This window comes from Dipodomys merriami, unplaced genomic scaffold (assembly GCF_024711535.1).
Source record: "Dipodomys merriami isolate MVZ:Mamm:240054 unplaced genomic scaffold, mDipMer1.0.p SCAF_15, whole genome shotgun sequence".
NCBI lineage: Eukaryota > Metazoa > Chordata > Mammalia > Rodentia > Heteromyidae > Dipodomys > Dipodomys merriami.
Window position 1 is genome coordinate 31,373,395 of NW_027202826.1, and position 72,089 is coordinate 31,445,483.

The 72,089-nt window shown below is 40.8% G+C and overlaps 1 protein-coding gene across 2 annotated transcripts; it reads right to left on the reverse strand.

The window, feature by feature from the left end:
- Positions 1 to 16,064: 16,064 nt before the first annotated feature.
- Positions 16,065 to 51,009, reverse strand: LOC138826804 (rho GTPase-activating protein 20-like). Of its 2 annotated transcripts, XM_070022049.1 has the most exons (18): positions 50,898 to 51,009; positions 49,804 to 49,973; positions 48,976 to 49,125; positions 46,632 to 46,673; positions 45,743 to 45,821; positions 44,648 to 44,817; positions 44,044 to 44,193; positions 43,351 to 43,392; positions 42,499 to 42,583; positions 32,843 to 32,920; positions 32,270 to 32,336; positions 31,561 to 31,743; positions 29,519 to 29,697; positions 27,017 to 27,178; positions 22,023 to 22,132; positions 21,092 to 21,281; positions 19,648 to 19,729; positions 16,065 to 16,479 (listed from the first exon to the last, which is right to left on the reverse strand). In XM_070022049.1, the coding sequence occupies exons 1-17, from the start codon at positions 50,982 to 50,984 to the stop codon at positions 19,658 to 19,660; spliced, it is 2,016 nt and encodes a 671-aa protein (XP_069878150.1). In that variant the 5' UTR covers positions 50,985 to 51,009; the 3' UTR covers positions 16,065 to 16,479; positions 19,648 to 19,657. The 2 variants fall into 2 exon arrangements, with proteins under 2 accessions (XP_069878150.1, XP_069878151.1); XM_070022050.1 differs by lacking the exons at positions 21,092 to 21,281; positions 22,023 to 22,132.
- Positions 51,010 to 72,089: the final 21,080 nt, after the last annotated feature.

The following is a 72,089-nucleotide window of genomic DNA, read 5'->3' on the forward strand; positions in this document are numbered from 1 at the left end:
CTTCATGAACACGGGAAAAATAAACAAGGAATCTGATCCTTTGAATGCACAATTGACAAAGCACTGTGATCTAAATGCTAAGACTATCTAAATGCCATTTGCTAGTGTAAATCCTTTTGTGCTGGTGTGACAGTGAGCGGTCCATACGTACTTGGCATTAGACACAAGTAATAAGTCAGTGAACAGGAAGAGGTGCTGCTTCTTCCTCTTGCATCCTTTTTGCATCTGCACCGGGCTGTGGATGAGCAGGGTTCTGCAGGGCTTCTCCAGGGACAAAGGTCTGTCCTGCTGAGTTTTCTGCTCAGGATGATGGCTCTCCTGCTGCACAGCAACACCACAGCACAGTCAGTGCTCCAGCATGGGATACAGCTTTATGCCCAACTTTCGTGGTGCACAATGCAACATTTCCTCAACTGACACTTGGGAACTAACATGCAAGGCACTTTGTGGCTCAAAAGCAAGCAGAAAAGTAGGTCATTCTGAAAATGGTTGCAGGCAGATATAGAAACAGAGCCCTAGACCTTTGCCACGTTAAGGGTGGGCAAAGGAATAGGCCAGAAGCTCAGTCTAATGTTAAAGGAGAGCAAGAGAGGGCCTAGTAAGGGAGCAGTGAGCTGGGTGAAATGAAAGAGCAAAGGAGACCTACCAAATTCATTTTTCTTTTTCATTTTTTGATAAGACTAGGGCTGGAACGCTGGGTCTAGGCTCTGTCTATAATTTATTTTGCCCAAGGCTATCACTCTCCACTTATGCCACAGCACCACTTCTGGCTTTCTGTGGGTAGAGTATTGGAGCTCTGAAATTTGTAGACTTTCTAGCCTGGGCTGGCTTTGAACCACAGTCTTCAGATCTAGCATCCTGAGTAGCTAGAATTACAGGCGTGAGTCACTATTGCCAAGCTGACCTAGCAAATTCTATATCTAAACACCCTCAGCATTGAAATGGATCAGGCAGAGGCAAGTCTGTACTTTCCTACAAGGACTATCCAGACTCCATCCTGCCTAAGAGATCAGCAGGATACTCCCTGTTTATTCTTAAAAACACTTACAGAGCCAGCCTTCTGGAAATCATTGGCAAAGGTCTGCAATGGAATATAGTTCTGAAGTTCCTTCTGTTTTTGAATGTTGCTATATCTGAGATATTGGATAATAATGCAAAAAACACAAGGAATTAGCTAGTAGTATGAATTATAGGATATTATTTGACAGAAAAAAGCATGAGATCCAGAATGCAAGCGATATTCCAAGGAAATGACATCTGGGAAGGAGGTCCATTATTTTTAAAAAATTACTCTGGGAAGGGGAGGACCAATAACTTCCTGTGTAGCAATACAAACACAATTGTTTAGAGAAATGTATTTGTATATGTAATTATATAGGTATATGTGTATATATATGTGTGTGTGTTTATATATATGTCTATATGTGTAAGTATGTTTATACATATATATGTATATATTTATATACACACACACACACACACACACACACACACACACACACACACACACACACACACATACTCTTACACATATTGCCAGTTGTGGAGCTTGAAACTTGGGCCTGAATATTGACTCTGAGCTTTTTAGCTCAAGGCCATCAAACTATCACTTGACACATATTTCCACTTTCACTTTATTGGGAATTTCTTGAAGATAAGAGTCTCAACAATCTTTCATGTCTGGGCTAGTTTGAAACTGCAATCCTCAGGTCTCAATCTCCTGAGTAGCCAGGGCAATAGTGTCAGGTCACCTACATATATTGTAGAAAATTTTCACTCATGTCAATCAGCTGTAGCCCAGGAGACCTTAGGGCTTAAAACTAAATTTTCTTATGAGTAAAAAGTGCATTATATTTATAAGTGTAGACAGGCCACATAATTTCAGTTAATATGGGGAGAATCGATTGGGGACACTGTTCGCAGACTTGTATTCATTCACTAACAAATAAAAAATAAGTATGAACATTGGAAAATACCTTTGAAGTAAAGAGCACCATTTTTCTTTTAGCTCTGAAGAACTGTGATTTTAAAAAGAGAGAAAATATTATACAACACTTCACATTCATGCTATGATTTTAATTCTATCCTTAAAGAGACTGGCAGTCCAGGAGTATCAATGTGAATGTGAGTGGAATAAGAACCTACTCATAACTGGGGTTTGATGGACTCTACCTTTTCCTGGTGATCTGACTGTGATGTGAATTAGACTTTAAGGTGGAAAAGAACTTGGACTGATATGGAGAAACTTATTTTCTAACGTGTACTTCAAGCCACCTGATCATAGGCCAGTCTCACAATGCCTTCCCTCCACAGTGATAAACACCAGACAGAGCAAATATGCTAGTCAACTATGAAAATGTTTTGCAAATTAAACCCTATGGAAGAAATTGGTCATTTTGACAGAATATTTTTAATCCAGCAAGACAGGATAAAATTTGGAAGAAAATTTTCAAATATTGCAAAGTTGCAAGGTTTCATTTCCTCATAGAAATTTCAGGACTGTAATATGCTGTGTTATTTCCTAGGAAGCTTACTTTTTATTACCTATCACACTAAGTCTTTAATGATGAATGCTAAGATTGCTACTTACTGTGCTTTGTACCATCAGCTTCTCTTGTTATATTTCTCTCCTCTGAAGTGATTGAAAGCAAACATTGGACCTCTTACTCACCCCTTATAACTTTTTATAACCTGGCACACATTGGCTTTAGAAACACACTAAAGTTTTACTTTCCAAGTATTTTCTAGGTGTTACAAACCACATCACTAAAAATATTATTGCTTTCATTTTTGGGTGAAGTTATACTGTGTATGTGTATGTATTTACATTTGTGAAAACCAGGAATAGAAGTATTGGGGCGTGTGTCAATCCAATATTGTTTCTCCTTATGAACCATCAGATTTTTGCCATGTCTGCATATTTTTTAATTCCTTCATTAATAGCTCCTCTACTGAACAATTCTATGCTGTCCTGTAACATGCTTCATCAGGAGAGAGGCACCCATCTTTGATGGCCCCTAACCTGCCTACATATATACACATAATGTCTATTTCCTGAAGCCATGTTGAAGAATGCTCATAATAGTCATCTGCCAAAGACCAAGGAGGCTGGACAGTGCAGCAGCTTTAGAAGTCATACAATTTGTGATGACCTAATTTTAATTGTTACTTAAAGATTAGTTTGTAGGAACCCCTCTTCTATTTCCTAATTTCACCAGCTTCTGTATCCTTGAGTTGCACTAAGCAATAAGAACTGAGAGCCTTCAGACAAATATGCCTTGGAGAAGACCTGCAGAGGTCAACACACACAATTCCAGCTTCCCAATCATTTTCGATCGTTTTTCAAGACAAATTCATCAAAGAATTAATAAGTGGACAATTTTGGAACTATTTTCCTTCTGTGTCTCAAACTTCTGAGAATGTGTGAGGTCTTGGCCATGAGGAAAGTTGAACAGCATGCATTCAGTACAAACAGATGTATAAAACAGCTGGAAATGAGGGGTGCAGTTTGACACCATGGATGAAACAATTTACACCTTCTTGGTGAATCTACAGCTTTAAACCTATCTACATTCTCTGTCTTCATGCAGGCCTAGGCATGTGTGCTAGAAAAACTAACTTGCAGTTTAACAGTAAACCTTCTTTCAGATTACCCATACATCAGATATGACACACTCTACTTACAAAGAAGCAATATGCTAGAATGCTACAGAGTAATTGAAGTGCTTTGCTAATGATGATACATGTGTATATACATACATATATATATATATATATATATTTGGAATTAAAATCTTTCTCTATAAGGAATTACAAGGAGTGAAAAATTAATTTTTGAAACATACTTTCAGGATTCTCTAACACTTAGCTGAATGTATTCTATTACTGTGATGTAATATATAGGTAACACCTGGTCTTCCACAGTCAACATCCACTCTCCCCCAAGAAGATTCTGTAAACCCATTGAAAATCACTGGTCACAACCACTTCAATACTGAGCCATTTGAATATATTGGAATCTAAAAGTGTCTGGAGGTGTGTGTATAAAAGGTCATTATGAAGATCAAAAGTTGCAGATCAGCCTAGAAGACAATCAAATTGCAACATTGTTTCTTGTAATAAATTTTAGATGAAAGTAAGGTATATTTTCCATCGTTTCTGGAAACTTTGCGCATGGCTTTCTCATAGCATAACTACAATATTCACAGAGCATACTTGTCAGTCTTACCAGAAAGTGAGCTTGTATTTCTCCTGGGGCCAACTCAAGACAAAGGATTTTCTGGAACACCCATCACCGTTTGCTGCTCTGTCCCCACATTCAGCCATAGACAGGATATGCAGTGGAATTGTATCTTTTATCTTAAAGCATTTCGTATATCTGAAAAGAGAATTACACACCATCACTCTTACTTTATTACTTCTTTTTAGCAGTGAATGGGTTTGAACTCAGGGTCTCATTACTATATCTGACCTTTGTTTATGAAGGCTAACCCGCTATCACTGGAGTCCTATCCCTGCTTCTGCATTTTTGGAGGGTAAATGTATGTACATCCATGCCAGACTGGATTTGACTCACACTCCTCAAGTTTCAGACTCCTGAGTAGCTGGGATTACAGTTGTGAGTATGCGGTCCTGGGGTTCTTTGGTGGATACTTACATGTTGGGAAGTGTCATTCAGCTAAATTGAAGTAATCTACTTTTGTCAAATTTAAATCAGATAAAGACTGTCACATCATTATTTCTTTGGTTGTTAAATATGTTTTTTTTAGATAGGGCCTTTGTATGTTGTCTAGCCTAGACTCTAACTCTGTATCCTCCTGCCTCAAACCCTTTGTGCTGGGAGAGACGGGGGATGGACCACAAGGCCATGTTGCTTTCTTCAGTCCTCACTATGGTCTTGAGAATTAAGCAAGGAATCTAAACTTTTATAAAAAGGAATGAATAAAAATTCTAAGTTGTCTTAAGGTAAGGGTTATATAAAGTCATTGCTGAGTGAAAAGCATTGCGTGCTTTGCAGGAGAGCATGCAGTCCATACGTACTTGGTGTTAGACACCAGCAACACATCACTGAAGAGGAAGAGGTGCCGCTTCTTCCTCCTCCAGCCTCTTCTCATTTGCACTGGGCTGTGCATGAGCAGGGCTCTGTCATTGTCCTCCAGGGACACAGGTGTGTCCTGCTGAGCATCCTCCTCAGGAAGATGGCTTTCCTGCTGCACACCAACACCACACACAGTCAGTGTAAACATATGTCCCAGTTTTATGCCAAATGGATGGGGACACATTGCCACAGGTGGTCTTCTCAATCCCAACCTGACTGTTTTACTGATACCCAGGGGACTTTGTGCTTTGGATTTTAAAGCAAACAGAAAAGCTCTATCACTTTTTAAGATACAAGGAGGACAGATATAGAAACATATCTTGGACCTTTTCTTCTCTAAGAAATGGAGAAAAGAACAAGGCAGGAAGCTAATGCAACTGTCCCAGGAAAGGAAAAGAATCTGGCAAGGGAGCGGTGAGCCAGGAGAAATATTAGGGCAAGGCTAAGCAGATGACCACAGCAAACTGTCCAAACATCACTGCAAACATGAGAAGTGTTTTATAACATAATATGAATATCCACAAAGAAATAATTCCAAACTAATAAAGTTCATTTTCGACATAACGACTTGTACTTCTTGCCCATGTAATGTACAGTATTTCACAATAAAAAAAAGTAATAATTCCAAATTGCTTTTCTACTAACACACTAACACTGCTTGGATGATTATTCCCACCTTATTAATATCTAATATTGGAGGAAGAGAAAATTGAGAAAGAACATCACAAAATATGAGAAACCGTTAAGAATTCCTAAATGTGAGGAAGTGCTTAGGTTTGTTGGCTGCACTCAGTCTCTTGTCAGTAGAGCTGTGGCTCTGTAGTAATGGTCACTACATCAATAAATGGACACCTCTGCTCACTGGCTGAGGTGTGGGCAAGTCTCTTCCATACTGTCTCCCATGCCCTTTCACTCCCATCTCCTCTGAGAATGTGAGGACTACGGGCTTCACCCCAAGCTCTGAACAGTGTCAGCAGGGGCCACTTTTTATGAACAGTATTGAAGGTCAGAGTCAGTGCACAAGGTCAGGAGAAGGAAGACAGAACACGTTCCAGGGCCGCCCTCTACAGGATCCTCAAAACCAGTATTTTCACAGACTACCTTGTGCAGGGAATCCGTGCATGGTGAGTGTGGGGATTGCAGTGAACACTTGTATTTGTCCATTGCATGGCTCTAGACAGCAGACATGGCTGCAACTCCAACAGAGACCGCAGTCAACTGCCTGGAATCTGAGCGCTGGTGGTTCCTCATTCTGTGATGTCACAGATCTAAGGCTCATGCCATAACTGCCAGGCTGACATATCCTTGTATTTCCTGATTGGCTCTTTTCAACTTAATATAAACACATACACATATATATTTGTGATTATCAGAACAAATATACCTACTATATACATTTTTGCATTTTCTTTAATATAGCCCTGAATCATAACCCAGAATATTCACTGAAATTTCAGTGCTCTAAATAGGCCTAAGGCCTGGATATTTAACAAAGAAAAAGAAAAGAAGTTTAATTGATAACTTCCAGGCTGACATATCCTCTTCCTTTCTTATTAGCTCTTTTCAACTTCCTAATCTAATCCAATACATGTTTGCAATTGTTAGAGCTGATACACATACTACATATAATTTTGTGTTTCCCTTTAATATAGCGCTGCATCGTAACTCAGAATATTCATTGAAATTTCAGTGCTCTAAGTATGCCTGGGCCTGGATATTTAACACAGAATAGATGTTTAATTCAAAATCATGAAGGAAGAATGTCCCAAATCATGGTATTCTGAAACTAGGCCTGTGGTCAGGGGCCTGGACTGGCTCATGTCTCAGAGACCAAGAGCACTGTGGAGAGAGCCTGTGCTGAGCCAGCCTGTTCTGGGCAGAGTGGGCAGGACAGGTGTTGCTCTTGTAATGCAATCCTCTCCAGAGAACTAACCAGAGCTCCAGAGATTTCTCTCATTCAGAGAGCAGTTTCCTTGTCACTGGATGATATTTCCACATATTCCCCTTCCTAAAGACCCCAAAATCTCTCCCCACTGACTCTGGGACCAAGCTTTTATCAGGAATCCTCTTGGGTGAAACCAAACCTACACCAAAGCAGCAGATCCTCCATGCAGACACAGCAGATGCCAGGGTGATTCCACTGGAGACACACTGGTTATTTCCTCTTCACAGACACACCCACCACCTCTCCACACCTCCCACTATTACCACCCCTAGTCCATGCTCTTCTGATCTATGCTCTTATCTTTTCTTTTGTAAACTGTTGTATGATCTGGACCATACAAGAGAATTCATTTTTACATTTTTCTTTCATTTTCTTAAGGGAATACTCATACTTATTATTGAAGGCATTTATCAGTTCATTTCTTTGAAGCAATTTAGTAATATCATTTAATACATTTTTCTTCCTTCTTTCCTTCCTTCCTTCCTACCTTCCTTCTTTCCTTCTTTCTTTTGCTTACTTTTGTACAGTATATCTTTCTGTCTGTCTTTTTACTTTCTATGTTTTTTGCCTTGGCACTCCTCTATTATACTCTGTGTGTTTCTCTTTGCTTCTTTCCTGCTGGCTTTCTTTATTTTCTTTTTACAACTCCTTTGACTTGAACTCATGGCCACAGTGATGTTCATGACCTTCTTTTGCTTAAGGGTAGCACTCTCACCACTTGATCCACAGCTCCACTTCAAGCTCTTTTTTTTGGGGGGGGAGGCTACTTTTTGTAGATCAGAGCCTCTTGGATTTACTGCCCAGCCCACTTCACATCATGATCCTCAAATCAGGCTCCCTTGACTACTTAAGCTTATATAACTCAGAGAGACACTGCCACAACTAATTTTTAAATTAGCTTTTTCAATGCTGAAAATGGTCTCATTCTGAGGTTTACATGCACTTGTATAATGTACTTTGGTCACATGCTTATTATTCTAAAACTTCTTCTCCACATTTGAGTAGTTTTCTTCATGCAACTTTCATTCATGGATAATTTTCTTCAAGAGCAACCAATAGTTAGTTTAACCTTTTGCCCATCCTAGGACTTTTGTGTTGCCTCCACTTTGGCTTCCTGCAAATAAAGCAACTCAAACCATCTTCATCCAGCCAGGTGCAAAGCCCTCATTACCACTCACCAGGCGCTCACAATCCTGGGACCTATGCTTCCTGTAGGGTGTAGATATTGGAGAAGCTCTGTCCTGTGCAGAGTCATGGATAGAGTTACTATGTCTCAAGAAAAGCACATATGCAAACAAAACAACCTTGCTGGATTGGAGAAGTCAAAAGGAAGCACCAGAGCTGTGAAAATCCTGAAGAAGTGAGTAGAAGCCAGACATTCAAGTCTCTCAGTTTCTTAAGATTTCAGTAAAGCTTTCAAAACCAAAACCAAAACACTGAGGTACCATGCAGTCTGTGATCTCCAGAGACATCTTAGTTTTTACATTTTTTAAATAATAGATTTATTGGACAAATGATTGTAAATGACTGGGATATTTTCATACATGCATACAACCTCCCACAGACCAAGTATCACCTTCCTTTTTAGACACCCACTTTCCATTATATCTTTAACACTTAAGATATATTTTCAAATAAATTCTAGCATCTGCCTATGAGAGAATGTGTGATGATTGTCATTTCGTGTGTGGTACATTTCACTTTACACACTGCTGTGCACCTTACCAGAAATGACAGGGCTTCATTCTTCTAAATTGATCTGTATATATGGTACAGGAAATTTAGTCTCATGAATTTAAATCAAATTTATAAATGAGGGGAGTAGAGTTTTGGAGAAAAAGAAGCAATGATTTTCAAAAATACCCAAGCAACATATGCATCTGCTGTTGGGAGGTCAAAGAAAGAATAGAGAGTTATAGTTGTAGAGAATGAGGCAGGAAGATGGGTTTCAGAGTGAAGCCTGGCAATGTAGTTTTCTGACTACACAAGGTGAGGCATGCATTTGGTCTGCATGGTCCCATTGTGACTACGTATTGGCCAATTGGCTGGAGGAGGATCCTGGAATTGATTTGCTTCTGGTTCTGAATATTCCTCAATCCATGGGTAGTGATTTAAAGATAGGTATGTGAGAACCTTGCCTGCAACTGTGAACATATTTCTGAGTTCTTTCTCAGGAGATCTGTGGGGAGATAGGTACAAGAAACCAGAGATCGAGAGAGGGAAGAGAAGGAGACAGACACAGGGACCAGAGACACAGAGACAGAGAGAGACAGACAAAGAGACAGTGAGAGAAAAAGAGAGATTCTGTTTTTTTCTTTTTTTCTTTTGACAATCCTAGCTTTTAAAATCTGGGCCTGGGTTCAGTCCCTGAGCTTCTTTTATCAAAGCTAGTGCTCTACTACTTGAGCCATGGTGATGTTTTTGGGTTTTTGAGTATTATATTAGAGATAAGAGTCTCATGGATTTTCCTGCTGGGGTGGCTTTGAACCATGATCCTCAGATCTCAGCTTCCTGAGTAGTAGGATTAAAGACATGAGCCACTGGATCCTGGAAAACTATGTCTTTATAAGACTTGGGTAATTTAAAGCATACTGCCCAGTTCAATGTCCTCAAAGTCAGACAAGTATTTTTTGTAATAAAAATGAATATACAAATATAGAAATGTAGATGAGAGATATAGGTAGATGAGAGACATAGAAATATATTCCGGTAAATATAAAATAGAAAATTAATGTCATCATTGAAAGCCAATTGATATATTTACATGTGGTGTGTGTGTGTGTGTGTGTGTGTGTGTGTGTGTGTGTGTGTGTGTGTGTGTGTGTGTGTGTGTGTGTGTGTGTGTGCTGGTTCTGAAAGTAGAACTCTGTTGGGTCTTTGTCCATCCCACAAAAGACAGACTGGGTCTGAGGAAGGTTGCCCCTTCCCCAGCCTCCCTCAGGCCAGGAGATATTCAGACACAGCGGGTAGCCAAATCCACAGACTCCCCCTTTTTTTTGTTTTAATGGCAGACCCACCTCCCAGTTAGTTATCCTTTTCCCTCCTCTGTAAAAGTTGTTTTAATAGGATTACATTGGTAAGGATAGCATTGGCTACACAAGGGGTTCCAGGCAAGTCTGGGGGAAGAGGGTGGAGGGAATTAGGGAGATGAGGAGGGAAGGGATTGTAGGGGGAAAAACAAAGGAGGGAGAAACAATGTTTGATAAGAAATGTACTCATTACATTACTTATGTAACTGTAACCCCTCTGTACATTGTCTTTATAATAAAAAAAATACCAAAAAAGAACAAAGAGACTCACGGATAGCACCCAGGCCCTGAATTCAAGACCCAGGACTAGCAAAATAAAATGGGGGAGGGAGAAGGGATGAATAGCGAGAGGAATGATGAACAAAACCAGTCATAACATTCAATTAAATATATACATAGGTGAAAATGCAATTAGAAAAATTGAGGGAAGGAGTTGGGAGAGAGGAGGGAGAACAGTGGAAGGAGTAATATTGATCAAGATTTGTTTTAATGGCAGACCCACCTCCCAGTTAGTTATCCTTTTCCCTCCTCTGTAAAGGTTGTTTTAACAGGATTACATTGGTAAGGATAGCATTGGCTATGCAGGGGGTTCGAAGCAACTCTGGGGGTCGAGATTCGCCAGACTAGGATAGGGAGGGCCCTTGTGCATGATCCAAGAGCCCATCCCAGTTACCGCACATCCCCACCTAGCACAGTAATAAACATCAGTTGGACAAGATCTAAACTGGAAGCATAACAAAAGGTGGTTGTTTAACAATAAGTATGGATTCAATGCCGCTACACAAGCATTTAGCAAAAGAACAATTAAAGCAGGTAACATTAAAATAATTAACTCTTAAAAAATATTAAACAGTCCATAGGGTGATGATCAAAATGAAGGTCAGGCCACCAGGTCGAAGGGACAGCTTCTCTTGTAGTACTATTGATGATTTCTGCATTGCCAGCGTTGATCACTGCCCAGGTAACCTGTTGAGGTTGATGCAGATTCCATAGGGCCATTCCCAGGATTGGGAGTCAAGGCAGCCAACAGCTGGAGTATCGCCATCTGCAATTGTTAGAGAACACAAGAGCTTCTCAAGGGCTGGTTGCCCTTGGGGATGGTTAGTAATTGTCTTTCTAGCTTTTGTCTTTAAAACACAAGCCTTGGCCATAGCTGTTTTTCTTTCCTTGTTGGTTAGCTTATTCTTGAGCATCCTCCTGTATAGAGGAAATGGGTAAAAACTTAAGGTTCCTGGCAGGGATCCAAATGGGAGTGGACTCCCCTATGGGGAAAACATATCCAAGTCCCCTGCCCATATTAACTAGGGGGTCATGTCCTCTCCATTGTTGTGTCAGGGGGTCCTTCCACCTGACTTTCACTTGGGGCTTAGGGTTTAGTTGTCCCCAGTGCTTCTGAAATCTGGATTCAGTTGCCCCTTTTGAAAAAGTTAAAATGTTAATGGTAAACAAAGCTATCTGTAACTGTATATGGGGGCTAACTCCCCCTTTTTTGTTTTATTGGCTATCAGAATCCAAATTAAAGGGTTTTTGAATGTCCTGAAGGGCCATAATTACGGCCAGCATTTCCTTATATTGTAATTGTAATAACTTCTTGTGGCATCCTGTCTTTTAGCAGGGCAAATAAGGGCACAAGACTATCTTTAGGGACAGAAACCCATGACAACAGCCAATTGATTTCCCCTAAAAGACTCTGAAGTTGGGTTAAGGTCAGATAGGCTGGGATATCCAGCAAAGACTTAAGGGGGCTGGCCTGTGTCAAGGTAAGGGGGGTCCCGAGCACCTTAAAAGGAGCTACCTTTTAAATTTTGGCGAGAACCTGGGCCAGAAGGCCCTCCAGGCAGCTTGGATCTTGGTGCCCCAGAATTATATCATCCATGTAGGCATAGGCAAGGGAGGTATCTGAACCCAGCAAGGCCCTAAAATTGTGGCCAAGTATTGTTGGCAGAAGGCCGGACTATTGGCCATATCCTGTGGCAGCACCGTCCATTCAAACCTCAGATCAGCCTGGGAAAAATTAAGAGAAGGTATAGAGAAAGCAAACTTCTCTCAGTCATCTGGATGCAGAGAGATAGAAAAAAATACAATCTTTAATATCAATCACAACCAAGGTATATTCTGAAGGTATAGCAGGAGTCCAGGGCATACCTCTTAGGGGCGTTCCTACTAGCTCCATCCTTTCATTTACCTTATGTAGGTCTTGGAGCATAGGCAAAGCCCCAGAGGCTTTTTGAATAACAAATATGGGTGTGTTCCAAGGACTTATGGAAGGGCAAATATGCCCAAGGTTTATCTGTTCCTCCAACAGAAGGTGGAGGGCTTCAAGTTTAGGTTTGGTCAATGGCCACGGCTCCACCCAGATTGGGCTTCCTGGCTTCCACCTAATGGGAGGTACTCGGGGGCAGTGGCCTTTAGGATTGGGGGGTGCACCCGTACGGGTCCCCTATGTTCTTCTCTATAATTATGAAAGTTAAAAAAATCCCTCTCCTTAACTCCCTCTAGATCCTGTTTGAACCTTTGTGCTTCTTCCCCATCCAGGATATCATCATAGGATGCTCGATGGTCTGTAGTGACCAAGGCATCCATTTGTCTTAGCATGTCTTGCCCTAGTAAATTGGCAGTGAGGTTCTTTGCCACTAAAGGGCGTATCTTTCCTTGTTCTCTATCTGGGCTAGTCCATGTCATAAGGGCAACCGTTTCTTTGGTCTGGGAGTTGCCCCCTACCCCCAATATCGGGGGCCCAGGTGCAAGCTTCCAGTCCAAGGGCACTTCCTCCTCCCTGAGTATGGTTCGGTCTGCCCCAGTGTCAATTAAGCAGTGAAACCTCTTTCTGCCTATGAGAATACTCATTTTAGGGTGGAGTCTGTCCACCAGGGGCACAGTCCAATGGGCCTGGGTCACCCTGCCATGAGGCTGCCTGGGCCTCACAACAGAGAGGGTTCCTCCTTCAGTTAATGGGGCTGGAGTTTGCCCCTCCCCAAGTTTAAAGACTTCCCATCTAAATCAAACTTGTATCCCTCCATGCCCCTGGGGCAGGGTGTAGGGGGCTGTTTGCCCTCAGTCCTATTGGCAGGAGATTGTTGTAAACAGTTCCTATTTTTTTTTTTTAATTTTATTTTATTTGAGAACATACTGTACAGAGGGGTTACAATTACATTGGCAGGATAATGCATACATTTCTTACCAAGCATTGCAGCCTCCTCCTTTGTTTACCCTTCACCTCCCTTCCCAGCCTCCCCCCTCCCCCTCACCCAATCATACCCCCCTCCCCCCCCACTCCGACATTGTAAAGCTTGCTTTGACATGACATTTTGTAATTCTCCTTGTTACAACAGGTCCACCTGAATCCTTAAACGACTTGTTTGTCCCCCTCTCCTCCACATGTTATACTGACATCAAATAAAGTGAAAGCGGGGGTTACACTGTGTGGGAGGGACATACAAAGCAACAAAGAAATAATCTTATAAATGCATTAGAAACACATGCATGAAAGAAACGAAAACATTAAAATACATATTTAAGGGTTCGTTTTCCTAACATCACATTATCAATACCAAATTTCAAACTCTACTATAAAGCCATAGTAATCAAAACAGCTTGGTATTGGCATAAGAACAGACCTCAGGACCAATGGAATAGAATTGAAAACCCAGAAATGAACCTACAGACCTATAGCCATCTAATCTTCGATAAGGATGCTAAAACAATAGAATGGAAGAAAGACAGCCTCTTCAGTAAATGGTGCTGGCAAAATTGGTTAACTACATGTAGAAAACAGTCCCTCTTAAAGTGCCCCTCCTCCCCGCATTAAAAGCAAGTCCCCCCCCCTTGGGGCTGGGAAGGTGGCTCAGTGGTAGAGTGCTTGCCTTGCATGCATGAGGCCCTGGGTTCGATTCCTCAGCACCACATAAGCAAAAAGAAAAAAGCCGGAAGTGGAGCTGTGGCTCAAGCGGTAGAGCGCTAGCCTTGAGCTGAAGAGCTGAGGGACAGCGCCCAGGCCCAGAGTTCAGGCCCCACGACCGGACCCAAAAAAAAAAAAAAAAAAACAAGTCCCTCTCCCCGGTAGTCTTGGGGTTCCTTGGCCCTGGGCTGCCAGCGCCCGAGTAATAGCCTCAGTCATTGTAGATGCCTGAGCCTGTAAAGCTAAAGCTAGTGATTGGGACTGGTGCTGTTGTGTTCCCACATCCTGGGAGGCCACCACCCATCTGCCCAGGGAACTCTCTCTCAATCCCTTCAGGCCATGTGGTGGTCTGCATTCATCCCTTCCCAGACCAGCAGCTTTACAAACTGATCTCGGAGGTTCCCTGTGGGCAGCTTGCAGTGAATGCTCTGTTGGACTCGGTCTATGAAATCAAGTAGAGGCTCTCCCGGTTTTTGCCTCACTCCTGCCATGGGTGACTCAGTGGGCCCATTATCTAGTTTGTACCAGGCAACAAGTCCTGCCTGCCTCACCTGGTGACAGTACGGGCCAGGTATTGCGGCCTGTTGGACACCGGTGGAGTAGGCTTCCCCCGTTCCTGCTAACATGGCATAAGTAATAGATATTGCGGGTTGAGCCTGCTGGTTACTCTCGGCTCGCATTCTGCATTCCTCCTTAAAGAAAGCACACCATTTAATAAACTGAGAACTAGTAAGAATGGCTTTGGCCACATCCATCCAGTCCTTAGGGACACATGGGTGATAGGCAATGTCTTATAATAGGGTCTGGGCCCAGGGAGAGTTCAGGCCATCCTCCGCCACCACCTTGTGGAGCTCTTTAAGATCCTTAGCTTCCCATGGATACTATTCCAAGGGCCTGTTAGCCCCTGGTGCCAGGTTGACCGGATATGCTTGGGGAAGCAAATCCTGTGGCCTAGAGTCGGGGCTCTGGAGTGGTCCTTCTTTCCAGAGGAGGTCTCCGAGTAGGTTACTTTCTGGCCCTTGGACCCTCCATGGAAGGTTGGTAGGGGTCTGGGTCTTGCAAGTCCCTCTCGAAGGTCTCGTAGGGCTCCATACCTCCCCTCCAATTGGGGGAATAGGGAGGGGGCCTAGGACCATCAGTATCAGCTGGGTCAGAAGGGGTATCTTTTACCCTCGTTTTGACTTCCATTGTGCACTTTTCAGTGAGTTCTCGATCAATTTTTCCTTTTTTTCCTTCTCACTTCCCAAGTTCTCCTGTACTCCTTGTATGCCTAATGTTGCCTTCTCCTCCTTCTTCTGTGATATAGCATTACCCATATTTAGGGTTTCACTTAGAGAGACCGCTTAGTCTCAGCCTGTATCTTTTCCTTTCGGGCCCCACGTTGCGCCCCAGATGTTGGGTCTTCTTCCATCCCACAAAAGATGGACGGGGTCCGAGGAAAGGTAAGTGCCGTGCTCGCCCATTCCCCAGCCTCCCTCAGCCCGGGAGATAATCAGACACAGTGGGGAGCCAAATCCAGCAGGTAGAAAACTCATTTATTAACAGAGAGCAGCCCTTTTGAAAGCCAAACAGGGCAGGTGGCATGGCAAGGAGGAAGAGGAACCAATCACTGTCAAGTCACAGCCCATCATGCACCTGAGCCTTCACTGGCTGGTTAGGCACTGATTGGAAGATCAATTGGGCTCTGCCCACTCTACTCTCTCCCAGCGCCATCTTGGCTGCCCATGTGCTCTACAGTAAACTGGGCTCTGCCCATTCAACCCCCTCCCAGTGCCATCTTTGCTGCCCATGTGCTCTAAGGAACTCAGGGTTGGAGTCCTTTTGCTAAACACATGTTGCTAAGGACTAGCATTTTGCTGCTTGAGCCACAGCTCTCCTTCCTGGTTTTTAGTGGTGAGATGGAGATGTGTCTCAACCACTTTCCCGCACAGACTGGCTAGGAACAGTATCCCTCGATCTCAGCCTCTTGAGTTGTTAGAATGACAGATATGAGCCACCAGTTCCTGACTTGAGAGATAATTTGCTAAGACAATTCACCTATTTCTAGAATGAAGTAGATACCCATACCAATGACCATTACTTTGATTTTAGAAATGTTTATTTATAACATCACAAAGCATAACTGATTGATACATATGCAGTGTTATTGCCAGTTTGGTAGTGATTAGTATCAGAAAGGTATTCAGCCTTTCTTCCCACACAACTAGACAATTGGGATCTTTTCACAGTTTGAGGGTCCCGTAGATTTTATTTCATTTTGTAAGAGTTGACAAGATATGTAAGAGAACATAGAAGACAAGCGTCAGTGTTTCCTGCATGTAATTCTGGCTAGTCAGAAGGATGCCATCTGAAGAACATGATTGGAAGACAGGCTGCTCAGTGTAGGCGATGAGAATCTTTATCTCTAGTTGAAAGAGTGTGGTGAGTAGAGTTGTGTGGCATAAAATGGTGAATACTTGCATAGAAGCCAAGGACATCTCTCTGTATGCATTCAATCACTGGAATATAACTAGACAAAATAATTAATACTATGTAAATACAGTTATAACAAATTGACTAGAGAAGGCTCAATAGTCAGGGGTCATATGTGTTGAGTAGAGTTGCAATTTAAAGTAAAAAAATACATTAGGTTGCAGTCATGGATTTAAACCGACTATTATGAAAGGGTTTCAATATTTTTAACAGATCTTATCCAGGCATTACCTTGAGGATAAATGAACACAGAGTTTCCCATAAGGTTGATATTTACAGGGTGACATTTAAATAGCAGGCTAAATACTGGTGGGGCAAATATGCTTGTGAGCCAAGGACTGGTGCTGAGATCACATGGTATAGAATAGAATATATAATATTGCACATTGTATTATATATACTATATATATCTACCCACAAATACAGTGCATACGCACATATTTAGCATGGTCATTCCTCTGCATAGGTTTACTAAGGCCTAGTATACATTAAGAGCACTAGGACATTAAGAATAGATTAGAGGGGCTGGCAAGGTCACTCAGTGGTTGAGTGCTTGCCTTGCATGCATGCGGTCCTGGGCTCCATTCCTCAGAAACATATTTGCAGAAAAAGCCGGAATTGGCACTGTGACTCTAGTGGTAGGGCGCTAGCCTTGAGCTGAAAAGCTGAGGGACAGTGCCCAGGCCCAGAGTTCAGGCCCCTCAAGTGACAAAAAAAAAAAAAAAAAGATTAGATAAAAACACTCATCACATTGGATTATAATGAAAGAGTGTGATGCAGATCAGTCTCATAATGTGTCACTTGATCTCACATTACACATAAAGAAGTGTTTTCTGGCCCCTCTTTGCCCTTTCTGAGTGGTGGGCTGGACCACTCTTGTGCTATAGTGCCAACCCACTTTCTCAGGTGAACCACTTCAGGAACACACAGGTCTTCCAGGTACTGCCACACAGAATGTGACCTGGTGACAGGAGGGCTTCTAAGGGACTAAAGGCCCGGTGGCTGGATGAGGTGCCCTGGATGAGGTACAATTCACATTCTGGTACACACGGCACTGCAGAGACAGTGAGGTTCAGCACACTGCTCAGATTCTGTGCAATTTACAAACTATGCATTGTTTGTTTCTGGAATTCTCCTTTAATGTGTTCAGACAATTGACTGAGGTTCACTGAAAGTGTGCTAAAGAGAACTGCTGATTTGGGGGATAATATCACAGAAAATAAGTGTCTTAACAAAGAGGATCAACTATCTACATTGGGATACAGAGGAAACATGCCAGAAACCACCCGAGAATGCAATGTAGATGGTCTTGAAAGGGAGGAGAAAATCCACAAGTCAGGTGTCAGTTGTAGCCTATAATGTTAATTTGAGCTACTCAGCATACTGAGGTCTGAGCATACTGAGGTGAGGAATCTTTTGAGACTCTTATCTCCAGTTAACTACCAAGAAAGCCAGTTGCCAGGTGCCAGTGGTGGCTCATGCCTGTAATCCTAGCTAATCAAGGGGCTGAGATCTTCCAATCCTGGTTTGAAGCCATCCTGGAAAGGAAAGTCTGTGACTCTTATCTCCAATTAGTTGCATCAAAACCTGGAAATGGTGCTGTAAATCAACTGGTAAAGTCCTCACCTGCAGCAAAATTATCCCAGTGATATCCCCCAGCCTCAAAGTTCTAGACCTACTCCTGAAAAAAAGGTAAACACAACAAAAAACCCAAAGTGTAGCTGTAGCTCAAGGGGTTGAGCACTTGCTTCAAGCAAAAACTCTCAGACTCTCTTAGACTTCAGCATCCTGAGTAACTGGGATTCTAGGAGAGATACTGACACCCACTTGTTTCTCTTTTCAATTAGCTTAAAACTAATTGGCAAGAGTTTCATTTTGGTTTTCTATACATTCATAGACTGCTCACTTTTTTAATTACATTCCCCTATTATTCAGAATCCTTTTCATCCTCACTTTTGGTGAGTTCCTTTCACTACTTTCATGCTCTCAGATAACTTTCTTCAATGACCCAGGGCAGGCTGTTTGACTTTGTGCCCATGGAGGATTCTGTGTTGCTTCCTCTTTGGCTTATTACAAATGAACTGCTCTTTGGATCTTCACACAGCAGGGATGGGAACCTCTCATCCACACTCCCCAGGCCTTTAAGGCTCCCAGAATCCTGGCAAGCATATGCTTCTTGCCAGTGCATAGTGTAGAACACCTGTCTGGCCAGGCCATGGATCCAGTCACCATGTCTTAAAACAAACAAAGAAAATCCTTGCTTGATTGGAGAAATTAACAGAAGGTAGAAGACGGGAAACTTTCCCAGAGTGGTAAGTAGAAGACAGAAATTCAAATTCATCAGCCCCTCCAGATTTCATTTAAAGCCTTTCACAACCAAGCTAAATTTGAGGGAGCATGTGGACTGTCACCTGCAGAGTCTCTATCCACATTCACATTGTTATTACAACATGTTTATTGTATAAAGTAATGGAGTTCACAGGGACATTGCCATAAATCTGACAGCCTGCCATGACCAAATAATACCATTTGGGTATCTAACTTCTCTTACACCAGTAGTAACTACATTATATTGACAAAATGTTAACATTGGAGAAGGTCACAGGAAAATACTTGTTTTCCAGAGAGTGGTGAACTACTCTAAAGACTTTCCCAAAGCAATGAGATAAACACCAAAAGAACATGAAATTGCAAAATAAAAATATGTGATAGAAGTCCTGAGGTTCTGAATCTAAGCTCAATTTCTGAGATGAATCCTGGGGAAGAAGCTATAATTAGCTACCATTAACAATTCAGACCTGGATTTTCTAAGAAACCGCTATTAAATTTATTCAATTGGTAAAATTATTTTTTTTCACAAATTATCTGAAAGGAATCTTCAGATTCTGACATGATCCTGCTTGATTTGAGAGCTGAAAGAAACTAATTGTGAGACTGCACAATTAGATTGCCTTTTGAAAACAGACACCTCTTGCCATGGCTTTGGTCTCCTGACAGGGTAATGAGCTGTGATCACCTTTGGGAAGAGAAAGAGGTGGTGACCTGGCCTGCAACATTCCCCTCAGGACAGAATCTTCTGGATTAGCCATGGCCTAAACCATCTCCCAAGCCTGGGCAGCCTCCCTGCTTCTCCTCCCCAAGGGCAGTTCAACTGTTCATTTAAATTGTTCCTGCTTCCTGAGGCCACCTGACATTTCCACAGTACCTGAACTCTCCTAAGAGACAGGAGTGAAGTCTTTGGCAAATATTTTGTGAGCATTTTCAATCAAAAACTGGACCAGGGCAACCTGTAACACAAAAGGAGACATGAACACTTCTCTTGTCTTCTGGCAGTTATGAATCCTCTGATATGTGAATCTTGGAGCAAACACACAGAGGATTGAGGAATGTTGGGAGAAACTCAGAATTTAAATTAGAAGCGATGTATAAGCCACTTTTGTCAAAGACACAATTTTCAACCTATGGATGGTGTTTATAGACCAGAGTTTGAAACACAATGAATGGACTAAAGGCATAGTGAGTCACTTTGCTAAACTGCCAACATCTTTGTAATATCCAAAATTATATATTCCTTATGGCATCATTGTTATACCTCTAAATAGAATGTTTTACTTACTGTTGTATATACTAATGTTGAAAAGAAAATCATTGAATAGAATGAACTGATGAAATTCCCTTCCAAAGTGCCCTGCCTTAAACTCAGGCCAGCTTGTGTGTGGAGCTGTGGGGAAGGAAGAGCCCCTGCAGAGGAGCTCTGTGTCATGCAGCTGCAATCCCTGCTCCACACTGCTGGGCCTCAACCCTGTGGCAGGGTGAGCCTGGCAAACTCCCCTGGTCTCATATACCCTCTGTTTATGTGGAGACATTTTAGACTATTTCACTAGTTTCTATTTTGTGTTGTGAATGAGGAATACAGTATATTGATTATATGTTAGGCATCTCTCAAAAATCCAATCTTTCCCTTCAGTTGGGTGTATTTGGGAGGAAAAGTTGCAGACCTTTCATTAGTGGGAGGTAATCATAAGGAGCTGAGCTCAGAGAATACTGAAGGATTCTAGTCTGTTCCTCTCAACTCTCTATCTCACTCTATGGACTAGATCAGTACAAGTTATTAGATGATACTCTTTACAAATGGGAATCTGATGACTTATCAACAGGGACCAATATTTCTCTGAATAAAAACAACTGATAGTGGGAGCCTAGGCATAGGATAGAGATCCTAGCCTTCATGGTTAAATCCCCTTCTTATCAGCAAGTGTCTGGACATGAACAGAGCACTGGGCAGGATCTCCACCTACATTGTAAAGAGGAAGACACTAGCTTGAAAAATATCCAGGGATCACAGAGGCACAATGGCAAGAAGAGAGCTGAACTTTGCTGGATGGACTCACTGTCACCATTGTCATCCTGCTTTCTTCCCAAGCGTTTGTCAGCCTAGACTCTTATATACTGAAGGAAAAGAGAAAGGACCACACTGCTGCTTTCTCCTTGCTGCACATGTTCCTAAACCTCACTAGAGATAGGGTGAACTCCTCTTGCTCCCAAGACCTGCAGTCCATTGTGTCCTTAAATCCTGGACTGTCAGGCATGTCTTTCCAGATCCAACCAGCCACTCTGCTCATCAGGATGAAGCTAAGAGAGGTCATTACCTTTCTCATGAGTGGAATATCAAATCCTACCCTGGCATCAGGGGGTGGAAACATCAAGCTGGTGGCTGTGGACACAGCTAGGTTGTAGGAGGTCATCAAGTTTAGGGAGGAATTCTGGTGGATTTGGCTTAACATTCCAAACAGATGTTTCAGCAGCAGTTGGTTGCCTCTGGGCAGCATTTCTAAAAGACTGAACTCAGAAAAACACACTTTCAGGTAAGTAATTACTTGTCGCAGATTCTACATACACAAAGTGCCTTTTCTATATGTTGGACTGAACTAATTGAAAGTATAAAGAGAGAAGGATATTCTTTAACCTACTGCATAAAATCTATCCTTGAGATGACTACACTACACATTTTCATGGAACACATATATTTAGAACAATAGAATGATAGTGTCTTATATATTAAATCCTGTATTGGTTCATACTGTACTCAAGAAAAATCTTCCTGAAAAATTAAACAGCTAAATTATTTCTGAAATGGCAATTATAGAGTCAGGTTTAGTGATCACATCCCAAAGTACATACTATAATGAGAGACTCATTCCAAGAAAGAATGAATATAAAAAATTTCATTGAAGCGATATAGACTTTGATGTTTATGTTAGTATTTGACCAAGCTGAGATCTTGCCCTCCCTACATGGGTCCATCAGTATAATCTGCTATCCATCAGTGTTGACTTTCCTTATGTGTACATGGGAAAGAAGCTATGCAAACAATACCACAGGAAAAAACTCATTCATACACAGAGTATAATTGACTGTCTCTGTGAACTTTTGCATGCATGTGACCAAATGAAAATTTTACCAGACTCACAATTATTTCAGCACCTCAAGCTCTCTACTCCATGAGGCTACTTTTCCCTAAGAGTGGAAACGTTGGATTTTTGAATCCTATCCAGAGCAGACTCATTTCCTGCATCCTACCTCTGGGCCAGAATGATTTTCTCCTCTTCACGGTCTTCATCCATGATCCTAAGCCATGTCTCATACATGCCAGTGTAAAACACACCGCCTTGCACATTGCGAAGAAAATCCTTCCAGAGACAAAAGCAGGATGTTCTGATGGAACAAACTATGTCATACAGTTATAACATACAGGTGGAAGAAATGGATCGACCCCCATCCCTTCTCAATGAGTGAATCTGTGACCTACACTGCCCTCTCTTCACTTCCCAAATAGACAGGTGCCAGCAGCCTCCCCACCTGAACTGAAAGCACAAAGCAGAGCATGGCAATGCTGCTGAGGCAGGAAGGATTAGGGACCCGGTGAAGACAACTTAGAAACAGGTATTTGGAAACATGCATGTGCTATATTTGCTTCAACCTGAAAGAAGAGGATCGCTTCTTTTCCCAAGGAACAGACTCCGTTTCAAAACAGGCTACACCTCTTCCTGACAGGAATGCACTTTCACTTAAAAAGTACACCCACACATCACAAACCAGAATGGAAAACAAGAGCCAGAAACATCAAAAGAACTAAGCGAACAGTCACTACTTTAAGAATCTTCGCAAACACCCACCTTTATTAGGTACTGTGGGAGTGAAGACCCATCTTCCCCTTTCTCTGAAAACTCCTACTTGACAGGAAGAATCTACTCTAAAGAATAATGCTAGGTATGCAGTTGTTCTAAATCCTATTGCTGAGCTGAAATAGGCCCACACATTTCACCTGTTTTTTGCAGTTTTAATTGAAAAAGTAGTGTTTTTTTAACTAAATACTTCTGTACATATCATATGGGAAGGACTAGGTATACAGTTTGTTAGTTCTGAATTTTGGGTTAAAATTCCCCAACACTCTGGAATGAATGAAATACATCATCTTACACCTGTGAGTACCAGCTGGTTACCTTTCCTTTTACATCCATGAACAGTACCTATATTAGGTTCCTTTCAGCCTGTTGGGTTAAAGCACCTGTCCAACCTCATCAACATGTATCAATATGAATTTAGATGTAGCATCCCTTTATGATGAGGGTTCTGGAAAAATTAGGAATCCAGGGAACATTCCTCAATATAATAAAGGCTGTATATGATAAACCTACAGCCAGCATTATACTTAATGGTGAAAAACTAAAGACATTTCCTCTTAACTCAGGAACGAGACAAGTATGTCCTCTCTCTCCACTTCTCTTCAATTTAGTATTAGAATGCCTAGCTACAGCAATAAGAGAAGATGCAAACATAAATGAGATCCAAATAGGGAAAGATCAAGTAAAACTGTCCCTTTTTGCAGATGACATAATCTTGTATTCAAAGACTCCCACAGACTCCACTCCCAAATTACTCAAGCTGATTCAAAATTTTGGTGAAGTACTAGGCTATAAAATTAACCCTCAAAAATCAATAAGGATACAAGGCTGGGAAGGGAGGTGAAGGGTAAACAAAGGAGGAGGCTGCAATGCTTGGTAAGAAATGTATGCATTATCCTGTCCATGTAATTGTAACCCCTCTGTACAGTATGTTCTCAAATAAAATAAAATAAAATTAAAAAACAATGGCTTTTCTGTATGCGAACAATAAGAAAAGCACAGCTGAAATCAGGAAAGTAACTCCATTCCTAATAGCCCTCTCCCAATAAAACACCTAGGAATTGACTTAACCAAAGAAGTGAAGGAACTCTATGATGGAGACTTTAAAAGCAAAGCAGAACTTAGAAAGAGGGAAAATCTCCCATGCCCCTGGATTGGAAGGATCAACATTGTGAAAATGGCTATACTTCCCAAACCAATCAACAAATTCAATCCAATACCTAACAACATTCCAACCTCATTCAAGAGGAAATAGAAGAGGCAATCCAAAAATTCATATGAACAATAAAAGACCCAGAATAGAAAAACAATCCTCAAGAGAAAGAGCAGTGCTGGAGGAATATCAAATTTCAAACTCTACTAAAAAGCCATACTAAAAAAACAGCTTTGTACTGGCACAAGAAGAGACCACAGGACTAATAGAATAGAATTGAAAGGCCAGAAATGAACCCCCAGACCTATAGCCACTTAATCGTTGATAAAGGAGTTAAAAAATAGAATGGAAGAAAGACAGCCTCTTCAGTAAATGGTGCTGGCAAAATTGGTAAATCACTTGTGGAAAACTAAAGCTAGATCCTTATATATCACCCTGCACCAGAATCAACTGCAAATGGATCGAAGACCTCAGAGTCAAACCAGACACTCTGAAAACATTACAGTACGGAATAAGAGAAACCCTTGGTCTCCTTGGCTTAGGCTGAAATTTTCTTAATAGAGACACAGAAACACAACAAATCAAAGAAAGGTTGGGATTTCATGCAAATGGCATTGCATAAAATTACAGAGGTTCTGCATGGCAAAGGACATAGTTAGCATGAGCAATAGAAAGCCAACAGATTGGGAGAAGATCTTCAAAATCAATACAATGGACAAGGGTCTCATATCTAAAATTTACCTAGACCTCAAAAAATTAAACACCCCAACAACAGCCAAAGAAATAAAAAGAAACAACTGACCAATGAATAAGTGGGTTAAAGACTTAAAGAGAAACTTCTCTGAAGAGGAAAGAAGGATGCCAATAGATACATGAAAAAATGCTCAACCTACCTAGCCATAAAAGAAATGCAAATCAAAACAATATTGAAATACCACCTCACCCCAGTTAGAATGGCTATAATCAAGAACTCTAATAACAACAGATGCTGGAGGGTATATGGACAGAAGGGAACCCTTCGGCTTTGCTGGTGGGAGTGTAAACTTGTACAACCACTTTGGAAAGCAGTATGGAGCTTCCTCAAAAGACACCACATAGAGCTCCCCAATGACCCAGCAATCCTACTTTTGGGCATTTACCCAAATGATCACAAACAAGACCATACTAAAACTATGAGCACTACTATGCTTATTGCACCATTATTTACCATAGCTAAGATATGGAACCAACCCAGATGCCCCTCAGTAAATGAAAGGATCAAGGAAATGTGGTATATATACACCATGGAATTCTATGCCTCCATCAGAAAGAATGACATTCCCCTATTTGGTAGGAAATTGAAAGACTTGGAAAAAAATACATTAAGTGAAGTAAGCCAGGCCCAAAGAAACACAGGTCCCATGGTTTCCCTTATTTGCAATAACCAGCATATGACTGAGACAAGCAGAAATGGTCACATACGTTGATGTTAGGCGAAATGAACTCCAAGGTAAGTATTCAAATGTTTTTTCTTTCTTGCAAATGTTTCTAATATAGGTATATTTTTTTGTTGCTTTGTATATCCCTCTCCAATGGTACAAGCCCTGTTTTCACTGTATTTGATGTTCATATACTTTGTGTAGGGCAAAGTAAAATACAAATTGTTTAAATAGGGATACAGATGGACGCATTGCCACAATGAGATGTACAAGATGTTATGTCGAAAGGAACTGTACAACTGTGGCGCAAGGTGTGTGTGTGTGTGTGTGTGTGTGTGTGTGTGTGTGTGTGTGTGTGTGTTTGGAATTGAGGTGGGAGGGAGATGGTAAGTGATGGGAAGGGGAAACAAAGTAGTAGGCAACAATGCTTGATAAGAAACATACCCATAAATCCTCTGTACAGTATTTTCCAAATTAAAAAAAAGAATTTAGATGTTGCCAATTTTGGACCTTTGAATCTCAAGGTTAGTGACCTGCACATGTAATCTTCTCCCTCAAGATCATTTTGAACAACTGATCACTAATTCTTGATCCCGTAATTTGGCCTATTAAAATGTATATACACAACATGACACAAAGGGGAAAAATACCCACAGTGTTGGGTGTTGTGTTAACATTCTCGAAATGGCTCCATGGTACATTCATCATGGTCCTGAGCTTATATTCATCTCCAGGCTGGGTTAGCAGAACTCGGTATGCGTCTGTCATGTTATCACCAGGTACAAGACCAGAGAAGCTGAGATGCACTAGTCTACCTCTGGCTAGTCAGTGATGTGAGTTTCAAGTGGGCAGTACCATAATTGTTATTCCATGCACAGTAATGCATGCCTATCTTCCTGGCTGAAAATTATTAGCATGGCTAATGTCCACACCAACAATGAAAGGACATAAAAAAGACCTAGACCAAGTAAGAAAAAAATTATTTTTATAAAGCCATTCTTAGTCATTTTCACATGATTTTCTGCAGTGGTGTTCACAAAGAGCAAAATCTATATATATATTGGTTCTCTATTGAATACTTCCTTCTACAAACATAAAGATATTTGTAATCTTCCTGTATCATTTCAAACTTTATGTAATGTTGGTGAAACTCAGGTGAATTTTCAGAGAGCACAGCTGTTTGGGATGCTTAATGATCAAATTTAAGGGTAATATGGTTAGAAATGACTTTTTAGGTAAGTATAATAGTGGGATGTATGGGAAGAAAGAAAAACAGAAGAAAAGGTGCAGATGGAGGATACTGAGAGAAGAGGAGCGTCTGCATATCCACACCAACTTTCCTGTAAAGGTATTGGAGATGGGCAGGAATGGTGGCATGAGCTGGCTCTGCTGGCCTGGCAAATCATGATGGGACTCATTCGGGCCTTCACCTTTGGTTATGAATGTTTACAAATTCTATATGATTTTGTGCCTTTGTGCAACCTTCCTTAAAGAAGGCAGTGCTGGGTGCTTGTTTGGCAAATATGTAGCAGGACTTGTTTGTGCTCATAGTTGTATTGTCATGGTGATTTACAATGATACAGTAAATCAGATCACTCATTAGTCACATTGGGCATGGGTGTTCAGGTGGGAAGATGAGAGGAGCTAAGGTGAGAAGACAAAGTAAACAGACAGAACACACAGACATGTGTCTTTTCATTTCCCACATGCTTGATGTGTGAGGCCCCTCGTGGTTCTTGGGTGATTGTGGTGCTGGTGATGCAGTGCTGTGGGCTCACAGTGAAGCTGCCTCCCTGGGTGATGCTGGCTGTGTCCTACCTTTAACACTGAGGCGACCACAAACACGGATTCCTGGTGCAGGTCCAATGGGGCTCCAGACATGAGTTTTTCTTTGAGGGCTCTGACGGCATTGATGCTGCCTGACTTTCTGAAGATGCCCTCGGTGAGCCGCCCCTCCTGACTGAGGAAGGAAATCATCTCCTGTGTGGAGGAGAGGAAAGAAAGCCTGGGTCCTCCATGTCCACTGGCCCAGAGCAGCACATCACACTTCTCTAAGTAAGATGTCTGAGTGTGCAAAGCTCCAGTGCTCAAGCAAGGCGACTTCATTAGCAATTGTATTTAGTTGTTGGAAATACATTCTGTTGCTGTTTTCCTTTATCCTAGGGTCTGACTCAGAAACATTGAACAGTGAATGGATTTGTCTGTGTAATGAACTGACTCCTGCACCTTCTACTTAATGCTTCCAGCTTCGGCTGGCCCAGCCTCCTTCTTACACACGTGTCCCCTCACACCTTCCCAAGAATGCTAGCTTCCTGCGCATTTCTTCTTTTTTAATTTCCCATTTACACCTTCTGTAGTTGGTAGATTCTTCACATCCCATTCATACTTAGTCCATTAGGAAGTTTTCCCTGATTGTATTCATCATTGGGGCCTGGCTCTCTTGTGTTCTATTTTGGTGTCCCCTGTTTCAGAGTGGACGACTTGTAGTGTGACCTTGGACACAGTCCCTTCCTAAGCCCTAAGCCCTTTCCTCCCTCAATCCTTTATTCATTCTTTGAGTCCTTCCCTCCATCTTTTCTTTCCTCTTCTCATTTCCTTCCCTCCCTCCTTCCTTCCTTCTGCCATGCACACATATGGCTCCGGTGAAGTTCAAAGGCCCACTAGCCAGGCTGCCTTTGTTTCTCCTGACCCAAACATCTTTTATTTTATTTTATTTTATTAGTGTGAAAATACTGTACAGACTGGTTACAATTACATGGGCAAGATAATCAGTAAATTTTTATCAAGCATTGTAGCCTCCTCCTTTGTTTCCCATTCCCATCCTCCCCCCCCCCCGAAGCCTCATTGCTTTCCCCTTCTCCTGCCCCCCCCCCTCCCAGCACCAGAGTTTTAAAGTTCGTTTTAGATGTAACAACTTGTACATCTCATTGCTGACCCAAACTTCTAATCCTCTTTTTTGCTAGAGAATTTGGAATAGTAATCAGTGGACATTTCCTCCTGGGCTGGCCTGAAATTTTAGTCCTCCAGGTTCCCGTGTCCCAATAACCTGGGTTTATAATAATGTACTGCTTTCGTACAGTAGTATGTCCATTTTTAGATTTTCTATTATTTTTCCAATTGTGAGATTAGAACAAGGGTGATCTTATCTGCCTCCTAAAAATTCTTGATAAAAAGTAAGACCAGGGCATTCTCTGTTGCATCCAAGGGAAAATTCCCATCATGTAGTAGTGATTGTACACATGATAGACATCCATTCATCCAATCCTCACACACACACTATAGTAAATTAGGATTTTGGGTGTGCATGTATGCATGGCCTGAAGCTTTGAACTGATGGCTTGAGTGCTGTCAGTAAACTTTCATGCTCAAGTCTTTTGGCCTAAAACTTCAGCTGAAGTTCTGCCTCTGGTTTTTCAGTGCTTCATTAAAGACAAGAGTCTCATGAACATTCCAGTCTGGGCTAGCTATGGAGCAGAAGTCTCACATGTCACACTCAATCTCACACTTCTGAGGAGCTAGCATTAAAGGTGACTCGGTGTTGGCTGGTTAATATACCAGGAAGGAACCGTGAAAAAATATCAATGGTTATTCAATGATACTCTACCTCGTTACTTAGATTTTGTTGGTTTCTATCAGAGGTTGAAGCTTCTTTTTCAAACAAATGAAAGCAAAGTAATATCTTTCTTTTCCCTTTTGCATACATCACCTAAGAGTCACCATTGTAGCCAGTTTGAAGCACACAGTCCATTGGCCTTCAGTACAAACACAATACTGTGTGACCAGCTTCCTCAGAACTTTTCCATCTTCCTCCATAGAATGGGCAGATCTTTTAAACACTATTTGTCCATCCTCCTCTCTGAAAACCAACAACCACCAATGGGCTTTTCTGTTGCTAGTAAACATTAAAATATGATCTTGTCTAACATATGTAAATAGACTGAGGAATGTCTGAGGAATGTCTATGTATGTGACTGGAGACATTTGCAAGTTGGAAGAATAAAGCTGGAAGGGAGCATGAAGGAGGGAGACTCAGAGCTTCACATGCACAGTGCCTGGTACTCCAGGTCTGCAGCAGGGAATGTTGCCACTGGTGCACCAGTCCCCCACTGAAGAGAATACTTACCTGATGGGCTTGACTTAGGGAATTGTACATTGTGACATGTTTATACCTGGTAGCAATAGTAACAAAGCACCCCCACCCATTGTCTGATGCTTTGCTGAATTGGACCTGGGGCTCCATGAGAACACTCCTCTCCATCTCCTCCATACTCAGGAAGTTCCTCTCCTCAGGAGGGCAGCAGACACCAAACTGGGACCTACCAGAAGAGGGGAGGGTAGTTTGCCATCCTTACAAGCAGCCTCCAGGGAAGTCCCAAAGAGCAGTTTTCTCTTTGCAGATGAAGATTTCAGGGGTCTGTTCTCCTTAGCTGTGCTGGACCGCTGCCCAAAAAGCCAATTAATGAAAGATCTTCCCCTTCCTTCTTTCTTCTGCTCTGACTCTAAAGAAACAACAGTTTTCAAGGGATCACTTTAATTTCCTAGAACCTAAGCTTCTGTGTCAAATTATCCACATTCTCTCATGGCTTAATTCCCCTTATTATTGGGTCTGTGCCCAAATAAGTAAACTGTTGGTTATGGCTAGGGGCCTGAGCACATTCAGTTTATCTTTGTGATATTGTGGCCAGCTCTCTTGCACCTACAAAGTTCCTGAGTTGAAGGAGGGCTGTCAGGTGTATCTTTCCCTTCTGAAAGGGAAAACTACCATTCCAGTTGAGTTTTATAACCATTCACATTGAGAGCCATTCTCCTCCTATTTGAATTTCTGGATGTGTCCCATTGATCACTTCCTGTATCAGGCTATCTCCCCTTATCACACGGCATGCCTGCCAGGTGAAAGACTAGGAGTTTTCTGGACCTTTGTTTGTGGTTTTTTTTAATTTAATATAGTTTGGAAGATGTTATACAGAGGGTTTACAATTACATGAATAAGACAATGAGTACATTTCTTATTTCTCATTCTCTTTATATATATATATATATATATACATATTCATATACATATAGTATAAAGATAATGTACAAAGGTGTTAATTCCATGAGCAAGGTATTGAGTGTATTTCTTGTCAATAATTGTTAACCTCTCCTTTGTTGCTCTCCAACTGTTCCTTCTCTTCCTCACCTGCTCCATTCCTCTCTACCCAACATTATAAATTTTATTTCCAATTAAGTATGTTTTGAGTATCATTATTGCAATGGGTCAACCTGTGTCCTTGTTATTTCCATACCTTCCCCAAAGTAGATAAATTTAAAGAAGGTGCACAGTGTCAAATTCAAGCACAGTGACCCCAAGGGATATACCATAGAGGGAAGAACATACAAAGGAAACACAAATCTCATTGTACATTACAAATAACAACAACAAAAAAGACCTCTTGTATTCTCATCTTGGTGTTCATTTCCCATAATTTCATTTTATTTGGTATGTGTACAGAGTTTTGGGTTTCTGCTCATCTCATAAAATTACCCTAGACATATACTAATTATTGCCAATGAGGGAAACTGTGGTTGTCTTACACTGTCTCTGCTCTCTTGTCCCACCTGAGGCGTTCAAAACAATATCCTATTTGGGCTGTAAAAATGAAAATATTACTCTGGCACTGGTGGCTCACGACTGTAATCCTAGCTACTCAAGAGGTTGCAATCTGAGGTTGGTGGTTCAAAGCCAGTCGCGGCAAGTTAGTTGGTGAGACTCTTTTCTCCAAAAAATCACCAGAAAACTGGAAGTGGCACTCTGGGGCACGTGGTAGAGTGCTCATCTTGAGTTGAAGACCTGAGAGATAGAGCCATGTCCCAGAGTTCAAGCCACACAACTGACCAAAAAAATGCAAACTCTTTCCTTATGGGTGACTCTAGTCACATTCTAGTTTTCACCTAAGGAAAAAACTCTAATTTAAGCTTGCTGTATACATTGAATATTCTCCAGAAACTTTGGAGGATGTTGACATCTTTTCTTCTCTTTATGTCTTCCCACAGGCTACCTGGTGATCTCTGGAGCCTTGTCCCTTAAGTGAGCTTTCTCTTTCAAAGGAGCCCTTTACCTCTGAGACACGGTTCTATTCCAGATTTTTCATGGACATTTGGAGTTAAGACTCTCAGGACATTCCTTTGCACACTGACTTGACTGAGAAAATCAGATTTCAGCCTCCTCCGTAGTTGGAATTACAGCTTGAGCCATATGTATCCTGCTTCCATTTACTTAAATGTGTTTTTTATGCATGTCAAATGCTTTAAGAGACCATAGAGGTCCTCGAATGTACAGAAGATAGAGAACTATGTAACCATATAGAAGTGAGAGGACTCACCGTTAAGTTGCTGGCCCTGGGCTGGCTGCCTTGGCTTCAGAATGAACCGGCCTCCTGTGGCTAGAGAGCACTGCTCCAGGATAGGATTCTGGGGAGTGTGAATCTCATGTGGCCTTGGTCCTCGTGGCTGGAATGCAGTCTCTCCAAACTGGCTCTTTTTAATCACATAGGGATTTTCATGCCCTATGGTGAGAAAACGCAGCAGGGACTTTCATTGGAACAGGAGCCCAGATTTTGACAATGAATTTCCAATCTGCTTTCTACTACATGAAAACAAAACCCCTTATTTTAATTAGTAAACCTCAATTATATTTGTAGTTCATGTTTCTTATCTTTATGTAGTGGTACAAAGCAGTTACTACTCAACAAATGAGTTTACGAATACAAGGCATCTTGACCAATATCATCCAATAATGTTATATTTCAAGTGAATAAAGGCAACTACCTATTTTTCTCCTCAAACCAAGATTTGCCACATGAGGAAATGAACCTAGGTAGCCACACACACACACACACACACACACACACACACACACACATATAAATCAAGTGGCTGGTCAGTATTTATTGAAAAATGTACAATTTAATTATATAGGATGTATTTACTCTTAGTAATATTAAGCTTAACACTTAAAGAATCAGTATTGAAGATTTAGAAGTCCAACTTTGATGCCATTCCCTCCCATTTGAAATTTTCTTTCATATTTACCAATGAAGACAAAGGGAGCTTCTTTATTTTCAGAATGGAGCCACAACTGGTAGTCACACTCAGAGCTCTGGGGGAGAGAAGGACTGAGTGTCACACAAAGCCTATCACAGTGGAACCAAGAAGAACACATTGCCTTACACAGCTGTGCTTCTAACAAGGAAAACTCTGCTTTTGACTTTTGGGGGGTTAGTGATGGACTGGCTTCCTGAGTAGCTAGGACTGCAAACATCAGCCACACCTTCCTGTCCTGAAACTTTCTTACTCAGAGTATTACACTAGCTCATCATAGATAGACTTTTATATATAACAGAAATATATGGAGTTAGCAGGACAAAATTATATATCAACTTCCTTGTGTGTTCAATTGCACTTGGCATGAGATTAAGAATGAGATTGAAAGAACACAAGTATAGATTCATCTCATGTCCAGCTGCCTGCAGGTTCTCAATCTTGAGGCCAGGAGAAGACCAATGTTAGTAATGCAGTAGTACACACATGAGCATAAATGCATCTCTTTTCATCTCCATTAGGAAACTGGTTTTTTATTTAAAAAAGAGCTTACAGATGACTTACTTTTTTTCCAAGGGTCGAGAGTGTCTTGCTGATAACATCCTTCACTGTATCTGAGTTTTTTGCTAATACAGTTATTGGCTATAAAACACATGTGAGAAAAGGTACATATTAAGAAAACAAACAGTATCATTGTATAGTTATCATGAATTAGTTTCCTGATGAGTCAAGCAAAATGTGATTTCAGGTATTTAAAGGCCACAACTGTATAGTGCACAAAAACTTGAGTAGAACTGTTTCTTCATTTATTTGTATAATATGAAGCCAGGAGAAAGCAATTCAGACACATGGAAACAAACTGCACATAGGTCAAATCTGAATGACAGCTGAAGAGACACCAGAGACTATAGAGAACAAAAGGTACTGGAAAACCATTAACATACAGAGAGGGGGAAATTGTGAAGGCCTAAAATTCAGTGAAATGTCTTTCAAGAGACAAGGTCAAATAGGAACCTTGTCAGGTCGGATGGTATCACAGAGCTGCCCTGGACCCACAAGCATGAATATGGAGCCTTCCCACAAGCTGATTATCTATCAATAGGCAGACACTCAGCTCTTCTGGAGAAATGACATGCACCTGCAATCTTTACTTCAGTAAACTTAGACCTCAGTAAAGCCCTTTTTTATCATGTAGAGCTGAGCTAACAGATTGCTCTCTAAGCATTTTTGCTATTGGAGTGAGTCAGGCACAGACAAGTCTGTGCTATCCACTGAGAACCATGCAGCCTCCTCTCCCTCCAGCCATGACTATGGAACTTAAAACAGATCAATCATATTCTAGACATTTACTATCATCCACTTAGTAATGTTGTGTCCTTCTGCTTTCCCTTCTCAATACTATCTTGTGTATGTATATGGACATATGTGTATTAATATAATGAACATGTGCCTATGTTCATAAACACACAATACTGAAATTTAGTGAAGAAGAGAGAGTATAGATATAAAGAATACCATTATTCTTCAGAAGTAGTCATGTAGGCTGACAATGTCTTAGAACAACTTATAGAGGAAAAATTACTTAAAAACTTAGGTTAAGTATTTCTACATAAGAAAATTGATGCAACCAAATCTGACATTCTATATAATATTTGGCATTGTTCCATCATTTAGGAGTTCCACAAAATCAAATGGAATTCATGATAACCACTCCAAATATAAATAAAAAAATAACATAAGTAGTACTCTTATTCCAGGTAGACTATCCCCATTTACTGATAAAATTGACCTTGTTTACAATAAAGCTGTGATAATTTATGTATATTAAATGTGAAAATTTCCTTCAAAATTTATACATGTTAGCTAATGAAAGTGAATAAAGCTTCTTACTATAAGCTAAACACGTATTAAATAAATGAAAGTCATACATGTCGACATGATAAAGCAATCTTTTAAAGGATCTTCCTTTTGTGTTTTCTCTTTTGCTTTGTTGTTGTGAATGTTGGATATGGGGCGTGAATTCATGTCCTGGAGTCCTTCTCTGAGATCTTTTTGCATGTGGCTAGTGCTCTAGCACTTTGAGCCCACAGCTCTACTTTGGGGCTTTGAGTGGTTAGATGGAGATAAAGAATCCCATTGGGAGTTTTCTGCCTGGGCTGGCTGCTAACTACAATCTCATATCTCAGCCTGCTAAGTAGCTAGGATGACAGGAGGTGTGAGCCACCAGTGCTGGCTGGTCTTGCTTTCTTAGGCTAAATTCATAGGTAAATAAAATGACTTATTTTTGTACCTCATGGGGCTGAAACCCAGGGACAGAATTCTGTACCTGAGTATTGTGATTCAAGTCTCACATCTGCCAATTGAGCCACAGCTCCACTTCCAACATTCCCCTTTTTGCTAGTCATTTGGAGGTAAGTGTTTCAAGGTCATTCCTTCCCAGGCTGGTTGTGAATTACAATCCTCAGATCTCAAGCATGAGCCCATTGCAGGCCACAGTATTCTATTTCCATAAAAGTTATATCTCACTTTGTAATACAGTGATTAAAATATATAATAACCTAAGACAGATTCAGACATGAATGTTGGAAATCGAGTCTCAAATACAGGAAGCTATGATCCAATGAACAGAAAACTAAATTGTTCCAAGTGGAAGATAATTGTTCAGAACATATAGTACTGACATTGACTCATTGCTCTAATCTTTATATTTGTAGATATAAGTGAATCAAGCTCATCTCTCAATTTTGTTCTTTCCTAATTTTCTTCCTATCATTGTTCTTAAAAGTTTCCTTGGGGGGGGGGGCGGGAAGAAGACGGTGACGGGGCAGTAGGGAAATGCCACAGCTCTCCCCAACCAAAAAGAGAGTTCAAGTTCCAACATTTAATCTCCCCAAGAGACGGACAACAACAAAAAGATGAACACTCAGAGAAAAACCGGAGGTGGAAAATAACAAAAAAAGAAAGAGAGGAAAAGAAGAATTTCAGAACAGAGAAGAGCGAAGACCCCTCCCCCAACTTTTACTGGCCACGCGCCAGTGTGCCAAGCCATCGGCCAGCTGGTACGGCGGGGGCTGCCGGAGCCCCAGAGACACAGGGGGCCGCCTGCAGATCACCCTCGCAGAAGCCTCCTGAGGTACGGGTTTTCAGAATAACTGATCGCCAGGAACAAAGAAACCTACCAGCTGGGAGTCTCCACAAGGATCCCACCCCCACCCCCCACTTTCCACCTGAGCAAAGAGGCTCCATCCCACCAAAGCCGCCGGGCACTGGCAGCAAGACAAAGGGACCTGTCTGCAGACCACCTACACAGAAGCTGCCTGAGGCACTAGACACGCCTGTTCACGATCACAACCACCCAGCGGGGGCCGCCCGGGTCCCAGAGGCACAGGGGGCTGCCTGCAGATTACCCACACAGAGGCCGCCTGAGGCACCGGCATCAGACCCACCAGATCTCTACAACCCGAGAAGAAGCCGTCTGAGCATGGACACTGTGGACCCAACAGCTTCGATAGAGGCAGAGACAGAAAAGAATCACACAGAGCCATCACCGCCCAGCCCAGCCCCCAACCACCCCAACTGAACTCGGATTGCAACAACAACTGACGACCTACACAACACAGAAACAACTAGCTCCAGGCTGAGTACCCCACAGGGGACAGTGTATCCCTCAAGGGAGACCAGAGCTGGAGGGAATCCCCCGACCCTGACCTAGACTTCCTACCCGAACACCCGGACCACAGGACCCACTAAAACTGGGAACTGTTTGAGAACTCCACCAGCCCATTGAGCACACTCCGCTGGCCAAGCCAGAGCAAGAGTGCCCCTGGAAGGGAGCTTAAATTCCCAAGCCAGGAACAGCGTCCCTGGGTCAAGACTATCAACAGTAGAAGAAATTTGAACTGTGTCCTCCAGGTTGCATAACCTAGGTGGTATACACATCAGCACAGGCCTAACGAGTGTGCTCCAGGCTGGGGCCGGAACCAGGCCCAGGGATCCGGCGCCTGAACAACACAACCAACTCCTCCCAACTGAAGTAAAAACCTGAGCACACGCCTCAACAGAGGGGAGAAAATCAGGAAACAGCACTCCCTGGGAAGCACGCCTGTGACAACAAAAGACCTGGAGGCTCAGCACAAGAGAAGCCCAAAGCCCAAACCCCACCAAAACTCCACCCATGTACCCTAGGCGGAAATTGGGCAACACAGGCTGCCAGCACCTGATAGCAAGCAGGAGCTCAGGCTGATAAGGCGGCTCAGCAGTAGAGTGATAGTCTTGGATGTATGAGGCCCTGGATCTGATTCCTCAGCATCACAAAGGCAAAAAGGGTCAGAAGTGGTGCTGGGGCTCAAATGGTAGGGTGCCAGCCTTGAGCTGAAGAGCTGAGGGACAGCACCCAAACCTAGAGTTCAAGCCTACAACCAGCCCAAAACAAACAAACAAACAAAAACACATCAGGAGCCAATAGCAGACTCCAGTATTTGGGAGAGTGCATCCAGAGCATCTGATCTTCCCAAGAGCACCCGTAGGAGCAAACACAAGCAGTCTAGGCTATTCAACCCTTCCAAAGGCAGGAATTGCCAGCAATCTACAGCAGAGAGCTGAGAATCCTAAGTAGGTCAGAATAGCAGCTGGAAATAGGCTCCCAACAGAACCCAGATCAGTCACAGGCTCTCTCTACCAATACAGAATCAACAACCAAGCAAAGACAGACACACCAAAACAAAATTGCAGAGCAGTCTCCTGAATCCCCATGCGAAAATCACAGAGAAAAATCACAAGGTTTACCACCACCCAGGACAGCAAGCTCACCTCAAAAGCCAGCAGCCACACAGGGGAGAGCCCCAGTGGGAGCAAAGCAGGAATGGAAGACAAAAGCTACATCCAAGGGTTGCTGGAGGCAATGACTCAAGAAATAAAGTGAGAAATTGATCAGAAATTGAAAGAGCACAAGGATGAGCTATCAAATGAGATACAGGATATCAAACAAGAGTTGGATGCAAAAATAGAAGCTGCACAAACCTCAGTAAGAAGTGAGATAAATGCCAAATTAGAGGTAATACATACTGAGATCAGGACTCTGAGAACCAATATTGAATCCATAAAGGGATCCATTTCCTCCATGCAAACCACAATAGAAGCCAGGGTCAACAGAGTGAATGAAATGGAAGGTAGAGTGTCAGATACAGAAGACAGAATACACCAACTGGACCAAAAAGTGACAGATATGGAAAAATCACTCAAATTAAACCAAAGGGAAATTCAAGAGCAAGCAGATAATGCCAAGAAATTTAACCTTTGCATAATCGGTGTGGACAAAGGTGAGGAATTCCAGAGAAAGGGAATGCAACACCTATTTAACAAGATAATCAGTGAAAATTTTCCCCACCTCAAAAAGGACCATCTTACCTACATTACAGAAGCATATAGAACATCCAACAAGCAAGATCCCAGGAGAAACACTTCTAGACACATTATAGTAAAAATGATAGATCGGAATAATAAGGAAACAATCTTGCATGCAGCAAAAATGAAGAAGTAGCTATACTACAACAGGAAAAAAATTAGAATCACTGCAGATCTCTCCACACAATGAATGCAAGAAAAGCCTGGGAAAGCACCACACGAGCCCTGAAAGCCAATAACTGCCAACCCAGACTGATATATCTGGCAAAGCTAGCATTCACATTCGATGGAGAACTGAAAACTTTTAATAGCAAAGAAAAACTAAATGAATACATAAACATTAAGCCAGCATTACAAAGAATTCTAAGAGGGGGGACACAACCTGAAGAAAGCAGCCAGGAACTGGGACCTGCCCCAAACAGGCATTACTCAAAGTCTAACTGAGCAAGCACAGGAGGAAAGGAAAGAAGAAAAACTTAGGAAAACGGAATGGCAGGGACAACAATGTGTCTCTCTATACTTTCTCTTAATATAAATGGGCTGAATTCACCAATTAAAAGAAAACGAACTGAGGACTGGATCAGAAAACAAGACCCATTCATTTGTTGCCTTCAGGAGACCCACCTCTCAGCCAAACATACAAACAAACTCAGAGTGCAGGGGTGGAAAAGGATCTACCAATCAAATGCCCCCAGTAAGAAAGCAGGTGTAGCTATCCTGATATCTAACAAAATAAACTTTTCATTAAAATCAGTACAGAAAGACAAGGACGGACACTATATATTAATACAGGGAACAATCCAAGAGGAGGATATAACCATCATCAACTTATATGCCCCAAATATTGGTGCACCCAGATATGTTAAACAAATGCTCTCAAACTTACAGAATAAAATAGATCCCAATACGATAATACTAGGAGACTTTAACAAACCACTCTCACCAAAGGACAGGTCTACCAACCAGAGGATTGGCAAAGAAGCTACCGAATTATGTGAGGCCATACTTCAAGCGGAATTAACTGACATCCACCAAGTATTTCACCCTAAAACAACACAGTACACATTCTTCTCAGCAGCTCATGGAACTTTCTCCAAAATAGATCATATCATAGTTCATGCAAGGAACTTAAGCAAATACAAAGGGATCGACATAATCCCCTGTATCCTATCTGACCACAGTGGAATCAAGCTAGCTCTCAATAACAAAGCATACCACAGAAATTTCTCTAATACATGGAAATTGAACAGCACACTCCTTAACAATACCTGGGTAATGGAAGAGATCAGAGAAGAAATAAAGCATTTCCTACAACTCAATGAAAATGAAAACACCTCACAAAGAAACTTGTGGGACACAGCAAAAGCAGTCCTGAGGGGCAAATTTATTGCCCTCAGTGCCCACATCAAGAGAATGCAGACAGACCAAGTAGATAATCTCATGTTGCAATTAAAACAGCTAGAAAAAACAAGAAAAAATGGGACCTAAAGTTACTAGACGAAGCCAGATAACCAAATTAAGAGCAGAGATTAACCAATTAGAAAACCAGAAAACCACAACCAAAATAAACCAAACAAAAAGCTGGTTCTTTGAAAAAATAAACAAAATTGATGGCCCGTTGGCTAGATTAATTAAAAAAAGAAGAGAGGAAACCCATATTAATAGAATTAGGGATGCCACGGGAAACATCACAACACGTACCCAAGATATCCAAACAATTCTAACAGACTACTTTCAAAAGCTATACTCTCTAAAGGAAGAAAATCTGGCAGAAATGGATGCATTTTTAGAGAAATACAAGTTGCCCAAACTGAGCAAAGAAGAAGTTAACCAATTAAATAAGCCAATATCCTATAACGAGATACAGGAAGCTATCAAAAGTCTTCCAACAAAAAAAAGCTCAGGACCAGATGGATTCACAGCAGAATTCTATAACACCTTTAAAGAAGAACTAATACCCATACTCCTCAAGCTCTTCAGAGAAACAAAGAAGGAGGGAGCTATCCCAAACTCATTCTACAAAGCCAATATCACACTCATCCCCAAACCAGGCAAAGACCCAACCAAAAAGGAGAATTACAGGCCAATCTCCTTGATGAACACAGATGCAAAGATCCTTAACAAGATTCTAGCTAACAGAATCCAGAAACACATAAAAAAAATTATACACTATGACCAGGTAGGCTTCATCCAAGAGACACAAGGATGGTTTAACATATGTAAGTCAATAAATTAATCCAACATATCAACAGAGCCAAGGTCAAGAATCACATGATTATCGCCACAGATGCAGAAAAGGCCTTTGATAAAATTCAACATTCATTCATGCTAAAAGCCCTGGAGAAAATAGGAATAGAAGGAACATTCCTAAAAACAATAAAAGCCATTTATGACAGACCAATAGCCAATATTATACTTAATGGGGAAAAGCTACAACCAATTCTCCTAAAATCAGGAACAAGGCAAGGATGCCCACTGTCTCCACTCCTCTTCAATATAGTCCTGGAACCCTTAGCCAGGGCAATAAGGCAAGAAAAAGACATTAAAGGGATCCGCATAGGGAAAGAAGAAGTTAAACTATCCCTTTTTGCAGATGACATGATACTATATCTTCACGATCCCAAAAACTCCATCCCCAAACTCTTAGAAATCATAAATCACTTCGGCAAAATAGCAGGATACAAAATAAACCCACAAAAAATCAGTTGCCTTCCTGTACACTGACAATGTACAAGAAGAGAGGGAAATAAAGGGAGCAACCCCATTCACAATAACCTCCCAAAAAATAAAATATTTAGGAATAAACCTAACCAAAAATGTAAAAGAACTATTTAATGAGAACTATAAAAAGTTAAAGAAAGAAATTGTAGAAGACACTAGGAAATGGAAAGACCTCCCATGCTCCTGGATAGGCCGACTTAATATAGTAAAGATGGTAATACTTCCAAAACTAATATACAAATTCAATGCAATTCCTATTAAAATCCCAATGACGTATATCCCTGAAATACAGAAAACAGTCCAAAAATTCATATGGAACAACAAAAGACCTAGAATAGCCAAAACAATTCTAGGGGATAAAGACAATATGGGAGGGCTATCCATGCTGAACTTCAAACTCTACAACAGAGCTATAATAACAAAGACAGCATGGTACTGGCACAAAAACAGACCTGAAGACCAATAGAACAGAATAGAAGATCCAGAAACAAATCCACAGGCCCAGCCAGCTGATATTCGATAAAGGAGCCAAAGACATACAATGGAAGAAACACAGCCTCTTCAACCGCTGGTGCTGGGAAAATTGGGCAGCCACATGCAGAAAACTAAAAGTGGACCCCAGCCTATCACCATGCACCAACATCAACTCAAAATGGATTGAAGACCTTAACATTAAATGTGAATCTCTGAAACTACTGCAGGACAGAGTAGGAGAGACACTTGAACTCATAGGCACAGGAAGGAACTTCCTGAACAGAGTCCCAGGGTCACAACAAGTTGGAGAGAGACTCGACAAATGGGACTACCTTAAAATAAAAAGCTTCTGCACAGATAAAGCTATCGCAACTAAGCTACAAAGAAAATCAACTAATTGGGAAAAAATATTTACCAGCAATATGTCAGACAAGGGGTTAACATCCTGTACACACAGGGAACTCAAGAAACTAATCCCTCCCAAACCTAACAAACCAATTACTAAATGGGCAAGGGAACTAAAGAGGGACTTCTCAAATGAAGAAATAAAAATGGCAAAGAAACACATGAGGAAATGTTCATCATCCCTGGTGGTGAAGGAAATGCAAATAAAGACAACCCTGAGATACCACCTTACCCCAGTCAGAATGTCCCACATCCACAAATCAGCCAACGACAAATGCTGGTGGGGATGTGGAGAAAGAGGAACCCTATTGCACTGCTGGTGGGAATGTACACTTATACAACCACTTTGGAAAGCAGTCTGGAGGGTCTTTAGAAAGCTAAAGATTGACCTCCCTTACGACCCAGTCATACCACTTCTAGGCATCTACCCTAAACAACAGGAACCAATATACAAGGACACGTGCACCTCCATGTTTATTGCAGCACTATTCACAAGAGTTAGGATATGGAAACAACCCAGATGCCCCACTACAGATGAATGGATCCAAAAATTGTGGTATCTATACACAATGGAATATTATGCAGCCATTAGAAATGACAAAATAATGGCATTTGCAGGGAAATGCATGGAGCTAGAAGGAATCATATTGAGCGAGGTAAGCCAAGAACGAAGAGACAAAGGGCACATGGTCTCCCTGATAAGTGGATGCTAAATCCAAAATGTTAGGGGATACGACAAAAGTAACAGGACTTAAGAAACAAAGAAGTCCCACTCATCTGGTTGAACCACTACTAAATATCCCCATGCTGCTGATCACATGTATGGTGTATAACATGTGTACACCGTTATATGTTACAGACTGTGAGAGACAACTTGCTCAAGGAAAGTTAGAATGACCTTGTGACTTTAAATGAGCATCATTATTCTACAATACTGTGAAATTCCAGAAATTACGTAATCACTTAATCACAATAAAAAAAAAAGAACCTCCGGGAAGGGAGGAAGAGAGGGGAAGGTAGGGGGAAAACAATGGAAGGGGTAACAATGTTCAAGAGGAAGTGCACTCATTACTTCACTCATGTAACTGTAATCCTCTTTATAGTATCTTTACAATAAAAAAAAAAGTTTCCTTACCATAGATAATTTATAAAATGTCCTGCCTTTCCAGCCTAAGCAAGTAACTGGAAATTTCCACTTTATTCTACATAACACTTACGAAGTGATTGTTCTTAACTTCATGGGTGAAGATCTGCAGAGGAATGCTGTCCTCATCTTCTTCCTCCTTTGCAAGGTTGATATACCTGATTCATTCAACCCAGAGTAGCACAATTATTAGCTGATAACTTATTTTTCAAATCCATCTTCATTGTTAATATTTTTCAATCTGTATTTCATAGTTTATAAACACTTAGGGAGCAATTATAGATTTGAATCAATGCAATAGTATTGTTGGGAAATAGGATTTGAAAGAGAACAGTGTCCTGGAATGTGACCTTTAGGAAGGCATCAGATTCAGGGTTTCAAATTTCACCATCTAGATGGGAGGGCTGAAGCCTGCCTAGACTACTGAAAGCAACAATGGCTCTGAGCTAGCTCAATGGAGCACAGGAATATAGATGGGGTCAAACGTGGCCCTTGCACTCAATGTCTGTGTACTGTTTCTCTGCTCCAGGCTATGACTCTTACACTGGAGCCACAGCACCACTTCTGGCTCTTTTGACAGTAAAGTGGAGATAAGTGTCTCCTGACTATCTTACACAGAATGGCTGCAAACTGCAGTCCTTATATCACAGCATCCTGAGTAGTGGGATAATTGGATTGAGAAACTCTTGCCTGACGACCTATATATATTTTCAGAAATTTTTAGCTCAAGTATATCAATAAAGTGAAGGGAGATTTAGGATGGATAACCTGAATATCTTTAAAAATAAAGACTGTTTATGATTTAGAATTGCAGCCATGGCAAATAATTTCCATAGAAAATGAGGCAGAATATATTGAAGATCTTGGTTTTCAGGTACCCATTCCCTAACAAACTAAAAATTATATAAAAGCACTTGCTTAATACCTTTGCAGAAAAGTGATCCATTTTTCTTTTTGTTCACAAGAACTGCAAAATAAAAGCAGAGACAATATTAAACCACATCTCATATACAATATCTTTACAGTCATTAAAGGTAAAATACTATCAATTCATTGGTGTCCAAGCAAACACAGAATTGAACCTAATCCTAATTGGGGTTTTATGGACTCTTGGGCTTATAAGGGTGATCTTACTGTAATGTGACCCAGACTGCTGTAGAAGAAAAATGGATTGAATTGCATCCCTGCCACTGTGTGATGCAAGCCTCCTGACCATACTTCATCTCACACCACGGCCACCTTCCATTTCTCCTTTGATAAAACTGACAGAGCTGGATGTGCTCTTCCAATACTTTACAAAATAATCATTCAGATCAAGGCACCCAGAAGAAACATGGCATTTACATGGAATTTCCTAGATCCAGAAATCAACAGTAAGCATTTGCTAGGAAAAAAAAAGGGAAAATGAAAAGGGTTGGACTGTTTTACTTCCTTAGATAATTTCCTGCACTCTACAATGTTTTATTAGAACCTAGAAAACTTCCTTGACATTAGTAGGAACAAGGCTCAGTGTTACTGAAAGTCATTAGGAATGATATCTGACATAGCTAAGTGATTAATGAAGGATAACTCTTTTGCTATTTCCCTGCTGCTTTCAGGGTGCAGTGTTCAGTCTTACCCAAAGGTGGCCATGAAGTTCTCCAGGGGCCAGCCCAAAAGAAAGGACTTTCTGGAGTGATCACCACCCTTGTCCAAATTGACCCCACAGTCAGCCATCCACAGGGCACGCAGTGGGACCACAGTTTTAATCTTAAAGCATTTCTGATACCTAAAAAGGGCAACAAACACCATCTCTCTTAATTTATCTTAGATGTGTCGAGTTAAGAACTAGCTACTCTCCCAAACTTTTCTGTTTCATAATTTTGAACTCCTCATACAAGATTATTTGTCTATCACATTCTTGATTATGTTGTCTTATGAGTGCTTGAGACCTGGCATTTAAATATAGTGTAGCCTGGACCCTAACTCTAGATTCTGCCTTAAAAGTTTATGTGCTGTGACTAGAGGATCAACAGCATGCCAGGTGGTATCTTCATTGTTGATCATATTCTCAACAATTACACAACACAGGAGCTTCATGAACACGGGAGAAATAAAAAATGAATCAGATCCTTTGAATACAAAATTGACAAATCACCTGTGGATTAAATGCAGATATCTAAATGTCATTTGCTAGTGTGAAGCATTTGTGCTGAGCATGACAGGGAGCAGTCCATACGTACTTGGCATTAGTCACAAGTAATAAGTCAGTGAAGAGGAAGAGATGCTGCTTCTTCCTCTTGCATCCTTTTTGCATCTGCACCGGGCTGTGGATGAGCAGGGTTCTGCAGGGCTTCTCCAGGGACAAAGGTCTGTCCTGCTGACTTTTCTGCTCAGCATGATGGCTCTCCAGCTGCACAGCAACACCACAGCACAGTCAGTGCTCCAGCATGGGATACAGCTTTATGCCCAACTTTCATGGTGCACAATGCAACATTTCCTCAACTGACACTTGGGAACTAACATGCAAGGCACTTTGTGGCTCAAAAGCAAGCAGAAAAGTAGGTCATTCTGAAAATGGTTGCAGGCAGATATAAAAAAAGAGCCCTGGACTTCTTCCACTGAAATGATGGGAATAGAAACAGGAAGGAAGCTAGTAAGGAAGCAGTGAGCTACGTGAAAAGAAAGAGCAAAGGAGACCTACCCAATTTTATTATCTTTTTGATTTTTTTTGGATAATATTAGAGTTGAGCTCTGGGTCTGGGCTCGGTCTCTGGTTTCTTTTGCCCAAGGCTACCACTCTCCACCTGAGGCACAACATCACTACTGTATTTTTGTGAGTAGACTACTGGATCTCAGAGTTTCATGGACTTTTTTGCCTGGGTTGGTTTGAACCAAAGTCTTCAGATCTAGTGTTCTGAGTAGCCAGATTTACAGGGGTGAGTCACTAATCCCAAGCTGACCTAGCAAATTCTGTATCTAAACACACTCAGCATTGAAATGGATCCGGCAGAGGCAACTCTGTGCTTTCTTACAAGGACTATCCAGACTCCATCCTGCCTAAGAGATCAACAGGATATTCCTTGTTTATTTTTTTTTTGTGTAGGTGTTTGGGTGAGTCCTGTCAGGGGCCTGAAGGCTGGGCCTGAACACTGTCCCTCAGCTCTTCAGCTCAAGGCTAGCACTCTACCACTCGAGCCACAGGGCAACTTCCGGCTTTTTTTTTTCTGCTTATGTGGTGCTGAGGAATTGAACCCAGGGCCTCTTGCATACAAGGCAAGCACTCTACCACTGAGCCACCTTCCCAACCCTTCCTGTTTATTCTTAAAAACACTTACAGAGCCAGCCTTCTGGAAATCGTTGGGAAAGTTCTGCAATGGATTACACTTCTGAAGTTCCTTCTGTTTTTGAATGTTGCTATAGTGATAAATTGGATAATAATGAAAAAGAGCACAAGGAATTAGCTAGTTGTTTGAAAATATAGAATATTGTTTGACAGAAAAAAGCATGAGATTCAGAATACAAGTGATAGCCAAGGAAATGACATTTGGGAAGCAGATCCATTGTTTTTAAAAATTTACTATGTGAAGAGGAGGAATAATAACTTCCTGTGTACTACTAGAATCCCAAGTTTTTGAGTAGTATATATGCATATATAAGTCCATATGTATGGATGTATATGTATATATGTTTATTTCTGGAGTTATGTAAGCATACACACACACACACACACACACACACACACACACACACACACACACACACACACACACACACTCATACACATAGTTCCAGTTGTGGACCTTGAACCTTGGACCTGAATATTGACCCTGAGCTTTTTAGCTCAAGGCCATCACACTATTACTTGATCCACACTCCACTGTCAACTTATTGGGAGTTTCTGGAAGATAAGAGTCTCAATAAACTTTCATGCCTGGGCTGGTTTGGAACCACAATCCTCAGGTCTCAATCTCCTGAGTAGCCAGGATGACAGTGCCTAGTCACCTACATATGTTTTAGAATATATTCACTCATGTCTATCAGTTGAAGCCTAGGAGAACTTTAGGTTTCCAACCAAATTTTCTTATGAAATAAAAAGTGCACTCTATTTATAAATTTACCCGGGACACATAATTTCTATCACTATGGGGAGAATCCATTGGCAACATTATTTGTAGGGACTTTTATTCATTCACTAACAAATAAAAAACTACAAACACTACTAACCTTTGAAGTAAAGAGCACCATGTTTCTTTTAGCTCTGAAGACCTGTGATTTAAAAGAAAGAAAATATTATGCTACATTTCACATTCATGCTTTGATTTTAAGTCTATCCTAAAAGAGACTGGCAATCTGGGAGTATCATTGTAAATGTGAGTGGAATAAGAACCGACTCATAACTGGGGTTTGATGGACTCTGCCTTTCTTGGTGATCTGACTGTGATGTGAATTAGACTTTGGTGTGGAAGAGATCTTGGATTGACATGGAGAAACTTATTTTCTAACGTGTGGTGCAAGCCACCTGACCATAGGTGAGTCTCACCCTAGCAATGCCTTCAGTCCACAATGATCAAACCAGACAGAGCACATATGCTATGCAACTATGAAAATGGTATGCAAATTCAAACCTATGGAAGAAATTGGTCATTTTGACAGAATATTTGTAATCCAGCTAGACAAGATAAAAATTTAGAAGAAGAATTAAAAATATGGAAAAGTTGCAGTGTTTCATTTCCTTATAGAAATTTTAGAACTACAATGTGCTGTGTTATTTCCCAGGAAGCTTACACTTTATTACCTATCACACTATGTCTTTAATGATGAATGAAAAGGTTGCTGCTTACTGTTCTCTGTACCTTCTATTGTTATATTTCTGTATTCTGAAGGGATTGAAAGACAGCACTGGATATATTACTCCCCCTTATAACTTTTCGTAATATGGAATACATCTGTTTTAAAAACACACTGCACTTTTAATTTGTAACTATTTTCAGGGTTTTATAAACCACATTATTATATATATATAAACATTATTGCTTTCATTTTTCTATGAAATTATACTCTCTCCCTCTCCGTCTTTCTCTCTCTCCCTCTCCCTGTCTCTCTCTCTGTCTCTCTCTCTGTCTCTCTCTGTCTCTGTCTCTGTCTCTCTCTCTCTCTCTCTCTCTCTCTTTCTCTCTCTCTCTCTCTCTCTCTCTCTCTCTGTGAATGTGTGTGTGTGTACTTTTGTGAACACCAGGAATAGAATTTTTGGGGTATGTATTAATCCAATAACTTTCTCCTTATGAACAAGCAGACTTTTTGCAATGTCTGCATATTTTTTATTTACATCATTAATAGCTCTTCTACTTAACAATTCTATGCTGTCCTGTAATGTGTTTCATCAGGAGAGAGGTACCCATCTTAGATGACCCCTAACCTGCCTACATGTATATAAATAAAGTCTATTTCCTGAGGCTATGTTGGCCATCTGCCAAGGAACAAGGACGCTGGACAGTGCAATAGCTTTAGAACTCATAGAATTTATGAGGACCTCATTGCCATATTTTAATTTTCCTTAAAGGTATAGTTTCTAGGAACACCTCTATTTCCAGATTTTACCAGCTTCCATTAATCTGTATCCTGGAGTTCCCCTGCACAAGAAGAACAGAGAACCTTCACAGAAATATGCTATGGAGAAGACCTGCCGAAATGGACACACAGGTGTCCAGCTTCCCAATCAATTTTATCATTTTCAAGGCATATCCATCAGAGAATTAATAAGCTGACGATTTTGGAGCCATTTTTCTTCTTTATCTCAAACTTCTTAGGATGTGTTAGACCTTGGCTGTGAGGAAAGGTAACCTGCGTGCCTGCAGTTTGATCTCATATATAAAACAGGTAGAAATATGAGGTGCAGTTTGAGACTAAGAATAAAACACTTGACACCTTCCTTGTGAATCCTCCTGTTTTGACCTGTCTAAATGCATTCTATGTCTTCATGCAGGTCTAGGCATGTGTGCTGGAAAATCTGGCCTGGACTTTATCAGTAAATCATGCTTCAGATTTCCCACACACCAAATAACATGCAGTCTACTTACAAAGAAGTAATATGTCAGTCGACTACAGAGCAAGCCAAGCACTTTTTATTTAATGATCTATAGCTATTTATGGAATTAAAATCTGTCTCTACAGAGAATTACTGGGAGTGCAAAATAAAGTTTTCAAAAAATACTTTCAGGATTCACTAACACTTGCTGAATGAATTCTATTACTGTGATTCAATACGTAGGTCACACCTGGTCTTCCACTGTCTGAACATCCTCTCTCCCCCAACTGCTCACAACCACTCCAATATTGATCCATTCGAATATATTAGAATCTAAAATTGTCTGGAGGTGTTTGTATTAAAGGTTATTATTAAATTCGAAGGTGGAAGATCAGGCTAGAAAACAAACAAATTACAACCTTTTTCCTTCTAATAAATATTAGATGTAAATAAGTTATATTTTCCATTGTTGCTGGAAAATATGTATGTCGCTTTCTTTTAGCAGAAGTCAAAGTATGCACATGGCATAGCTGTCAGTCTTACCGGAAAGTGACCTTGTATTTCTCCTTGGGCCAAATCAAGACAAAGGACTTTGTGGAACTCCCATCATCGTTTGCTACTTTGTCCCCACATTCTGCCATAGACAGGTTATGCAGTGGAATTGCATCTTTTATCTTAAAGCACTTCTTATATCTGCAAAGAGAATTACACACCATCACTGTTATTTTATTACTTCTTTTGTGGGGTAGTCAATGGGTTTGAACTCAGGGCCTTGTTAAGGTCTCTGACATTGTTTATGAAGCCTAGCACTCTATCACTGGGGTCTTATCCCTACTTCTAGCTTTTTGGAGTGTAATTGTATGAACATCCGTGCCAGATTGGATTGGACACACATTCCTCAAGTTTCAGCCTCCTGAGTGGCTGGGATTACAGTTGTGAGCATGCTGCCCTTGGTTGATTAGGTGTTTACTTATATGTGAGGAAGTATCACTCAGCTAAACTGAAATCATTACTCTCCCAAGATCTGCTTCTGTTTGGTCATATTTAAATTGGATAAAGATTGTCATATCATTATAGTTTTGGTTGTTTTATTTGTTTTAGATAGGGCCTTTGTATGTTGTCTAGCCTAGGCTCTAACTCTGTATCCTCCTGCCTCAAACCCTTTGTGCTGGGAGAGACGGGGGTGGACCACAAGGCCATGTTGCTTTCTTCAGTCCTCACTATGGTCTTGATAAATCAGCAAGGAATCTAAACTTCTATAAAAAGAAATGCATAAAAATTCTAAGTTGTCTTAAGGTAAGGGTTATATAAAGTCATTGCTGAGTGAAAAGCATTGCGGGCTTTGCAGGAGAGCATGCAGTCCATACGTACTTGGTATTAGACACCAGCAACACATTACTGAAGAGGAAGAGGTGCCGCTTCTTCCTACTCCAGCCTCTTCTCATTTGCACTGGGCTGTGGATGAGCAGGGCTCTGTCATTGTCCTCCAGGGACACAGGTGTGTCCTGCTGAGCATCCTCCTCAGGAAGATGGCTTTCCTGCTGCACATCAACACCACACACAGTCAGTGTAAACATATGTCCCAGAGTTTTATGCCTAATGGATGGGGACACACAGTGCCACAGGTGGCCCTCTCAATCCTCACCAGACTTTGTCACTGATACCAGGAGGATTTGTGCTTTAGATGTTAAAGCAAACAGAAAATCTTAATCACTTTTTAAGATATAAGGAGGACAGATTATTCTAAGGAACAAATCCTGGACTTTTTTTTCTCTAAGTGATGGGGAAAAGTACAAGGCAGGAAGCGAATGCACCTGTCCCAGGAAAGGAGAAGAATCTGGCAAAGGAGCAGTGAGCCAGGAGAAATGTTAGGGGAGGCTAAGCAGATGACCACAGCAAAGTGACCAAACACCACTGCTAAACGTGAGAAGAGCATTTTTATGGCATAATATGAATATCCACAAAGAATTCCAAATTGCTTTTGTTCCACCACGAAAAGTGGCATAACTGTACCTACTTGGAAGTTTATTCCCACCTTATTTATATCATTATTCAGTATTGGAGCAAGAGAAAGTTGAGAAAGAGCATCACGAAATACGTGACACCATTAAGAATTCCTAAATGGGAGGAAGTCCTTAGATTTGTTGGTGGTACTGTGTCTCTTGTCAGTAGAGCTGTGGCTCTGTAGGTAAGGGTCACTACATCAATAGTGTGGAAAATTCTGCTCACTGGCTCAGGTGTGGGCAGAGCTTCATCCACACCATCTCCCATTAGCCTCACTCCCATCTCCTCTGAGAATATGCGCACACTTGTCTTCACCCCAAGCTGAACAGTGTGAATAGGGGTCACTTTTTGTGAACAGTGTTGAAGGTCAGAGTCAGTGCAAAAGGTCAGGAGAAGGAAGACAGAACACTTTCCAGGGCCCCCTCTAGAAGAAATCTCCAAACAAGTATTTAACAGACTACCTCGTGCAGGGAAGCCGCGCATGGTGTGTGTGGGGATTGCAGTGAACACTTGTCTTTGTCCATTTCGTGGCTCTGGACAGCAGACATGACTGCAGCTCCAACAGCCACTGCGGTCAACTGCCTGGAATCTGAGCGCTGGTAGTTCCTCGTTCTGTGATGTCACGGTTCTAAGGCTCATGCCGTAACTGCCAGGCGGACATACCCTCTGCCCTCTTTCAGCTCTTTTCAACTCCTTAATTTAATCATATAAATATATATATATATGCATATATATATATGTTTGCTATTGTTAAACTACTATAAATACTACATATATTTTTCTGTGTCCGTTTAATATAGCCATGCATCATAACCCAGTATATTCATTGAAATTTCCGTGCTCTAAAGATGCCTGGGCCTAGATATTTAACAATGACAAGATGTTCAATTGATAATCATGAAGGATGAATATCCAAATCATAGTATTCTGAAACTTGGTCTGTGGTCAGTGCCCTGGACTGGCTCACATCTCAATGACCAGGAGCACTGTGGAGAGAGCTTGTGTTGAGTCAGTATGCTGGGCAGAGTTGACACAGCAGGTGATCTCTTGTAGGTGCACTCCTCTCCAGAGAACTAACCAGATCTCCAGAGTTTTTCTCATTTAGAGACCAGCTTCCTAGTCACTGGATGATCTTTACATGGATCTCTCTTCAAAAAGACCCCAACATCTCTTCACTGACCCTGAGACCAAGCTTTTATCAGGAATCTTTGTGTAAATCCAAATCCAGACCAGCAGAATATCCATGCAGTCACAGTAGATGCCAGGGAGATTCCCCTGGAGACATACTATTTATTTCCCCTTCCACAGACATGCCCACCACCTTCCCACACCTTCCAATAATCCAACACCTAGCCAGTGCTCATGTGATCTATACTCTACAGTTTTGTCTTTTGTAAACTGTTGTATGACCTGGATCATACAAGAGAATTCATTTGAACATTTTCTTTCATTTTCATAAGTGCATATTCATCCTTATTATTGAAGGTATTTATCAGTTCATTTCTTTGTAGCAATTTAGTAATGTCCTTTAATTCATTTTGCTTCTTCCTTTCTTTCTGCCTTCCTTCCTTTCTTTCTGTCCTTCCTTTCTTTCTTTCTTTCCTTCTTTCTTTCTTTCTTTCTTTCTTTCTTTCTTTCTTTCTTTCTTTCTTGCTTGCTTGCTTGCTTGCTTGCTTGCTTGCTTGCTTGCTTGCTTGCTTGCTTGCTTGCTTGCTTCCTTTCTTTCTTTCTTTCTTCCATTCTTTCTTGCTTGCTTGCTTGCTTTCTTGCTTGCTTGCTGGCTTGCTTGCTTGCTTTCTTCCATTCTCTGCGTCTTTTTTCTTTCTATTTTTTTTTTACTTTTCCCTGTCTCTCTTCTCTCTGTTTCTCTCTGTATATTTCTCTTTCTTTCTTTCCTGCTGCCTTTCTTTCTCTCTTTCCTTTTCACAAGTCCTTTGACTTGAACTCATGGCCATGGGGATTTTCATGATATCACTCTGATCACGTAAGCCACAGCTCCTCTTCCTGCTCTTTTTTCTTGGTAGTTATTAGCAATCACATTCTCTTGGATTTCCCTGCTCAGCCAACTTCAAATCTGATCCTAGTTAAGCTTATGTAAGTGAGACAGACACTGCCCCATTCGATTAGCTTTATCAGTACTGAAAGTGGTCTCATTTTAGTGTTGTTACATTCATATAATGCACTTTGGTCCCATGCTTTGTTATTCTAAAGCCTCTTCTCCACATTTGAGTAGGTTTCCTCTTCCTATCTTCATCATGTGGATAATTTTATTCAAGGACACACAACAGTTGCTTTGACCTTGTGCCCATTGCAGGAATTTGTGTTGCCTCCACTTTGACTTCCTGCAAATAAAGCTGCTCTAACCATCTGCATCCAGCCAGGTGTGAAGCCCTTTTTCCCACGCACAATGCCTGGATAGGCCCTCACAATCCCTGGGACTTATGCTTCCTGTCAGGTTTAGATGCTGGAGAAGCTCTGTCCTGTGCAGTCTTGGATTCAGTTACCATGTCTCAAGACAAGCAAGAAAGCAAACAAAACAACTTGGTTGCATTGGAGACGTCAAAAGAAAGCACAAGATCTGTGAAACTCCTGAAGAAGTGAGGAGAAGCCAGGCTTATTCAAGTCTCTTACCTTCTCAAGATTTCATTAAAGCTTTGAAAACCAAAACCAAAATCAAAACATTGAGGTAACACAGAGACAGTAATCTCCAGAGACTACTTAGTTTTTACATTTTTATAATAATACATATATTGTGCAAAGGAATGGAAATGACTGGGATATTTCCATACATGCGTAGAGGCTCCCACAGTCTGAATAGCACCTTCCTTGTTGGATACCCACTTTGCCCAATATCTGAAGACATGAGCCACTGGAGCCTGGGAAATTATGTCTTTCTAAGACTTGAGTAATTGAAAGCATACTGCCCATATCAATAATCTCAAAGTCTGAAAAGTAACTATTTTTGGAATAAAAACGAATATAAACATATACAAATGTTGATGTGCACATAAGTAAATGAGAGACATGGAAATATATTCCATAAATATAAAATAATAATTTAACTTCAGCAATGAAAGCTATTTGATATACTTACGTGTGTGTGTGTGTGTGTGTGTGTGTGTGTGTGTGCTTTTTCTGAAAAGATCTCAGGGTTCAGGTGCTATTCCTGAATTTTGCTAAAGACTAGCATTTTGCTGCTTGAACCAGAGTTCTTCCTGTTGCTTATTGGAGAGTTGCAGATGCATCTCAAGGATTTTCTTGCACAAGGTGGTTAGGAACAATAACCTTTATATTTCAGCCTCTTGAGTCGGTAGAATGACAGACATGAGCCAACAGTTCCTTACTTAAGAGTTAATGTGCTAAGACAATTCACCTATGAACATTTTCTTTCTGGAATGAAATAGATTCCCTTACCAACAACCATGATTTGATTTTAGAAATGTTTATATATTACATCACTAAGTATAACTGATTGATGCATTTGCACTGTTATTGGCAGTTTGGTAATGCTTAGTATCAGAAAGATTATCAGGCTTTTCTTCCATCACAATTAGAACTCTCCTCCACATTCCCCCACCTTGAAGCCTCTCAGAATCCTTGCAAGCATATGCTTCTTGTCAGGTGCCTAGTGTAGAACACCTGACTAGCCAGGCCATGGATGCAGACACCATGCCTCAAAGCAAACAAAGAAAATCCTTGCTTGATTGGAGAAATTAAAAGAAGGTATAAGAAGGGCGACTCTCCCAGAGTGGTAAGTAGAAGACAGAAATTCAAATTAATAAGCCCCTCCAGACTTTATTTAAAGCCTCTCACAACCAAACTAAATTTGAGGGAGAATGTGGATGTCACCTGCAGTCTCTATCCACTTCCACATTGTTATTACAACATGTTTATGGTAAAAAAGTAATGGAGTTCACGGGGATATTTCCATAAATCTGACAGCCTGCCCTGACCAAATAATACCTACCATTTGGGCATCTAACTTCCTTTCCACCAGTAGTAACTACATTATATTGACAAAATGTTAACATTGGAGGTCACAGGAAAATACATGTTTTCCAGACAGTGGTAAACTGTCTCACCTAAATCAAATATCTACATTAGCAAAGAAAGAACAGAAGTCAGTTACACTTGTAGGCTGCACTGTAGATGCTCTTGAAAGGGATATGAAAAAAAATGCAGAACTCTATGGAGCCAAGGTGGTTTAAGCCAATATTTCTAGCTTCTCAGCATGTTGACATCTGAGCATCAGGGTAAGAAGCCAGCCTGGATGTGGAAGACTTGGAGACTCTTATCTAAGTTATCTACCAAAAAACCTGAAAGTGGAGCTGAGGTTTCGGTGGTAGACTATTGTCTTTGTGATAAAGCTCAGAGACAGCAATAGTCCCTGTGTTCAAGGCCGAGGACATGAACCCACGCCCATACTCAGTCTCTCTCTCTCTCTCTCTCTCTGTCTCTCTCTCTCGCTCTCTCTCTTTCTCTCTTTCTGTCTTTCTCACTCACACATACACACACTTACACACACACACACACACACACACACATGAACATACAAAATGAACAAATCTACTGAAGAATTCTGAAGGTTAAGCAAAGTGTTAAAAAAAACCTGTAGAACAGCATACACACATACACACACACACACAAATATGGGAATTCAAAGAAAATTTGTAAAATGTGAGCAAATCGGTAAAATAGAGGTATAGTTGTGATATGTCCAGCATCATTACTGAACTTCTACCAAAAGGAGTATAATGACCTGTAATGAAAAACACAGAGGGGAGTTCCGGGAAGATGGCGGAGGAGATGCTGGAATCTGAACAAGCTCTCGCATAGAAAGCAATTTTAGAGTTCTAGTGAACAGTCCTAAGCCAGAGAATCACACCAAGTGTGCCATCACAGGACAGAGAGTTAGACAAGAGAGGGGAAGCCAAGGAAACATATCAGCTGCCCTACGGCGGCAGGGTCGCGGCGGCGACCACCGCCACGGGGTCATACCTGAGACACAGAGAGTCGGGGACGAAGGAGCCAGACGCAGTGGACGAGCGGATTCTACTCAACACCAACAAGAACCGACAAGGAGCGGAAATCTTCATCCTGCTGTTTGCAGACCAGAGACGACCCAGGATCCAAGACTCGGCGTGAGTACAAGCCCGACATCCTCACTCCTTCTCAGGAAGCAGAGGAGGGAAGGCTACCCCTCCCCCCCAGCACCGGTGATCTCCATCTTGGATACCGACAAAGCTCGGAGGAGCTGCTAGCTCCAGCTCAGGCCTTGGAATAAAACGAGTCATTTAGCAGGTCACAAGAACTTAACGGCGAAGTGACCTGCCAGACTCAGCTCCATCCAGGGAAAAGTCACCCAGCTCAGGCGCCAGCCATAGGAGTGCCTTGCCTCACTGGGTAACCAGAGCCAGAGGCTGCCCCTCCCTCTAGCAGCCACCACAATCAATTGAAAAACAGAAACCCTGAGAATGGCTCCAGGCTGGGCGCTGTGAGCTTTATCACAAAATAGCCCCAGGGAAAAGCTACTGTTTCTTGAAAGGCCTCAACTCTACCCAGAACCTAGCCCCATCACCACATCCCCCTCTTTTGTGACTCTCAAAGCAGATCACCCTCCCAGAAAACTAACCTGGGAGGGGGATCTCAAAATCTTGGGTAAAGCAGAGCATTTTTCTGCCTCTTCCAACCAACCGACTTAAGAAACCAATCAAGCCACAGGACCTCAAGCTGACCAGAGACTCCAACAAGAGACTGGTTAGAGACAAAAGGGAGATACAGGATTCTTCCCACTCCTCCCCCCCCAAAAAAAAAAAAAATCAAAAGACTTATTTTTTTCTTTTTTTTTTTCTTCTTCTTCTTTTCTTTTTTTTGCTTGTTTTTTGTTTTTTTGCTACCTTATATATATATTTTTTTCCCTTCTAAAACTTTTATTAATCTTTAATTTTTGCCTCTTCTGAAAAAATAATTGTTTTCCAGTAACTTTTTTTTTTCTCATCTTATAATTTTTTATTTTAGGAATATGTGAATGAGCGTTTTCCTTTCTTTTCTTGTCTTCTTTCTCTTTTTCTTTCTTTCTTAATTATCTTTTTGTTTTTTTGTCTAGCTCTACTGAACTTCTGATCTTTTCTTCTCCCTTTCCCATCCTTAAAGCTTTTCACATCTCCTCTATGTCCCTCCCCTTCTCGGAACATATTCACATTCCTCTCTAAATAGACGGTCTTTTAACTTCTATAATAACATTAATTTTTACGTTTCTATTTTTTTTCTGGTCTCTCTCTCTCTCTACTTGCATCCTACCCAACCCATTTCCTGCATTGTGATTAGGACATAGTTAACTCTCCCTGTGCCCCCCCACACCAATCTATTCCTATTTTTTACCCACATCTCTCCCTAACCCTAATAATTTCTGGTCTTCCAAATTCTCCTCTGCGGTTCGAAGCCCATTAACATATATTTGTTTGATGTTGAATAGATGTATCTGTTGAACTAGATTGTATCTGTAGACTATTGACTGCACAAAAGCAAACTTTGATTGATGGTTGCCTTAAGATAGTGTTCTAGATAACAAAGCTGGTGCTATTTTCATCTCAAATGGCAGAGTAAGCCGGAAAAATACAAGAAAAATGGCAAATCCGGATATCTCAATTCCCAATCTTGATAATCAGGGGTCCGAACAGATAATGAATAATCCAGAGGAGAGTTCCCAAATAGCTCTACAAACACTGCTGGCAAATATGATAAATGAGAAGTTTGACAACTTACAAAGGATTCTGTATGAGCGTGAAAGGTAGAGAGAGAAGGCATCCCAAAAGCTTATACAGGAATATCATAAGCGTGAGGAAGCTACTCAAAAACTGATATAGGATTTTCGTGAACAACTTGAGAATACTCAAAGAGAAAGGGAGGAATGGTGTGAGCAGGCTGAGAACACTCAAAGAGAACTGCAGTAATCCCACAAACGGGAGGAAAGAGAACTACAGGAATCCCATGAACAGGAGGAAGCTAATAAAAGAGTAATACAGGAATTGAGAGACCAGGTAGAGAATACACAAAGATCACTAAAGGCATTCATGGAATCCATTACCAAAGAGCTGAAGGAAGTCAGGGAGACCACAAAGGGAATGCTGAATGGAACCCAACAGAAGGAATGGGAGTCCAAAGAAACCATAACCAATCAACTAAGTGATTTGAGAACAAACATTGAACACCAAATTAAGGAAGTAAAGAAATTCATACAAGACCTAAAACAGAGTTTCAACAAAGAACTTGAAGCCATCAAAGCTGACCAATTAGAAGGAAAAGAGATAAAAAAAACAATGTAGAGAGTCTTGACAGCAGGTTAGACCATGCAGAAGATCGAATCTCAGGGACTGAAGACAGCCTAGATATTATACAGAAAGAACATACAACCATCCAAGACAAGTCCAAGAAATATGATAGATCTATCCAACACCTGGAAGACACCATCAGAAGGCCTAATCTAAGGATAATGGATGTAGAGGAGCACCTAGAAACAGAAGTTAATGGTCTAGGAAATTTGTTTAACAGGATCCTAGCAGAGAACTTCCCAAACATACAAAAAGATAGGCCTATTCAGATACAAGAAGCTTTTAGAACCCCAAATAGACCAGACCAGAATAGGACATCCCACCATCACATTATAATCCACACAGGATCAACACAGAACAAGGAAAAGATCCTTAAAGCTGTCAAGGAGAAAAGGGTAATCACCTATAAAGGGAAACCAATTAGAATCACCTCAGATTTCTCACCAGAGACAATCAAAGCAAGAAGAGCCTGGAATGATGTATGCCATGCCCTAAAAACAAACAACTATCATCCAAGAATACTGTATCCAGCTAAACTCTCCTTCATAACTGAAGGCCAAATAAAAACCTTCCATAGCAAAGAAAAATTGAAACAATACATCTCCACCAAACCAGCCCTACAAAAGATTCTTAAAGATGTCCTACACATAGAAAACCAACAATACCGCAATAAAGGCCAAGAAACTGCACCCAAACTGAGAATCCAAGAACCATAGGAAGAACCCAGTTTTTGCAGCCCCCAAGAAGGTGGATAACATGGCAGGAACTCCCAAATACCTCTCAGTCCTACCTCTTAACGTTAAAGGACAGAACGCTCCAATTAAGCGACATAGACTGTCTAGTTGGATTAAAAAACAAGACCCTTCTATCTGCTGCCTGCAGGAGTCACATCTTGCCCATAAAAACAAACACATTTTCAATGTTAAAGGCTGGAACAAAATCTACCAAGCAAACAGCCCTCATAAACAGGCGGGAGTTGCAATCCTAATATCAGATAAAATAGACTTCAAACTAAACTTCATGAGAAGAGATAAAGAAGGTCGCTACATACTAATTAAAGGATCTCTCCTTCAGGAGGATATTACAATTCTAAATATCTACTCGCCAAACAATGGAGCACCCAAATTTATCAAAGAAACACTACTTTCCCTCAAATCCCATATAGATCCAAAGACATTAATCGTTGGGGATTTTAACACACCACTCTCCCCACTAGATAGATCAACTCAGCAAAAAATTAACAGAGAAACCGGAGATCTAAACAGCTGCATAGATCAACTAGACTTAACAGACATCTACCGAACATTTCACCCAGCAGCATCAGAATACACGTTTTTCTCTAAAATAGACCACATTTTAGGCCACAAAGCAAACTTGTCTAAATTCAGAAACATTGAAGTTATACCTTGCATCCTTTCTGACCACAAGGGAATAAAATTAGAACTCAACACCAAAAGCCACCAAAGAAAGTCCGGCATCACATGGAGGCTGAACAACACACTGCTGAATCAAGAGTGGGTCATGGAAGAGATTAGAAAGGAAATTAAAATGTTCATGCTATTCAACAAAAATGAACACACAAATTACCAGCTCCTCTGGGACACAGCAAAGGGACACAAACTCAGAGGCAAGTTTATACCTCTGAGCTCCTACATCAACAAATTGGAGAGATCTGCAACTAACAATTTAATGACGCATCTAAACCTCCTTGAAAAAGAGCAGCAAGATAAACCCCAATCCAGTAGACAGAAAGAAATAATCAAAATTAAATCAGAATTAAATGAATTAGAATCCAAAAAAACTATGGAAAGAATCAACAAAACAAAGAGTTTGTTCTTAGAAAAACTTAACAAAATTGACAGACCCTTAGCAAATCTTATCATAAAAAGAAGAGAACACACCCAAATTAATAAACTCGAGATGAGAATGGAAACATCACCATGGAATCAACCAAGATTCAGAACATTATAAGGAAATACTTCTCAAAACTTTATGCTAATAAGTTTGAAAACTTGACAGAAATGGCCCTTTTCCTAGCAAATATTGACATGCCAAAACTAAACCAAGATGAGTTAAACTATCTTAACAGGCCCATATCAAGCACTGAAATAGAAACAGCAATAAGAGACCTCCCAGCTAAGAAGAGTCCAGGACCAGATGGTTTTACAGCGGAATTTTACAAGGCCTTCAAAGCAGAGCTCACACCAATACTCCTCCAACTCTTCAATGAAATTGAAAGAGAAAGCTCACTACCGAACACATTCTATGAAGCCATCATAACCCTCATCCCAAAACCAGGCAGGGACTCATCAAAGAAAGAGAACTATAGACCCATTTCTCTGATGAATATTGATGCAAAACTTCTCAACAAAATTTTGGCCAATCGACTTCAACAATTCATCCAAAAAATCATACACCACGATCAAACAGGATTCATTTCAGGGATGCAAAGCTGGTTCAATATATGCAAATCAATTAATATTATTCATCACATCAACAGGAGCAAGAATAAGAACCACATGGGTATCTCAATAGATGCAGAAAAAGGATTCGACAAGATCCAACACCCCTTCATGATGAAGGTTTTGGAAAAATTAGGAATCCATGGAACATTCCTCAATACAATAAAGGCTGTATATGACAAACCTACAGCCAGCATTATACTCAATGGTGAAAAACTAAAGCCATTTCCTCTTAACTCAGGAACAAGAAAAGGATGCCACTTTCTCCACTTAAATTCAATCTAGTATTAGAATGCCTAGCTACAGCAATAAGACAAGATGCAGACATAATGGGGATCCAAATAGGGAAAGAAGAAATAAAACTCTCCTTCTTTGCAGATGACATGATCTTATATTTAAAGAATCCCATAGCTCCACTCCCAAATTACTCAAGCTGATTCAAAACTTTGGCAAAGTAGCAGGTTATAAAATTAACCCCGCAAAATCAATGGCTTTTCTGTATGCCAACAATGAGAAAAGTGTGGCTGAAATTAGGAAAGCAACTCCATTTGTAATAGCCCCACAAAAAATAAAATACCTAGGAATTAACTTAACTAAAGAAGTGAAGGACCTCTATGATGAAAACTTTAAAATCTTGAAAAAGGAAATCAACACAGAACTAAAAAAATGGCAAAGCGTCCCATGATCCTGGATTGGAAAGATTAATATCCTGAAAATGGCAATACGTCCCAAGGCTATCTACAAATTCAACGCAATACCTATCAAAATTCCAACCTCATTCTTCAAGGAAATAGAAGAGGCAATCCAAAAATTCATATGGAACAATAAAAGAACTCGAATAGCAAAAACGCTCCTAAACAGAACTAACACTGCTGGAGGAATATCAATACCAAATTTCAAACTCTACTATAAAGCCATAGCAATCAAAACAGCTTGGTATTGGCATAAGAACAGACCTCAGGACCAATGGAATAGAATTGAATACCCAGCAATGAACCTACAGACCTATAGCCATCTAAACTTCGATAAGGGAGCTAAAACAATAGAATGGAAGAAAGACAGCACCTTCAGTAAATGGTGCTGGCAAAATTGGTTAACTACTTGTAGAAAACTAAAGATAGATCCTTATATATCACCCTGCACCAGAATCAACTCCAAATAGATCAAAGACCTTGAAGTCAAAGCAGACACTCTGAAAACATTACAGGATTGAATTGCAGAAACCCTAGGTCTCCTTGGCTCAGGCCGAAATTTTTTGAATAGAGACCCGGAAACACAACAAATCAAAGAAAGGTTGGACAAATGGGATTGCATAAAGTTGCAGAGCTTCTTCAGGGCAAATGACATAGCTAGCAAGATCAATAGAAAGCCCACAGACTGGGAGAAGGTCTTTACTAGCCATACAACGGACAAGGGTCTCATAGCTAAAATATACTTGGAACTCAAAAAATTAACCCCCCCAAAAACAAATCCTCAAAGAAACAACTGTCCAATAAATAAGTGGGCGAAAGACTTAAAGAGAAACTTCTCTGAAGAAGAAAGAAGGATGGCCAATAGACACATCCCTAGCCATAAAAGAAATGCAAATCAAAACAACATTGAGATACCACCTCACTCCAGTTAGAAAGGCAAAAATCAAGAACTCTAACAACAACAGATGCTGGAGGGGATGTGGACAGAAAGGAACCTTACTTCATTGTTGGTGGGAATGTAAACTTCTTCAACCACTTTGGAAAGCAGTATGGAGGTTCCTCAAAAGACTTCACATAGAACTGCCCTATGACCCAGCAATCCCACTTTTGGGCATTTACACAAATGTTTACAAACAAGACCACACTAAAGCTACCAGCACAACTATGTTTATTGCAGCCTTATTTACCATAGCTAAGATATGGAACAAATCCAGATGCCCCCCAGTAGATGAATGGATCAAGAAAATGTGGTATATATACACAATGGAATTCTATGCCTCCATCAGAAAGAATGACATTGCCCCATTTGTTAGGAAATGGAAAAACTTGGAAAAAATTATATTAAGTGAAGTAAGACAGACTCAAAGAAACATAGGTCCCATGGATTCCCTTATTTGCAATATCTAGATAGGTATGAGTCAAGCGGAAAAGGTCAGATAATGTGATGTTAGTAAATTAACCCTTAGATATGTATTTTAATGTTTTTTCTTTCATGCATTTGTTTCTAACACATTTATAAGATTATTTCTTTGTTGCTTTGTATGTCCTTCCCCACAGTATAACCCCTGCTTTCACTATGTTTGATGTCAGTATAACTTGTGGAGGAGATGGGGAAAAACAAGTCATTTAAGGATACAGGTGGACCTGTTGCAACAATGAGAAGTACAAGTTGTCATGTGGAAAACAAGCTTTACAACTTTGGTGGGGGTGGGAAGATTGGTTGTGGGAGTGGAGAGGGAGGCTGGGAAGGGATGTGAAGGGTAAACAAAGGAGGAGGCTGCAATGCTTGATAAGAAATGTACGCATTATCCTGCCCATGTAATTGTAACCCCTATGTACAGTACTTTCACAATAAAAAATTTAAAAAAATCAATGGCTTTTCTGTATGCGAACAATGACAAAATCGCAGCTGAAATCAGGAAAGCAACTCCATTCCTAATAGCCCTCTCCCAATAAAATACCTAGGAATTAACTTAACCAAAGAAGTGAAGGAACTCTATGATGGAGACTTAAAAACAAAGCAGAACTTAGAAAGTGGCAAAAACCCCCATGCTCCTGGATTGGAAAGATCAACATCGTGAAAATGGCTATGCTTCCCAAAGCTATCAACAAATTCAATCCAATACCTAACAACATTCCAACCTCATTCTAGAGGAAATAGAAGAGGCAATCCAAAAATTCATATGGAACAATAAAAGACCCAGAATAGCAAAACAATCCTCAACAGAAAGACCAGTGCTGGGGGAATATCAATATCAAATTTCAAACTCTACTCAAAAGCCATACTATTCAAACAGCTTGCTACTGGCACAAGAAGAGACTTCAGGACTAATGGAATAGAATGGAAAAGCCAGAAATGAACCCACAGACCTATAGCCACTTCATCTTCGATAAGGGAGCTAAAACAATAGAATGGAAGAAAACCAGCCTCTTCAGTAAATGGTGCTGGCAAAATTGGTTAATCACTTCTAGAAAACTAAAGCTAGACCCTTATATATCACCCTGCACCAGAATCAACTCCAAATGGATCAAAGACCTCAGAGTCAAACCAGACACTCTGAAAACATTACAGTATGGAATAAGAGAAACCCTTGGTCTCCTTGGTATAGGCTGAAATTTTCTTAATAGAGAGACAGAAACACAACAAATCAAAGAGGGGTTGGGAATTCATGCCAATGGGATTGCATGAAATTACAGAGGTTCTTCATCACAAAGGACATAGTTAGCATGATCACTAGAAAGCCCACAGACTGGGAGGAGATCTTCACCATCCATCCAATGGACAAGGGTCTCATATCTAAAATTTAAAATGACCCAACAATCCTACTTTTGGGCATTTACCCAAATGATCACAAAGAAGACTATACTAAAGCTATCAGCACAACTATGCTTATTGCACCATTATTCACCATAGCTAAGATATGGAACCAACCCAGATGCCCCTCAGTAAATGAAAGGATCAAGGAAATGTTTTATAGATACACAATGGAATTCTATGCCTCCACCAGAAAGAATGACATTGCCCCATTAGTTAGGAAATTGAAAGACTTGGAAAAAAATACATTAAGTGAAGCCAGCCAGGCCCAAAGAAACATAGGTTCCATGGTTTTCCTTATTTGCAATAACCAGCATATATCTGAGACAAGCAGAAATGGTCAGATAAGTTGAAATTAGGCGAAATGAACCCCAAGATAAGGACTCAAATATTTTTTCTTTCTTGCAATTGTTTCTAATATAGTTATATGTTTTTGTTGCTTTGTATGTCCCTCTCCAATGGTACAAACCCTGTTTTGACTGTATGTGATGTTGGTATACTTTGTGTAGGGCAAAGGAAAAAACAAATTGTTTAAATATGGATACAGGTGGACCCATTGCCACAGTGAGATGTACAAGACCTTATGTCGAAAAGAACTGTACAATTGTGGCGCAAGATGTGTTTGTGTGTGTGTGTGTGTGTGTGTGTTTGTGTTTGTGTGTCTTTGTGTATGTGTGTGTGTGTGTGTGTGCGCATGAGTGTGTGAGTTCCTTAAAGAAGGCAGTGCTGGGTGCTTGTTTGGCAAATATGTAGCAGGACTTGTTTTTGCTCATAGTTGTATTGTCATGGTGATTTACAATGATACAGTAAATCAGATCACTCATTACTCACATTGGGCATGGGTGTTCAGGTGGGAAGTTGAGAGGAGCTGAGGTGAGAAGACAAAGTAAACAGACAGAACACACAGACATGTGTCTTTTCATTTCCCACATGCTTGATGTGTGAGGCCCCTCGTGGTTCTTGGGTGATTGTGGTGCTGGTGATGCAGTGCTGTGGGCTCACAGTGAAGCTGCCTCCCTGGGTGATGCTGGCTGTGTCCTACCTTTAACACTGAGGCGACCACAAACACGGATTCCTGGTGCAGGTCCACTCGGGCTCCAGACATGAGTTTTTCTTTGAGGGCTCTGACGGCTTGGATGCTGCCTGACTTTCTGAAGATGCCCTCGGTGAGTCGCCCCTCCTGACTGAGGAAGGAAATCATCTCCTGTGTGGAGGAGAGGAAAGAAAGCCTGGGTCCTCCATGTCCAACAGCCCAGAGCACCACCTCACACTTCTCTAAGTAAAATGCCTGAGTGTGCAAGGCTCCAGTGCTCAAGCTAGGCGTCCTCATTAATAATTATGTTTAGTTGTTGGAAATATATTGTGTTGTTGTTCTTTTATCCTAGGGTCTGACTCAGAAACATTGAACAGTGAATGGATTTGTCTGTGTAATGAACTGACTGCTAAAACTTCTACTTAATGCTTCCAGCTTCGGCTGGCCCAGCCTCCTTCTAACACACCTGTCCCCTCACACCTTCCCTAGAATGCTAGCTTCCTGCGCATTTCTTCTTTTTTAATTTCCCATTTATACCTTCTGTAGTTGCTAGGTTCTTCACATCACATTCATACTTAGTCCATTAGGAAGTTTTCCCTGATTGTATTCATCACTGGGGCCTTGCTTTCTTTGGTTCTATTTTGGTGTCCTCTGTTTTCACAGTGGAGGAGTTGTAGTGTGACCTTGGACACAGTCCCTTCGTAAGCCCTAAGCCCTTTCCCTCCCTCAATCCTTTATTCACTCTTTTGGTCCTTCCCTCCATCTTTTCTTTCCTCTTCTCCTTTCCTTCCTTCCCTCCTTCCTTCCTTTCTACGTTAACATTGTCTCCTGTTAAGTTCCAACGCCCACTAGCCAGGCTGCCTTTGTTTCCCCTGACCCAAACTTCTTTATTTTATTTCTTTTTTTTTTTAGTGTGAAAATACTGTAAGCAGGGATTACAATTACATGGGCAAGATCCTCAGTACATTTCTTGTCAAGCATTGTAGCCTCCTCCTTTGTTTCCCCTTCCCATTCTTTCCCATCCCTCCTTTATGCTAGATATTTTGGAATAGTAACCTAGTGGACATTTCCTCCAGAGCTGGCCTGAAATTTTAGTCCTCCAGGTTCCGGTGTCCCAATGACCTGGGATTATCATAATGTACTGCTTTCGAACAGGAGTATGTCCATTTTTGGATTTTCTATTATTTTTCTCAATGTGAGATTAGGACTAGGGTGATCCTATCTGCCTCATAAAATTTCTGGGTACAATGTGAGACCAGGGCATTCTCTGTTGCATCCAAGGGAAAATTCCTATCACGTAGTAGTGATTGTACATTCATCCAATCCTCGCACACACTATAGTAAATTAGGATTTGGGGTGTGTATGTATGCATGGCCTGAAGCTTTGAACTGATGGCTTGAGTGCTGTCACTAAATTTTGATGCTCAAGTCTTTTGGCCTAAAACTTCAGCTGAAGTTCTGCCTCTGGTTTTTCAGTGCTTCATTAAACACAAGAGTCTAATGAACATTCCAGTCTGGGCTAGCTATGGAGCAGAAATCTCAGATGTCACACTCAATCTCACACTTCTGAGGAGCTAGGATTACAGGTGTGACCCATTGTTGCCTGGTTCATATACCAGGAAGAAACAGTGAAAACAATATCAATGGTTTTTCAATGATACTCTACCTCATGACTTAGATTTTGTTGGTTTCTAACAGAGGTTGAAGCTTCTTTTTCAAACAAATGAAAGCAAAGTACTATCTTTCTTTTTCTTTTTGCATATATCACCTAAGAGTCACCATTGTAGCCAGTTTAAAGCACACAGTCCATTGGCCTTCAGTACAAACACAATACTGTGTGACCAGCTTCCTCAGAACTTGTCCATTTTCCTCCATAGAAAGGACAGATCTTTTAAACACTATCTGTCCATCCTCCTCTCTGAAAACCAACAAACACCAGTGTGCTTTTCTGATGCTAGGAACCATGAAAATATGATCTTGTCTAATATATGTAAATAACTAGACTGAGGAATGTCTGAGGAATGTCTATGTATGTGACTGGAGATATTTGCAAGTTGGAAGAATAAAGCTGGAAGGGAGCATGAAGGACGGAGACTCAGAGCTTCACATGCACAGTGCCTGGAACTAAAATTCTGCAGCAGAGAATGAGGCTGCTGGTGTACCAGTCCCCCACTGAAGAAAATACTTACCTGTTGGGCTTGACTTAGGGAATTGTACATTGTGACATGTTTATATCTTGTAGCAATAGTAACAAAGCACCCCCACCCTTTGTCTGATGCTTTGCTGAATTGGACCTGGGGCTCCATGAGAACACTCCTCTCCCTCCCCTCCACACTCAGGAGGTTCCTCTCCTCAGGAGGGCAGCAGATACCAAACTGGGACCTACCAAAAGAGTGGAGGGTAGTTTTCCATCCTTACAAGCAGCCTCCAGGGAAGTCCCAAAGAGCAGTCTTGTCTTTACACGTGAAGATTTCAGGGGTCTGTTCTCCTTGGCTGTGCTGAACCGCCGCCCCAAAAGCCAGTTGATGAACGATCTTCCCCTTCCTTCTTTCTTCTGCTCTGACGCTAAAGAAGCAACAGTTTTCAAGGGATCACTTTAATTTCCTAGAATCTAAGCTTCTGTGTCAAATTATCCACATTCTCTAATGGCTTAATTCCCTTTACTATTGAGTCTTTCCCCAAATCGGTAAACTGTTGGGTATGGCTAGGGGCCTGAGCACACTCAGTTTATCTTTCTGATTATTGTGGCCAGCTCTCTTGCACCTACAAAGTTACTGAGTTGAAGTAAGGCTGGCAGGTGTATCTTTCTCTTCTGAAAGGGAAAGCTGCCATTCCAGTGGAGTTTTATAACCATTCACATTGAGAGCCATTCTCCTCCTATTTGAATTTCTAGATATGTCCCATTGATCACTACCTGTATCAGGCTATCTCCCCTTATCACACGGCGTGCCTGCCAGGTGAAAGTCTAGGAGTTGTCTGGACGTTTGTTTGTGGGTTTTTTTTTTACTTTAATATAGTTGTGAAGATGTTGTACAGAGGGTTTACAATTACATGAGAAAGACAATGAGTACATTTCTTTTTTGTCATGCTCTTTACATATATATATATACGTATTCATATACATATAGAATAAAGATGATGTACAAAGGTGTTAGTTACAGTAGCAAGGTATTGAGTCCATTTCTTGGCAAGAATTGTTAAATCTTCCTTTGTTGCTCTCCAACTGTTCCTTCTCTCCCTCACCTGCTCCATTCCTCTCTCCAAAACATTATAAATTTTCTTTCCAAGTATCTTTTCAGTAGCATTATTGCAATGGGTCAACGAGTGTCCTTGTGATTTCCATACCCTCCCCAAAGCAGATTAATTTAAAGAAGGTGCACAGTGTCAAATTCAACCATGGTAACCCCAAGGGATATACCATAGAGGGAAGAACATACAAAGGAAACACAAATCTCATTCTACATGACAAATAACAACAACAAAGAAAGACCACTTCTGTTCACATCTTGGTGTTCATTTCCCCTAACATCATCTTATATGTTCATATTACAGAGTTTTTCAGTTCTGCTCATCTGATAAAATTACCCTAGCCATATACTAATTATTGCCAATGAGGGAAACTGTGGTTGTCTTACACTGTCTCTGCTCTCTTGGCCCAGCATAGAAATTCAAAACAACATCCTATTTGGGCTGTAAAAATGATAATATTACTCTGGCACTGCTGGCTCACGACTGTAATCCTAGCTACCCAAGAGGTTGCAATCTGAGGTTGGTGGTTCAAAGCCAGCCGCGGCAGGTTAGTTGGTGAGACTCTTTTCTCCAAAAAATCACCAGAAAACTGGAAGTGGCACTCTTGGGCAAGTGCTAGAGTGCTAGTCTTGAGTTGAAGACCTGAGGGATATAGAGCCCAGTCCCAGAGTTCAATCCCCACAACTGACCAAAAAAAAATGCTAATGTTTTCCTTTTGGGTGACTATAGTCACATTCTAGTTTTCACTTAGGAAAAAACTCTAATTCAAGCTTGCTGTATACATTGAATATTCTCCAGAAACTTTGGAGGATGTTGACATCTTTTCTTCTCTTTATGTCCTCCTACAGGCTACCTAGTGATCTCTGGAGCCTTGTCCCTGACATGAGCTTTCTCTTTCAAAGGAGCCCTTTACCTCTGAGACACAGTTCTATTCCAGCTTTTTCATGGACATTTGGAGATAAGACTCTCAGGCCTTTGCTTTGCACACTGACTTTACTCTGAGAAATTCAGATTGCAGTCTCCTCAGTAGTTGGACCCACAAGCATGAATATGGAGCCTTCCCACAAGCTGATTATCTATCAATAGGCAGACACTCAGCTCTTCTGGAGAAATGACATGCACCTGCAATCTTTACTTCAGTAAACTTAGACCTCAGTAAAGCCCTTTTTTATCATGTAGAGCTGAGCTAACAGATTGCTCTCTAAGCATTTTTGCTATTGGAGTGAGTCAGGCACAGACAAGTCTGTGCTATCCACTGAGAACCATGCAGCCTCCTCTCCCTCCAGCCATGACTATGGAACTTAAAACAGATCAATCATATTCTAGACATTTACTATCATCCACTTAGTAATGTTGTGTCCTTCTGCTTTCCCTTCTCAATACTATCTTGTGTATGTATATGGACATATGTGTATTAATATAATGAACATGTGCCTATGTTCATAAACACACAATACTGAAATTTAGTGAAGAAGAGAGAGTATAGATATAAAGAATACCATTATTCTTCAGAAGTAGTCATGTAGGCTGACAATGTCTTAGAACAACTTATAGAGGAAAAATTACTTAAAAACTTAGGTTAAGTATTTCTACATAAGAAAATTGATGCAACCAAATCTGACATTCTATATAATATTTGGCATTGTTCCATCATTTAGGAGTTCCACAAAATCAAATGGAATTCATGATAACCACTCCAAATATAAATAAAAAAATAACATAAGTAGTACTCTTATTCCAGGTAGACTATCCCCATTTACTGATAAAATTGACCTTGTTTACAATAAAGCTGTGATAATTTATGTATATTAAATGTGAAAATTTCCTTCAAAATTTATACATGTTAGCTAATGAAAGTGAATAAAGCTTCTTACTATAAGCTAAACACGTATTAAATAAATGAAAGTCATACATGTCGACATGATAAAGCAATCTTTTAAAGGATCTTCCTTTTGTGTTTTCTCTTTTGCTTTGTTGTTGTGAATGTTGGATATGGGGCGTGAATTCATGTCCTGGAGTCCTTCTCTGAGATCTTTTTGCATGTGGCTAGTGCTCTAGCACTTTGAGCCCACAGCTCTACTTTGGGGCTTTGAGTGGTTAGATGGAGATAAAGAATCCCATTGGGAGTTTTCTGCCTGGGCTGGCTGCTAACTACAATCTCATATCTCAGCCTGCTAAGTAGCTAGGATGACAGGAGGTGTGAGCCACCAGTGCTGGCTGGTCTTGCTTTCTTAGGCTAAATTCATAGGTAAATAAAATGACTTATTTTTGTACCTCATGGGGCTGAAACCCAGGGACAGAATTCTGTACCTGAGCATTGTGATTCAAGTCTCACATCTGCCAATTGAGCCACAGCTCCACTTCCAACATTCCCCTTTTTGCTAGTCATTTGGAGGTAAGTGTTTCAAGGTCATTCCTTCCCAGGCTGGTTGTGAATTACAATCCTCAGATCTCAAGCATGAGCCCATTGCAGGCCACAGTATTCTATTTCCATAAAAGTTATATCTCACTTTGTAATACAGTGATTAAAATATATAATAACCTAAGACAGATTCAGACATGAATGTTGGAAATCGATTTTCAAATACAGGAAGCTATGATCCAATGAACAGAAAACTAAATTGTTCCAAGTGGAAGATAATTATTCAGAACATAGAGTACTGACATTGACTCATCGCTCTAATATTTATATTTGTAGATATAAGTGAATCAAGCTCATCTCTCAATTTTGATCTTTCCTAATTTTCTTCCTATCATTGTTCTTAAAAGTTTCCTTACCATTGATAATTTATATAATCTACCGCCTTTCCATCCTAAGCATGTAACTATAAATTTTCACTTTATTCTACATAACACTTATGAAGTGATTGTTCTTAACTTCATGGGTGAAGATCTGCAGAGGAATGCTGTCCTCATCTTCTTCCTCCTTTGCAAGGTTGATATACCTGATTCATTCAAGCCAGAGAAGCACAATTATTAGCTGGTAACTTATTTTTCAAATCCAACTTTAGTGTTAATAGTTTTCAATCTGTATTTCATAGTTTATAAACACTTATGTAACAATTATAGATTTGAATCAATGCAATAGCATTGTTGGGAAATAGGATTTGAAAGAGAACAATGTCCTGGAACGTGACCTTTGGGAAGGCATCAGATTCAGGGTTTCAAACTTCACCATCTAGATGGGAGGGTCAAAGCCTGCCTGGACAACTGAAAGCAACAGTGGCTCTGAGCTAGCTCAATGGAGCACAGGAACATAGATGGGGCCAAACCTGGCCCTTGCACTCAAAGTCTGTTTACTGTTTCTCTGATCCAGGCTGTGACTCTCACACTGCAGCCACAGCACCACTTCTGGCTCTTTTGACAGTTAAGTGGGGATAAGTGTCTCTTGACTATCTTACACAGAATGGCTGCAACCTGCAGTCCTTATATCTCAGCATCCTGAGTAGTGGGATAGTAGGATTGAGACACGGGTGCCTGATGACCTGTATATATTTTCAGAAAATTTTAGCTCAAGTTCATCAATAAAGTGAAGGGAGATTTAGGGTGGATAACCTGAATGTCTTTAAAAATAAAGACTGTTTATGATTTAGAATTGCAGCCATGGCAAATAATTTCCATAGAAAATGAGGCAGAATATATTGAAGATCTTGGTTTTCAGGTACCCATTCCTTAACAAACTAAATATTAAATAAAAGCCTTTGCTTAATACCTTTGCAGAAAAGTGATCCATTTTTCTTTTTGTTCACAAGAACTGCAAAATAAAAGCAGAGAAAATATTAAACTACATCTCATATACAATGTCTTTACAGTCATTAAAGGTAAAAGTACTATCAATTCATTGAGTCCAAGCAAACACAAAATTGATCCTACTCCAAATTGGGGTTTGATGGAATCTTGGGCTTCTAAGGGTGATCTTACTGTAATGTGACCCAGACTGCTGTAGAAGAAAAATGGATTGAATTGCATCCCTGCCACTGTGTGATGCAAGCCTCCTGACCATATTTCATCTCACACCACGGCCACCTTCCATTTCTCCTTGGATAAAACTGACAGGGCTGGATGTGCTCT

Excerpts from the sequence above, each read along its gene's own strand:
- LOC138826804 (XM_070022049.1), bottom strand. The coding sequence starts at position 50,984 with ATGTCTGCTGTCCAGAGCCACGAAATGGACAAAGACAAGTGTTCACTG. Across the intron at positions 46,674-48,975 it reads AAATACAAGGTCACTTTCCG|GTCTTCAGAGCTAAAAGAAA; the intron begins GTAAGACTGACA and ends TTTAAATCACAG. Across the intron at positions 32,337-32,842 it reads TCTCGACCCTTGGAAAAAAA|AGCTCTGAGTGTGACTACCA; the intron begins GTAAGTCATCTG and ends TCTCTCCCCCAG.